This window comes from Salvia hispanica, chromosome 6, assembly GCF_029641045.1.
Source record: "Salvia hispanica isolate PSC_SH4W2 chromosome 6, Shi_PSC_v1, whole genome shotgun sequence".
NCBI lineage: Eukaryota > Viridiplantae > Streptophyta > Magnoliopsida > Lamiales > Lamiaceae > Salvia > Salvia hispanica.
Genome location: NC_142697.1, coordinates 28,578,473 through 28,650,561, shown reverse-complemented (window position 1 = coordinate 28,650,561; position 72,089 = coordinate 28,578,473). Strand labels below are relative to the sequence as shown.

General features: G+C 39.1%; 3 protein-coding genes, 1 long non-coding RNA gene and 3 pseudogenes across 7 annotated transcripts in view; 6 read left to right on the top strand and 1 right to left on the bottom strand.

Moving 5' to 3' along the window:
• LOC125206517 (uncharacterized) overlaps nucleotides 1-4,642 on the top strand; it is a 6,223-nt gene extending 1,581 nt beyond the window's left edge. Inside the window, exons 2-3 of the mRNA XM_048105767.2 lie at nucleotides 3,036-3,182; nucleotides 3,268-4,642. Of these exons, the coding sequence (XP_047961724.1) occupies nucleotides 3,036-3,182; nucleotides 3,268-4,438 (1,318 nt within the window). The 3' untranslated portion in view covers nucleotides 4,439-4,642. The remainder of the gene's footprint in view (nucleotides 1-3,035; nucleotides 3,183-3,267) is intronic.
• Nucleotides 4,643-8,235: 3,593 nt separating this feature from the next.
• Nucleotides 8,236-10,242, bottom strand: LOC125205317 (uncharacterized). Of its 2 annotated transcripts, none has more exons than XM_089060610.1 (2): nucleotides 10,197-10,242; nucleotides 8,236-9,861 (listed from the first exon to the last, which is right to left on the bottom strand). In XM_089060610.1, exon 2 carries the CDS (start codon nucleotides 9,848-9,850, stop codon nucleotides 8,447-8,449), a length of 1,404 nt encoding a protein of 467 aa, XP_088916736.1. In that variant the 5' UTR covers nucleotides 9,851-9,861; nucleotides 10,197-10,242; the 3' UTR covers nucleotides 8,236-8,446. The 2 variants fall into 2 exon arrangements, with proteins under 2 accessions (XP_088916736.1, XP_047960135.1); XM_048104178.1 differs by having other exon boundaries at nucleotides 10,210-10,219.
• A 12,084-nt stretch (nucleotides 10,243-22,326) lies between these two features.
• Nucleotides 22,327-23,086, top strand: LOC125206515 (protein TIC 21, chloroplastic pseudogene; annotated as a pseudogene).
• A 6,776-nt stretch (nucleotides 23,087-29,862) lies between these two features.
• Nucleotides 29,863-31,265, top strand: LOC125209332 (uncharacterized; annotated as a pseudogene).
• A 5,185-nt stretch (nucleotides 31,266-36,450) lies between these two features.
• Nucleotides 36,451-37,628, top strand: LOC125216636 (uncharacterized). The gene is made up of 2 exons (XR_016132237.1): nucleotides 36,451-36,493; nucleotides 37,026-37,628. It is a non-coding gene; the product is annotated as an uncharacterized LOC125216636 (long non-coding RNA).
• A 23,417-nt stretch (nucleotides 37,629-61,045) lies between these two features.
• On the top strand, nucleotides 61,046-63,184 carry LOC125204448 (uncharacterized). Of its 3 annotated transcripts, none has more exons than XM_048103112.1 (2): nucleotides 61,046-61,415; nucleotides 61,609-63,184. In XM_048103112.1, exon 2 carries the CDS (start codon nucleotides 61,621-61,623, stop codon nucleotides 63,010-63,012), a length of 1,392 nt encoding a protein of 463 aa, XP_047959069.1. In that variant the 5' UTR covers nucleotides 61,046-61,415; nucleotides 61,609-61,620; the 3' UTR covers nucleotides 63,013-63,184. The 3 variants fall into 3 exon arrangements, with proteins under 3 accessions (XP_047959069.1, XP_047959067.1, XP_047959066.1); XM_048103110.1 differs by having other exon boundaries at nucleotides 61,046-61,433; XM_048103109.1 differs by having other exon boundaries at nucleotides 61,046-61,447.
• LOC148923492 (protein ANTAGONIST OF LIKE HETEROCHROMATIN PROTEIN 1-like) lies at nucleotides 63,099-64,433 on the top strand (annotated as a pseudogene).
• The last annotated feature ends 7,656 nt before the right edge of the window (nucleotides 64,434-72,089 follow it).

Here is a 72,089-nt window from a genome sequence, read left to right as displayed (position 1 = left end):
TTGGCCGGCACCGGATTTTAGAAGTTATTAGTTAATATGTTTCATAGGTAGATTTATAGAATTAAGAAAATAAAAAAAAATCGAAATAGATGGGAGCCGCGGCCCCTGCCCAAGAGCCGCGGCCGAGCCGCCGGCATGGCGCTCTCCTGGGCACCACCCCCCCCGTCACGAAAATTGTTGGCTCTCACTATAGGGAGCCGCGGTTCTCCTATAGTGGACACTCTAAGGAGCAATATAGAGAGAGAAAAAAAAAGATGAATATTTTAATAGGAGTGAGAAAAGTGGTTGTGTGCATTAATTGGAGAAAGAAAGTTATCAAAAAAGAAAATGTGTCATCTTATTTTAGACAAACTAAAAAGGAAAACGTGTCATCTTATGTGAGATTGAGGGAGTACCACAATGTTAACTATACTTCCTTAAATTTAATCTATAAATAGAGTCCTCCCATTTCCAGAATATCACAACAAGAAGAATCCTAAGCAAGAAAATCATTTCTTCTTTTCGTAATCCAACAGCCTCATCCATCCTCCTTCGAATTTATTTAAGCTATAGATTAGTCTATGGTTTTGTTATTGCTTTTGTACATATATTAATTTCTTTGCTTGCACTCTATTACTGTAGATACATGTCCTTTAAAATCATGTTAATTTTAGATTATTTGATTTATGTTTGTATCTACTAGTTCAGATCCTCTATTTTATCACAACATTATGTATATGCAAATTTATAAATATAACTACTTCAGGTCGAAGAAACATGACAACAATCTCGCTTCCAAGGCTCATCATGAATGGTAATAGGGTCTTACATTCCACTAACTCATTCCACTCACATTTCATTTAAAACTAATATATATAAGTGGGACCCTTATTCCACTAATCTTTTTCCATCCACTTTTCTTAAAATTTCTTAAAATCCATGCCGCTAAGAAATAGGACTCCTAATGGCGGACTGAGAAGGATAATGGAAAGTGGGTTGAAAATAGTTAGTGGAAGATAGATCCTACTTTTAAATATTAGTTTTATAAATAAAATATTAGTAAAAATGAGTTAGTGGAATGTGGGGACTACTACCAAAATGTAAAAATGGAATATGATAAATTTTGTGCGATGGACAAAAATAAAAATATGTGATAAATTTTCGGGGACATGGGCGTATTAGATAACTTTCATTAGTATCCCATAATTTAATTTGAAGACCAAAAATATGTGGGCATATTAGATAACTTTCATTAGTATCCCATATGCAGGATAAGGTTGTTATATTTGTTAATTGCAATAACCACAAATCCACAATGATGTGGCAACTGTTTAGTTGAACATACCCCCAATAGCTTTGTTGAAATTAGAAATCGCTTTATTTACATTTTTTATGGCCGGTTTAAAATGATAGTAAAAGTTAGGAGTCGAATTTTGTTTTATGGATGAAGGTAGGAATTAAGTACTTCCTCCGTTCCAACTATATTAAAAAAATTCTTTTAATAACAAAGATTAAGAAATTAAGTTAAATAAATTAGATGAAAATAAAATTTCTATATATTCAAGATCAACTTCTTAATGGATATTTCATAAATATTTACGAATAAGCTTAGAATCAAAGGGTGGTTTTTTCATAAATCTTTCATATAATCTTCTTTTTATTTTTATAATATAATAAAATTAATAATAAAACTGATTTATAAATTAAATCTAATTTTGTTTAAATTTTAAGTGCATCATGTACATACAATTAATGTACGTTTAAATTTTGCACAAGTTTTCAATGTCGAAACACAAGCACATGGTTTTTTGTCTTTATAGTTTTCCGTGAATTATTCTTATATCTGTCTTTAATTTCCGACAAAATGAATCAAATTCATGAGATAAATCAACGTTGGTTCATAATATAATGGAAAAATGAGACCCCGTACACAAAATTATGCCTAATATAAGTCCACTTGAACTACAAAATTATAAAATATTTCATTTTTCTATGAGGGTGTTTCTTTTAGATGTACTTTTTTCCTAGGAGATTTGATTAATGTGTAAATTTCGTACTTCAGCTCGGAATACGAAAAACTTATCAAACTTTTATCATATGTTTAGTTCTCATAAAAGCATGAAAAAATTATCATTATTTTTGACATCTTTTTTAAATAATTAAAATGTATCAATAGTATGGTGAATATATTACACCTCTCAATAATTTAAATGGATATTGGTCTCTAAAATCATACTCCCTCCGTCTATAAAAAATAGATCACATTTGTCATTTTTGGATGTCCACGAAAAAATTGAATACATTTAAAAAAGGAAAGTTTTCAACAACTTCTTCTTTATTTCTTTCCGTTCTCTCTAACTTTACCAACTACACATTAAAACCCGTGTCATTCACAATGTGTCCGATTTTTCATGGAAGGAGAGAGTAAAATTTAGCCAAAATTTGGTAGTATTATTTTTGCTTGGAACTTTGATCGCGAAAATCATGAAATTAGGCATTGTATCGAATTTCCCACAAAATCAATTTTGAAATTATATGATTTCAAGGATTTGAATTCATAAGGTCATGATACCAAGTCTGAACACAAAAATAATTGAAATTATTTTTGTCTTCGTTGGGCGTTAGTTTCAAAATATGACCACCAGCTGTATTTAAATAAATTATCTTAATTAATTATAATAATTGAAGGCCGTCTTGTTGTTTTTAGTGTTATTTGGTCTATCGATTCGTTTTGACTGGCCTTCAATTCAAGATGATTTTTGTAGAAAGAAGAGACTTTATGGTCTTAATTTAATTGCAAATATCCGGTGCCACGTCATAAATTAAGAAAGAGCCTTCATTACTCCCCGTGCCGAACAGAAACGCCTCCATTACTATGAAATAGAAGGAGTACTATCCATCTCTCTTTTACTCATGCTAGCTATGTAGTAGCATATCAATTAGCTAGGTTTCGTTACTGCTTTTCTTTTGTGGGACAAACTAAAAAGGAAAGTGTGACATCGATTATGGGACGGAGGGAGTAATATTTTGCAATTTATTTATTCTGGTTGTTACAGTGACAGAGGAAACGCATACTACAAGTCTTACGGCGACTTCGTGCAGGTCGGAGAAGAGGACGTCTTCAGCACGCAAGTGAAGATCGAAGTGGAGCGGTCCAAAACCAAAAGCAACTATGTTCACCTACGATTCGGCTATTTCAACAGGTACTGATGCAGTCCGAACGTAGAAACTAGGGTTTCTCTGTTTACTTCTCTGTTCAGTCTGTTTTCTCTGTACGTTTTGCATCAGGTACTGGCGCCGAAAAGAAGACAACGACAAGTACATTGTTGGCAGATCCGACCAGCCCGAGGAGGATGAGACTAATCCCTCCTGCACCTTGTTCGAGCCTGTCATGGTTGATGAGAAGAACAGCGTGTTCTACTTGAGGCACGTCCAGAGCGGAGGGCGTGTGTCGGTAGACGGCTCGACCAACTCCTTGTACGTGGATGACGACGATGTGGATAAGGATGAAAACTACCTAACTTTTGTGGATTGGAATACATTAGTTAAACTGCCGGCAAACAACGTAGCCTTCAAAGCGAATAACGGCAAGTACCTTAGAGCGCCTGGTGCAGTCATGGCCTTCTCGTCGGATGATCCGAATGAAATACTGTCCAGCTTCAGGGTGGAACAGAAGCCGGACGGACATGTGGAGATATTGCAGCCTAGCTATCCTGGAATGCAGTGGAGAGTCATAGATTTCAATGCATGGGTATTATTGGATAACCAATGGAATCAATTTTGGCCTGTCAAAGTCGACGAAAATTCGATCGCGCTCCGCAGTTCATACAGCAATAACTTTTGCTTCATTAACTCCGGCGATGGATTCACAGATAGCTTACAGGCTTCAGCTGCGACCATCACGAAGGAAGCAATACTGCAGGTGCAGGAATCGGTGCTGGAGAGAAAGATCTACAATGTGATGTATCAGATGGAGTATGCTCGGATATTCGACGAGGTTCCTTACTTGGCTGGCTCGGCCACGCTTGTTAACGACAAAGATGAGGAGGCTTCCATGGAGGTGTCTGTTACATATCAAGATGAGAAATCTTACAGTTTTACCCGCAGTTTATCATTAACTGCGGGTGTGTCAGCCAGCATGCAAGCTGGGCTTCCCTTCATCGAGCAAGCAACGATTACAGTGAGTTACGAGATCAATGGGACGTTCCAGTGGGATACCACCACCACAAATACAACCTCGGTTACAGCCACTGGGACAGTTACTGTACCGGGGAAGAGTACGGTTACAGTTGATTATGTCGGGACAAGAGGGACTTGCAGTGTTCCCTATTATTACACGCAGGAAGATAAGAGTTCCCTGGATGGCCAAACTGTTTATACTGATCTGGTTGATGGTATTTACACTGGCGTCAACTATTACAACTTCAATTTTCATGTTAGGGACACTACCCCACTCTGAGTTGCTCTACCAACGATATCCAATCTAATTTGCTTTTTTTTTTTTTAATGTTATTATGTTTGTGTACTGTGTGTCGACTTAATTTGGTTTCCGTATGTTGTTGTGATAATAATTTCCAGATACATATGATTTGTCTGATGATCCCAAGTTGTATGCATCATTCTGCTTCATTTGAATTTTGAATATTCGTACTTTATTTGGTTATGTGCATCAAACTCGGACTTTTGGACACACTTTTACCATATCAATGCTTGATTTGATTCGGTTCAATTCCTTTTTATAACTTGTAAGTAATATAGTTGTCTTGCAGTTAAAATTAATTTTTTTATTTGGTTTTTTATTACTATTTCGTCTGTGACAAACACGGATTTTGCATGTTTTTAAGGGCTAGATTTGACTCGTTTTAAATGTCAATTGTGCAAATTATGTTCTTAAATTGTATATGTTATACATTTGGTATTTTTGATGTATTTGTTGATAAATGATAGAAAAAGATAGAAAAAGGTGCAAAAAGGCCAAAGTGCAGCAGCCTCTGTTCGAGCTTATTCTGCCAGTGATTTTGAAGTCCAATCAGTGCTTAATGCGTACCATTCAATTTGAAGGTGGATATCTCGCACGTCTCAATCAGAGTTCTGTGGAGAAAGTTATGGCTATTATACGAACAGTGTGCAGTGCAGTCAAAGCTGGCGGGAATTTAGGCGGAAATTCACGGAAGAAAAGAAATTATTATATTGTGAAGCCCAATCTCTCCTATTTCTTGAAGTCCACGAAATTATCAAAAAATAAACCTTTTTTCAACCTATAAATACCTCTAACCTAATTCATAATCTCGATCTCAGAGCCTCCAATCCTTCCCCCTCTACACATTCATCCATCCCATATTCCACACATAACCATCCATCTTCCATTGGAGTGGAGCTCTGCAGATCCAGTCAAGAGAAGACTGAGGATTGAAGATTCAACTTTGGGTTTAATCAATTTCTTTCACGTAAAATGTTGTCCATATTTGACTGAGTGCAAGTTTTAGGAACTGTGAAGGAAAGAGTGATAATAGTTTTTGAAAGTGAGTCTCATTTTTATATATTAGGTTTATTTATAATAAAATATAAGTGTAGTGAGTTATTGTAAGGTGAGGTCCACTTATTAAAATGAAAAAAAATGTGGATAACATTTTGTGGACGGATCGAAATAACAAATATGGACAATATACACTTGTGGAAGTTGTAGATGGATTTTTGCAGATTGTATTATAGTTGTAGGCATATCGCATTTTATATTGTTAAGTTTTGCATTGCAAACATAAATTTTGACCATATGCCATATGGCGTTCTCGGTACGGTATATGCCTTTGGACAAACTTTTGGAAAATAAAAACTACTACTACTATAATTTTCTATCATTAGAGGAAGAAACTACTAAAATCTAATGGTGTGGTTAAATGTATGGTTGTTGCCACTTCGTCCAAACAACAAATTTGTGTAATAAATAAATATTCTAACGTCTACCAGGAAAGAAAGTTCATTTTGTTTATATACCTCGTACCAGTTCTCATAACCGATGTGGGAGATTGACCTCGTAACATTCGACCCTCCTTTAAGCGCCAATGTCCTCATTGCCACGGCTGGTTCTTTGCTAGACCACCACTTCAAGTTCTCGTCGGTAAAGGTCACATTGGTCACGATTTTTTGTCTGGCCACCATTCTGAGTCAGTCCCAAACGTACTTGTTGGTCTTTGCAAATTTGTTATCCTGCCACTGCTCTAAATCATTGGGCTCTCAGTGAAAGCACCAATTAATGAATAATTAATGAATGAAGTGACTTAACCATAATCATTTTGATTAAAGACAAAAACTTGTTTTGTCTCAGTTCGGCGCCGTTGGTTTATTTTACTAATATATTTCCATTAATAGTACAAAAATACTAACGCTTATTGATTTTATTATTTTTCCTTTATAAGTATCTAAGACCGTCCTTCTGTTAATTATGTATAACTTTTTTTCTTATTTTTATTCATTTAAATAATTGATAATAATAAATCAAATCAATTTGGCTAGCGTCGTGGTGGGCTGCCAACAATGGACAAAAATGCATATTTTTGTTTAGTGGATAAGGTCTGAATTAAATAAGGGACCGACTATTAATAATGCATTTTCCTCATGTTATTCTTTGTAATCTTGTATTTAAATTTTAGACGTAGCTTAACATATTATTTGACAGAATTGCATTAGGATTGGATGAACTAATGAAAAGTACAATAACATTTAAATATTATTTTATCTTCACGTCAAAATTATCAACAAACTTTCTTAATTAGATTATATCGTACTAGTACTATTAAACTGTCAAATAATATGTTAAGCTACCTCTAAAATTTAAATACTTCTCCCCCTCCCCCCCTCCCTTATGTTAAAATGAAATGTTTTCCTTTTTGAATTATCCCTTTAAATGTGAAATAATTTCTAAAATAAAAATAACACCATCCTTGTATTTTCATCCCTTCTATCCCTTCTATTAAAATAAAATGTTTTCTTTTTTAAATTATCCCATTAAATGTAAAATAATTTCTAAAATAAAAATAACACCATCCCTGTATTTTCATCCTCCAACTTTATTTTCTTTAAATTAACTAATAAAATTTCGTGCCATAAACCAAATATTTGACGAAGGGAGTACAAGTTTATAAGGAATATGCATTTCTTTAATGGTCGGTACCTTATTTAATTCAGACCTTATCCACTAAACAAAAATATGCATTTTTGTCCATTGTTGGCTGCCCACCACGATGCTAGCCGAATTGAATTTATTTATTAGTACTATTATCCATATATTTAAATAAATAAAATAAGAAAAAAGATATCGTCACATAAATAATAGAAGGACGGCCTCAGATACTTATAAAGGCAAAACAATAAAATCAAGATGCTTCAGTATTTTTATAATAACATATGGAATATATTAGTACTATAAACCAACGGCGCCGAACTAAGACAATACAACTTTTTCTTTATTCCTTAGGATTATGGTTCTATATGACAAATTTTAATCTAGCTAGCTAGTGCGCCTACAATGGATCGATATATTTTTATTAATTACACCATCTCCCAACGAGAATCCTATTTGATTATGACACGGATTTTAAGAAATATAGAACAGTTTGAACGTAGAAAATCGGGCTAAAACCCTCGGTGTTAGAATGATTTGAAATTCACACAGTGCATGCGAATCGCGATTTTGGCCATCCGACATTATTTAGGGGGTGAAAATGACATTTTACTATTTTTGGATTTAGTTTTAATTTTCTATTTTTGCGTTTATTTCCTTTTGAATTTCTAGGGTTCTAGACGCTTATAAATAACGTTGTTTTTATTTTTGCACGCAGTTAATTTTTTATAAAAACATTTCATTTTCACATAAACTAGGATTACTCTTATTACTTCTTCATCCAGTCTGTTTTCTCCGTTACATTTTGCATCAATAATATAAATAGTCATTCTCAAAAGTCCCATCAAATAGTATTCAGGAAACAACTAATTCTCAAAAGAGATCAAACCTACTGCTCACAACAACTTATTTTTTTAAAACCGAGGGTCCCCCTACAATTATGAACACTGAGGGAGAAAGATTTTTATGCTATTTTACGTTTCTAGAAACAAAAATTCATCATTATTGTCCTTTTCTTGACTTGTAGGAAGCCCCACCATGATTTATGACTAATTAAAAAAAACATTACTACTAGATAATTTCATTTTATTACAAAAAGTATGTAGAATGATATATTTTGGAGATCAAGTAGGGAATATATATAGTTTCTTAATTGAAACATCCATTATTCAAAATTCAAATCAACCATAACGATGCATACAAATGATCAGATACATGTATCTGGAAACTAAGAGCATAACAACAACAACAACAACAACAACAAGAGAAAGCAATATTGAAAGAAACTTACAAGCAAAGCACACAAACAGAAACAACAATCCAAGAAAATGGATGTTTTGGGGGTGTTCAAAGTGACATGGTATCTCTAACATAAAAGTCGAAGTTGTAATAACTGACGCCGGTGTAAATACCATCAACCAGATCAGTATAAGTAACTTGTCCATCGGTGGAACTCTTGTCCTCCTGAGTGTAAGAATAAGGAATATTGCAGGTGCCTTTTGTTCCGACATAATCAACCGTAACCTTACTCTTCGCCGGTACAGGAACGGTCCCGGTGACTGTAATCGACTTTGTAGTTGTGGTGGTGGTATCCCACTGCAACGCCCCACTTATATCGTAATGCACTTCAATTGTTGCCTTTTCAATGAAGGGAATTCCAGCTTCAATGCTGGCGGACACCCCTGCTGTCAACGACACGCTGCGGCTAAAAGTATAAGATTTCTCGTCTGCATATTCAATTGTCACCGCCAAGGAATCCTCCTCATCTTTGTCGTTATTAAGCGTGCCTGAGCCTGCCAAGTAAGGTTCCTCGTTGAAAATGCGTGCATACTCCATCTGATACATCACATTGTAGATCTTTCTCTCCAGCACCGATTCCTGCACTTGCAGTGTTGCTTCTTTCGTGATCGTGGAAGCTCTTGCCCATAGACCGTCCATGATACCGTAATCGTCATACAGATAGCAGCAGAAGTTGTTGTTGTGTTCACTGCGGAGCGCGATTGAATTATCGGCTATTTTGATCGGCCAGAAGTTATAGAGCTGGGTTGAAGGAGGAGATAGAGATGAAGCGATACCGGACACCAATAGTTCCGGTGTTCTTACAGCCCAGAAATAATCATCGTTGTATTCCCTCTGCCTTATATGGACATGGCCTTCGGGCTTCTGTTCCACCACCCAGATCGTTGTTTTGTCGTTCGGATCTACGGATTTGAACAGCAGTAGAGAGCCATCCAGCATGATATACTTGCCATTACTCCCCTTCAACGCTACCCGCAGAGGCAGTTTAACTAATGTGTTCCAATCCACAAAAGTTAACTCACTTTTATCATCATCATCACCATTTTCACTCACGTAGAGGGCCATGGTTTGGCCATCTACGGACAAACGGCCTCCGCTCTGGACATGCCTCAAGTAGAACACGCCGTTGTTGTTGACTTCAACGGGCTCGAACAAGGTGCAAGAGGGCTTTGTCAAGTCCTCTTCAGGCTGGTCGGATTCAGCAACGATGAATTTGTCGTTTTCTTTCTGCTGCCAGTACCTGTTGAAGTAACCGAATCGGAGGTTGACATATTTGGCGTTGGTGGTAGAACGCTCCACTTCGATCTTGACGAGCGTGCTGAATACGTCCTCTTCTCCCACAAGTACGGAGCTACCATCGGCCTTGAAGTACGCATTTCCTTTATCATTGTAGAGCTTGGATTTGATGACGATGAACCTTGGAAGTGAGGCTGTTGCTTCACTACTTGTCATGTTTCTTCTACCTGAAAATGTGAAGAAAATCAAAGTTTATATACTAATAACGAGTTTGTTGTGACAAAAACGTTGCGTTGGCTACGTCTACGGGCGGAAACGGAGAACAAATATTATTCAGATTGTTTTCAGATTACAGAGTTTTGTGCCATATTTCTATATAAATAGGACCAATGCAAAATTAAGGCCTAACTATACAGATTCAAGGTATACTAACAATAACGAAATGGATGAAGCACATAGCAAGATAGGGTTCAAACAGAAACTAATGACAATAGAAGCAATAACCAAAACATAAACTAATTCATTTTAATAGCTTAAACGAAAGCAAAAGAGGATTGATTACTCTGCAGGATTACAGAAATTAAGATTTTCTTTCACTCGGAATTGTGAATTCCTACATATGGGAGGAGTCTATTTATAGATTAATTTTTGTTGATTATTATTGGCTTATTCTCCTATTATATTGTCGTGTCGGCCGGAAAAATATTATAAAACAAAATGTGGTTTGTCTTTGTTCGGCGATAGTTTATACTTGCAATACTTTTCCAAGTTTAATGTTAGTTACAAATAAATGATCATCTCATAAACATGCTCTTTCACGTGGTACTAGTAATTATCATCACTTACGACAAATATGTACAACTTGTCATATTTTGAGGTGTGATATATGATGAAAACGTTGATTTTTTTTTAATTGGTTTATTATTCTATATATAACGTAATGCTGGCCGGAAGAATTAATACTCTACTATCATTGTTTGTCTTTAGGAATTAAAATAATCGTACCTATATATATAAATCGCATTCCTTTGGATAAAAAAATTACTACAAGTTGTTCTTCGTTCGGAGCTGGTTTACTACAAGGTGTCTGTCACGTACGAGGATCAAAAGTCTTACACCTTCAGCCGCAGCGTGTCAATGATTTTACATGCATGGCTATTTTTTTTTTCATTGATAAAATAAGTTCCCATTTTGGCATTCTCCTTCTGTCCATGATTAAATGTCTCATATTTGACCTGCACGCGCAAGTTTTAAGAAATGACTTTATGTAGTAAAGTGCGTAGAAAAGTTAGTGGAGTGTCGGCATACCTTATATAGTATATTGGTTTTATAATAAAATGCGAGTGAAATGGGTTAATAGAATGTAGGGTCCAATTACCAAATATAATAAAAGTGAAATGAGACATTTGTTAGCGAACGAACGAAAAAAGGAAAAATGAGATATTTATTAGTAGACCGAGGGAGTATTGTTTTGGATTAACGCCAATGTAGAAAAAGTACAATAATTGGGATGGTTGTGTTTCTCTTTTTAGTTGGTTTTTTATTCAGTTTCTATTGGTATGATGGATATTGATTTTGATACCATGATCAAAAGTACTCCCTCCATCTTCAGAAATGAAACTATTTTTTTTATGGATATCCCAAAATAATAAAATAAGATTATTTTTCATGAACAAAAAGAGTAAAACTGAAAAAAAAAAAAAAAACTAAAATGAACTCAATGCTATATTGTATTATTAGAATATTTATTATTTGGGCACAAAATTTAAGAAATTCATGTTTAAACATTAGTGTGTGTAGAATATATGAGAGTTTAAAACATGAGAAAGAAACAAAGAAAGAATAGTAGTATAAGAGAGAATAGAAGTGTGTTGCCAAAAATGTAAATGATTAATCAATAATTTAGACCAGCATCATGGTATGTTACCTACACGTCGACAACAATGGCAAACAATAATGCATACATTTTGTTTTGAGTAAAAAGTCTGAATAAAACTAAGGATCTACTATCAAGTAATAATGCAGTTTCCTCAAGTCATTCTTTTTAAACTAGTACTATAAAATAAATCTAAAGGCGAATGTGAATGCATTTGCCAAACAATTAATTTTGTCAAATTAAATATTACGAACTGAATCAAAATATAATTTGTACTAGACTTCTAGTTCCAACATAATATTAATTTCGAGATATCAATCGGATCCTTAAAGCTCTTTAACACATTTATTTGGAAAAACTTTTGTGAGTTTAATTTATCGTCAAAAAATTTTCTTTAAAGGATAATACTATTGCCCACAGAAAGAAGAAACATTTGTTTGGTTAAAACGTTTTGAAGGCTCCGTTTGCTGAAGTAGGAGTACTATATAATTTATGATTACAGAATTAACTAACCTAAAATATGTTCTTATAATGTTTTATCTATTCTCATATTCCTTATAATAAATGTGATGAAAAGATTAGTCAATAATCTAATAGTACTATCTTTTTTGTAAACTTTAAGTTGGACTTTTTATCTTCCTTTATTCTGTAACTTAGATTTATTTCCTTCTTTGATAAAGATAATATTTTATTGATTTCAAATTATTTGTTCTTGACCTTCCTATTTTATTCCATCTTTTTCTCTATTTCAAATCAAATTCTGATTCATCCGGAAATTTTAACAATTGGCTGTAAAATCAAATCCATGGATTTTAACATATTTTTGAATATTAAATTAGAAGTCTATGAATCTAAAAGCCCAAAATCTGTTGGCGCAGAGCTGGCCCATTAACTGAAAAGCTGAATATTAACAAAAGAGTTCAAAGGAGGCCCAATAAATAACTTCCCTCAGTTCAAGAGTACTGGGCCCGAAACGAGGAGTACTAAAAATTGGAGTATATTTTTCGGCCCAAAACAAAATCAATTGGTGGCCCATTTCTTTGAAACTTTTCGTCGAACTGTTGGTGGGCATTAACCTAGAAGGCTAGAACCAAAAGCAAACAAAAACAAGTGCAGTTTTTCGAATTTTATCTCGAAAGGTTCCACCATTTGTTTCGAAAATGATGAAGAATCACATGATTTTTAGCAGTTATTTGTGAAATTTTATCGGATGACTGTAGTAGTTTAACACTGAATTTTGTACATTGAAAATGTATATTTTTAATATTTTAAAGAATGAAAATGTAATTTATAAATATTTGAATTATGAAAAAATAAACTATACTATAAATTGTCGTGGAAAATAAAAACACAGACTATGTTAATATGTAGCGAGAAATTGTAATTATAAATGTTTATAGGCTATATTTTATAATTGTCGTCTCATGCATCTTTATATGACACTTTCTAATACACAACGTCTTTAAATGAAGTAATAGGGGTTCTATCTTTACTTCTAGGTATTATTACACTTCCAATATTCCACTTTCGTCAATTTATATTTACCGTGTTACAAAAGGAGGAATCTCAAGAAGCGACTCCCTATTTCTTGAAATAAAACTTCAAGCAACAACATTTTGATGAACATTTGGTATGACCAAAGTTTGTGATTTTAGAGATTAATATCATTTTTATTTAAATATACGGTTCTTGATTAATTTATCCCATAAGTAAATTAATACGATGAGATGATGGATAAGAAACATGGATAAATTCACAAGAAATATTTCCAATACTTTATGTGCATCGTCTATGTGAAGGGGGGTTGCGGAAGAACATGATAAAAACTGATGATGAGTAGGTGATGGCTACTTCCCACACATAATTCATGAGTAAACAATTAAGTGTCACTACTTTAACAATCAATTAGTAAATTACTTGGTGGTCCAAACGTATATGGCTCGGGTGTGCGTTATAATGCCAACTTTTCTTAAATTGCTAACTCATCAATATAACTCATCAATGTAAACGTAGTGTATTAAAAATGTCAATACGGTCACATTAAAATGTCAACACAAATTTGTGTTGACATTTTAATATACTTTGTTGATATTTTAAATATCAATATGAACATGTATTAAAATATTGAAAGAGCAGGTTTTCGGTATTGTGTTAATGCAAAGGTGTATCCAACTGATCAGGATGGAAATCCCAACCTAGCTGAGACTGAGTCGTTGGCACGACGACCTGACCCTGGTATCAATAAAATTCATCAACTCACTTCTACTGGCTAATATAGTGGAGGTAAGGGTCGAATCCCAGAGATGTACACATTAGGATAATCATGGTGATAGTCTGGAAGGTTTTGGTTAGCTACCACGCTTTTGGGTTGAGATTCTACCTAGACAGGAATTAAATATGGTACCCTACTGACTGGTGGGCGTGAAAGTGATAGACATGTGGTTGTGTACATGAGAATAGGGGACAAGGTGTTTTGGAGACGTGTGGAAAGTAAAACGGTTACTATAAAAGGTAATATGGAATAACAGAGAATATGTGGTAGTTGGGTGGCTACTCTGACAGGTCTGGAGGGTACAAACTTAAAAGTAAAGGACAAAAGTAAAAAATAACTAAAAAGTAAAAGTGGTCCTAGAAAAAGTGGATTGTGATGTTTTCTTCTTCAACAAGTATGCATAAAATTTAAATGAACACAAACTCCATGGATGAACTTAAATTTACAGCTTCAAACATAAGATCCATAAATCAAAAGCTTAAACTCAATGATTAACAGCCAATAATTCCAGATTATTTCTACTGACTAACATGCAAGGTGACGACAGTAACGTAAAATGAAAAACTCATGCATAAAACTTTAAACTGAAACAAAAAAAACTCGAAATTCTAGTTAACAAACCCAGATCTAGCCTACTCAAGCGAAAACATGCTTAAACACTTGGAAAATAAACGTGATAACTAGATCTAAGCTACCTAGGCAAAATGAAACAGATTCGAACCAAAAGAGATGCATAAAACAAACTTCATTACTAAAAGCGTTTGGATCTCAACAGAATACTTCAAAAGATAACAAAGAGTTAAGTTATGCAACAGATCCAACGAAAGAAAGCAAGTAAAGATTTTAACTAAGAAAGCAATTAAAGATTTTTTTGCTACTCCGGGCGATGAAACTGCTACTACTACGAGATGAACTGGCTGGAACGATGGACGATGATACTCCGGTGGACATCTGGAACTTCAGGTGACCATGGTTGTGGTGAGGAATGAAAAGATATGGACAATGCTAAAGAAAATGATCTTTTCCGAGAGAGAATTCTAGCTATGTGTGGTAGCCGAACTCCTTCTCTCTCTCCAAGTGGCTCCTTTTATAGGGAGGTTTGCCCTTACTTTTAGGGTAGACTTCCTTCGCGAAATGACTCATTTGCCCTTGTTTGTGGTTGATCATCCAAGCAATCATTCTTCTCCATCTCAAGTCTTCTTTCTGGCATGCATTCTGGTCAGTATTGCACCCTTCTAGCACTCTTTTCACCTGAGTTGTCCGAACCTTCTCCTACTGATCGGGGCCCTTTTCCTGCACACTTAAGCAACTTCTTTGCGGATAATACATGTAAATCACGACATACTGACCAGTAACCAAGACTTAGATTACGACTTATCAAATATCAATTAAGTTTATGTTATAGTTTTAATGTGATCGTATTATAATTTTAATATACTGCGTTGACAAATTAGCATAGTTAGTAACTTAAAGAAAATAAATTTGCTGCTTTTGTTTCTTTCCATTATTTAGGTCTAGTGAACTACCGCCGTGCGTAGACAAAACAATTTTTTGTTTTTTAATCAAATGGAATGCGATTTAAACCGGTAAATATTTGTTTTTAAGCCCAAAAGAGGATCAATTATTAATTTTTTCAGGCCGACAGACACTATAGAAGAATAAATCAAATAAAAAATTCAACAAAGTTACGAGAGATTCATTTCCACTAACAATTACGATAAGGTGGAGATGAAAAGCCAAATCAAAGTTTAATTAATTACGTTAATTACAACATTAGCTTCCATTCTTAATTATGACTACTTGCATTAGTTTGTCGTATGTAATGATAAGTACATTTACCACGTGAAAGAGCATGTTTACGAGATCATATAATTGTAATTGTAAATAAGAAATACTGTAGTTAGTTAAATGTATTCTATTTATAGTAGTAGCTAGTAATGAATGAATTTTACCAAATACTCCATGTTAAATGGAAAGCCATTTCCCCCTTTTATTTTAATGAAAGCTTGCATATATTAATGTTAATTTTATATTGTGATCTAGGCATTTCACGCATAGGATCCAAGATTAAAACTCTAACATCGAACAAATTTCAATCCTCAAATTTAAACAATTAACTATAAATTTTAAATTTTAAATATAAACTACTAAATATCCCTTGAAATTTTTTAAAAATTGGGGTGCCCATGGTCCTAGCCGACATTGGAAAATAAGAGCATGAATAACCGTGCTTTCCAAAGATCACATGCGATCTTCACTATTCATGGCCCTACCCCACTTTTGTTCATATTTTATTCTCTGGTCTTAGCTATGGCACAACTGCGAGCAGGCGCTTTGTCGTGCCAACGGCACGGACGCTGCTCTTCCACGCTGTGGATGCTCTAAAATATGATTCATATTTTATTCTCTGCACTTAGCTAAGACACAACTGCAAGCAAGACACAAGTTCCATCGATGGCGGAGCTGTTAATACTGTTCTTGTTGAAAAGAGAGAACATGAGTCCCAAGAGTATTGGAAAGAGGATACATGAGTTCCTAGAAGTGTTGGAAAATAGAATAACATTTATTGTGTAGTATAGTTCCTAAAAACATTTATGTCTAGAATCCTATATATACTCATGTACAATGTATCAAACAAATCAATCCAATGAATTCAATTATTCAATCCAATGAATTCAGTTATTCAATCCAATATGGTATCAAGATCAGAAAAAATATCGATCCTAAATTAGTTCTTTGGAACTCAGAATTTTCCTCATCACTGTTCCATACCCTTCCCAAACCAATCAGCCAGATCAGGCAACAAACCATCCCTATCCAATCTCAGAAAAACCATATGCAGCCCCTGTTGCAAAACCAAAAACACTAAGATCAAGTGAGTACCACATCCTCAATGGCCAGCAAAACAATTGAAACAGTATCAATTGGAATCAAAGCAGATGGGACAAACTTCTCAATCTGTTCGAAGTTGATGCGCGATGCATTCGGAAGAGTAAAACAAGAAGAATCAAGGGAGGGGATTTGGAAACCAACCGCCCAAACCCCAGATTCGGGAATAGGCGGCGGGTTCGGTGCGAGACAACCACCACCACAACTCCAATTCCGAGGAATCCAGCCGCCTCAACTAAGCTCATGGGCGCTACCACCGCGAGTGAACTCCAACAATCGAAAGAGAGTTGACAAATCAAAACTCTACTGCACACACTGTGTGATGACCAAGCACACCAAGGAGACGTGCTTCAAACTCGTCGGCTTCCCGGAATGGTGGGAAGATGGTCACAAATAAAACAAGAACAACACCGGCAAAGGGAAAATCGTCGTTGGGCGAGAAGGAGCAGACGGAAGCTTTTTCCCATCGGGCGACCAGGTGGCCACCGGCGCTAGGAACGATGGCAGCCGTCCAATTGGGAGCTCAGCGGCGGGCGGCTGGTGGGGATATGGTGGAGGAATCGAAAAAGGGGAAGAAGCTGCCAGAGCATCGTATACACGTTCAATTGGAGGTAAAGGGTTTGAGGCTTTGGCCCAAACCATTTTATTTTCTCCCTCTCTCAATTTGCACCCAAAGAAAAATGATTTATTAGGAAAAGAACCCCATGTCACCCATAATTTGCAAAACAGGCCCTTGAGTTATGCTTGTATTCCAAAAACACCCTATATAGAATGTTGGAATTGTTTTTTAGTCCTAAATAATGATTTCGATATTTCTGTAGCTTGTAAAGTAAAAAAATCAGAAGTTAGGGATGAAAGGGGATGGATATTTGATATATGATAGGGCAGATTTTGGGGAATTAACAAAGTCAAAAAGAATTTATATCGAGACAACAGGAGGGGACCTAGTTCCAGTTGAGGGGCAGGGACTATTCAAATATCTTCTTCATTGAAAATTGCTAATTGCCTTTCTGTTCCCACATTATCACAAAAATTGATGTCTCTCTCCCATGTAACACAAGAACTCAACTGCAGACTCCTAATGCAACCGAATCGTTGTTTTCTACAGGATATTCGAACGGGGATGACGATTGGGCGTGACACTGAATACCATGGGTTATATTATGTGTACAAGGGAGGTAGCTCAAACTGGCAGAGGGATGTTGGCTCACATACCTACGGAACGAGAAATGTGGTTATGGCATAGGTGGTTAGGACATCCATCCTTGAGTTATTTAAATATTTTATTTCCAAATTCTCCTAAAGACTTTGCTTTTGAATGTCAGACGTGCATTTTGGCAAAAAGCCACAGAGAATCATTCAAATCTAGTAATACTAGAGTTGATTCTGTTTTTTCCTTAATACACTTTGATGTTTGGGGCCCTTCGCCAATAGTTGGGGGAAATGGATTTCAATATTTCGTTCTTTTTATTGATGATTGCACTCGCATGTCTTGGGTATATTTTCTTAAAAATAAATCAGATGTTTTTTCAAAATTCTGTGATTTCTATACTATGATTCTTACTCAATTTCAAACCAAAATCAAGGTCCTTAGATCCGATAATGGGAGAGAGTATGTCTACACTAAATGAAAGATTTTTGTGCTGAAAAAGGCCTTATCCATCAAACATCCTATGCCTACACTCCGGAACAAAACAGGGTAGCTGAGAGAAAAAATCGTGCAATCCTAAACACAACCCGAGCCCTTATCCTTGATTCCAAAGTCCCAAATTTTTTCTGGCCCGAAGCCGTTGCCACATCTGTATATCTCCTCAATCGGCTTCCCACCAAAATTCTTGACCTTAAAAACCCCCTCCAAAAATTATCCACCATGTCTAAAATACCTCCTACCCTGTCCCTCGAACCTCGCATCTTTGGTTGTTCGGTCTTTGTCCATATCCCCAAACATGAGCGTAAAAAATTACTACCTCCGTCCCCCAAAATTTGCTACACTTTGACCCGACGCGGGTTTTAAGAAATGTAATGAAAAGTGAGTTGAAAAAGTTGGTGGGATGTGGGTCCTACTTTTAAAGTATTAGTTTTATAATAAAATGTGAGTAGGAATGAGTTAGTGGAATATGGGGTCCACTACCAAAAATAGTAAAAGTGAAGTGTATCAAATTTTTAGGGACGGGCCAAAATAGTAAACTGTATCAAATTTTCAGGGACAGAGGTAGTATAACCTTGTGAAGATAAGTGTGTTTTCATTGGGTATGGGTTCATCAGAAAGGATATAGGTGCTATAATCCAAAAACCCGCCAAGTTATCACCACAATGAATTGCACTTTCTTAGAAACCGAATTCTTTTACGCCACCCAACTTCTGAGTCAGGGGGAGAAGGAAATAAATACAATTGACTCGATAAGTTGGCTGCCTATGCTGAATAATCACTCCTCTATCGAAGGACTACCAGAGCCAACTACATCTGTCGCCGAGCATGCCACGAACACGACCCAACCTATGGAACTAGGTGACACCCCAACAGTACCCGTTCCGATATCTGAGGTAACCAATCTTGAGAACTCTGAAGATATTGGTATCGACAATGTTGCTACAGAAGGAGAAGAGAGAGAGATTATAGATGAAGACACCGACAGTACATTCGACCTATCCGAAGTACTCGTGGAATTCCACCAAAACGGTACTCACCTGAAAGAATAAGCAGAAGGTCAAAATATCCAGTAGGAAGTGTGGCAAGAGAAAACTTAACCAAACTGGCTAGGGCATTTGAAGCAGTCCTTTATGGAGAAGAGGAAATTCCACAGACAGTAAAGGAAATATTAAAAATCAAGCATTGGAGGGACGCAATGATGGTTGAGCTAAAAGCCCTGGAGAGGAATAAAACATGGAAAAAGTGTCAACTTTCAAAGGGGAAACGGACTGTAGGTTGCAGATGGGTTTTTACTATCAAACGAAGACCAGACGGGTCCATCGAGAGATATAAGGCTCGCCTTGTGGCTAAAGGGTACACCCAGACATATGGAGTGGATTACTCTGAGACATTCTCGCCCGTAGCAAAAATGAATATTGTCAGAGTATTACTTTCTATTGCAGCAAGCAAAGACTGACCTCTACACCAGTTTGATGTAATTAATGCTTTCTTACATGGTGAACTGAAGAAAGAAGTTTACATGGAGCCCCCTCCAAGTTTCGAAGAAGACTTTAAAGATGGGGAAGTATGTCATTTGAAGAAAACCCTGTATGGCTTAAAACAGTCTCCCAGAGCATGGTTTGGAAGATTCACAGAAGCAATGAAGAAGTGTGATTATCAACAAAGCAATGAAGATCACACACTCTTCATTAAGAAAAAAGGGAGTTAAGCTTACATGTCTGATAATCTATGTTGATGACATGATTATTACAGGAGATGACTCTGAAGAAATAGAAGCGCTCAAGAAGAATTTGGCCAAGGAATTCGAAATGAAAGATCTGGGGCACTTAAGTACTTTCTGGGAGTCAGAGGTCTTGAGATCAAACAAAATGAATCTTTATAAATCAGAAAAAATACACGTTGGATCTTTTGGCAGAAACTGGCATGATGGATTGTAAACCTGCAGACACACCGATTGTAGTTAATCATGGACTTCAAATCACAGAAGGAGCTCAACTTGCCGATAGAAAAAGGTATCAAAGGTTAGTCGGAAAATTGATTTATCTTTCACACACCAGACTGACATAGCATATGCAGTAAGTGTGATAAGTCAATTCATGCACCGACCCCAAAGCGACCATCTTGAAGCGGCACTGCGAGTTGTTCGGTATCTCAAAGGTACCTTTGATCATGGAATAATTTTTAGACGGAGTGAACATCTGGATATCCATGGGTATACAGACGCTGATTGGGCTGGAAACCCAGTCGACAGAAGATCTACTTCAGGGTACTTCACATTTGTTGGAGAAAACCTTGTTACATGGAAAAGCAAGAAGCAGAAGGTCGTGGCACTATCAAGTGCAGAGGCAGAATTTAGAGGGATCAGACATGGATTAACTGAGGTACTAGTTTAGGAGATTGATGGGTGAACTGGGTTTTATGTCACAAAAGACGTGTCAAATTTTCTTTGATAATAAAGTTGCAATCAAAAAATCCAATCCAACATGATCGGACAAAGCATGTTGAAATAGACAGACATTTCATCAAAGAGAAAATCGAAGATGGAATTATTGAGTTACCATTTGTTCGATCCGGAGACCAACTCGCAACATTCTGACAAAAGCAGTAGGAGCAAGGAATTTTGCAAAAGTCCTTAGCTAGTTGGATATCGGGAATCCCGTTAACCAAATTGAGGGGGAGTGTTGAAAAGAGAGAACATGAGTCCCAGGAATATTGGAAAGAGGATACATGAGTTCCTAGAAGTGTTGGAAAATAGAATAACATTTATTGTGTAGTATAGTTCCTAGAAACATTTATGTCTAGAGTCCTATATATACACTCATGTACAATGTATCAAATCAATCCAATGAATTCAGTTATTCAATCCAATAGTTCTTTATGATGGTATTTACAGTGGTGTCAGTTATTACAACTTCAGCTTCAATGTCAGAGAGATTAAGTCACTCTGAGAGTACATCCGTAAACTTTGTTGCTCCTGTTGTTGTTTCTGCTTGTGTGCTTTGTTTCGATTGCTTTTTTCAACTTTGGGTTGCCTTTTGTTGTTGGTGTGCTAATAATTCCAGATACATTCATGTATCTGATGATGATTGCAAAATAAATATGGATGTACCATTGTGTTTGATTTGAATTAAGGATGTTTTGAATTAAGAACTCCGTCTCTCTTCAATAATCCCTTGAATAAGATTTAGTATAAAGAACTTCAAAGCATTCTAATTCATTTTGCTGGTGAATCAAGACAGTTTGATGGGTTTCTAACATAATGTTTAGGTTTGTGGGGAAAATTTGGGGATTTTTTAAAGCGTTTCGTCGAGCGGTGGGTGGGCACTCCAAAAATTTTCTCGGAAGATTCAACCTTTTGTTTCGAAAGCATTGATTGAAACATCAGGAATCCAGAAAATACACACAGATTAACTATAATCCATCCGAATCCGAAATTCGAACGGATATTTGGTTCAAACAGTATTTAGAAAACATTTTATCCTTCAACTAAAGTTAAAATCATGTGGGCACTTCATCAAACATTTTAATGGCGTAATCTGTATCCTTCAAATTCGAAAACTCGCACAGGCATTTAGCGAACATGAGACGGATAGAATCCAAAAGAGTATAACATGCCACAATATTTTCGATCAAGCAATATGAAAAACAAAACTGTCACATCAAACGAACTACCAATTCGTCAATATATGTTGAAATATGATTGATGAAGAAAGCCAAAGAGTACCTAATTCATGTAGTCGATGTTACTATTAGAAATGGGCCACTCACCCCTTAAAAGGCCTCATAAGGGGGAGGGTTATCCACACTTATATAGAGAAGCTAGGATCATTACCAAGCCGATGTGGGACAAGATATTAGAATTTTAACACGCCCCCTCACGTGTGGGCCGGAATGACACATCGGACTTCCATCACATGGGTAGGCAAGAGAAGAGATAAAGAGATAAACCATCATCGACTTGGGCCCTGCTCTGATACCATATTAGAAATGGGCCACTCACCCCTTAGATAAGCTATGCAAACTCTTCTTCTGCCGGCAGCTCGCTCCGGCCTCGCACCTCCGCCCTTCAAGGCGGCGGTGACATGTAATGTCTCCCGTCATTTTCTCCGATTCAACACCTCCCCCTTTCCTCAATCGTCTCTTTCTTCGTTGAAGTTTCTCCAGAGTTTATCCCCACCTTACATAATTCTCAATAATCACAGTGCCAAAACCCTAGCTTCCGCTCCCACTCCCACTGCTGCTGCCTATACTTCTCCAAGTGATGAATCTGAAAAAGCCAAACTCGCTCAGGTTTCGAAGAGATTAGAGAAAACTTCAAGGTACTTCAAGAGACTGGGAAGCTTTTGATTTTGGGGGCAACTGGTTTGCACAGTTGTGGCAGCTGTTATCCTTTCATTTTCTGTTGTCATTACTGGGAAAATCACATCACCTCCTACCTTTTATGCAACTGCTGGTGGTATTGCTGCTGCCTTCATTTCTGTGTTTTGGTCATTTGGGTATATTCGATTATCTGATAGACTTCGGAAGACAGCCACTGATCCTTCAAAGGCGCCTCCTCGTGCTGATGTTGTGAGATGTCTGCAAAACGGCATAGGCGTAAATGTCTTGGGCATAGGTGCTGCTATACTTGGCATGCAAGCGACATGAGGCCTTTTAAGGGGTGAGTGGCCCATTTCTAATAGTTACCGAAGAAGGGTAGTTCACAACTTGTCTTCCAACATAGATCGTCAATTGAATTGGATTGGGCTTTCATTCAAATTGTGATGGGCTAACCCGAATTCATAGAGCAAGTGAAATAGCAACCTGAAAATTATATTCAATCTAACTCAGCCCAGCCCAATTACAACGAACACAACTCGCAGTTAGAAATGGAAGTGGAGTGAGTTAATGGAATGTAAATTCAACTAGCCAAATATGGTAAAAGTGAAATAAAAAGAATATTGGCGCATGAATGAAAATGGAAAAATAGAGCATTTATTAGCGGACAGAAAGAGTATGTATTCATCGTGTATGCATACTATGTGATGTAGTGTATACTGCATAGAAGAAAAATACTACCTCCATCTCATATTAAGTCACATTTTGTCATTTCGATCCGTCTCACTCCCACAATAACAGTCACATTTCACTTTTACCATAAGTAGTAAGTAGACCCCACATTTCACCAACCAATTTTACTCACATTTTATTATAAAACTAATATATATAAGTAGGACTCATAGTCCACTAACTTATTCAACCTACTTTTTTTCCATTTCTTAAAATCCGCCTCCACACTAAATGTGACAATTAATGTGGGACGGTGATGGTATATAAACTGATCATTCGATGATGGCTACTCACCACACGCAATTCATGAGTAAACAGTAAGTGTCAATGCTATATTGTTAATCCATATAAATATAAGAATAGATATTGATTATATCCTAGAATTGCATAGAATTTCTGTCTTAAATAAATTATCTGGTCCCACGCCACAAATTTAACAAAGAGCTACAAAATGATAACTATACCCTTCAACTTGATCTATAAATAGACTCCTCCCATTTCCGAAAAATCAAAACATAACTTCAGGCAAGAATCCTTCTTATAGCAAGAAAATCATTTCTTCTTTTCCAACTTCAGTGATTAATCCTGTATCTTCATCCATCCTCCTTTATGCTATTAATTTGTCTATCGTTTCGTTATTTTTTATATCCCATTATGCATATTTCTTTCATTTCATTTAATCACACCTCTATATATATAATTATCCGTTAAAATCATGTTTCTAAATCATGTTAAAATCATGCTTATGAGTCACTGTAGGTTATCTGGTTTTATTTGTAATTAAGCTAATACTAATTCATACCCTCTATAATTCGTACCAACATTACATACAAATTTAGTTTTCTTAACAAAATAGTACTCCCTCCATCCTAAAAAAACAATTCACCATGCAATCCATCATGGGTTTAAGAAATGAATAGAAAGTGAATTGAAAAATTTAGTAGTATGTGAGTCCTACTTTTATATATTAGTTTTATAATAAAATTTGAGTAAAAATGAGTTACGAAATGTGACAAATTTTGTGGGACGTACGAAAATGTAAATAGGTGAAATTTGGGGAAGGAAGGAGTGTTGAGAAAAGGAATATTTGGGTTCCAAGAGAAATTAGAGTTTCAAGAACTCAACATTAATAATGTCTTGTTCCAATTTGAGTTGTTCCAAGAAACACATTTATTGTAGTATTTCAAAAGTCCCTAACATCCCTATAAATACAAGGGTGTTGGGTATCTTTCATTTATACGAATCAATACAATCTTTTGCTATCTATTACTTTCTTCTCTAAATATGATGCCTATACCATTTAACATGGTATCATAGCAGGTTAGGACTCAGATTAGGTATCATCATCGTCCATGATACCTCTCTCGGCCCTCCTGTTCTTTTCCTTTTTTATCTTCCCCGCATCTTAAACCTGTGCAAGTAGCACACAATGTCAGAAGAGAATCAGTTAACCGAAACCACAAACACAGCCATGGCCGACGAGTTTGACCGGCAATTCGCAAATTTCATGCGCAATAGTTTTGCGATGAACAAATCCAACACAGATCCACCAGAAAACCCTGCTCAGCCATATAAAATAGACACGCAGCCCCTCGACATCGGTGGGAACAAATTGAATGGAGAAAATTACTCCCTTTGGTCTGTGCTCATGAAGACGGCGATAAGCGGTCGAGGAATGGTATCTCACGTTACCGGAGTGCCTCCTTCCCCACCACGAACCGATCCAGCCTTCGCACAGTGGCAACAGGCTGACCACTGCGTGTTCACATGGCTGATTCAAAACATCGAGCCTCGACTAGTTAGTCGAATTTCACAGCATCTGACGGCCAAGCACATCTGGGATGCTTTGGCTGTCACTTATGGGAGCGGAGGAGACAGAATCCAGGTGTATGATCTCCAGTTCAAAGCAAGCACACTGAGGCAAGGACACAGTTCATTAGACGAGATATGGAGCAGATTACAAGAAATCTGGATCGCGATCGACCAAAAGCAGAAGAACCCAATGAAATACCAAGAGGATATAGAGATTCACGATAAATTCATACAAGATCAGAGATTGTGTCAATTTGTATATGCAATTGATAGCAAGTATGTATCAACCAAAAGGGAGATACTGAAATTAAATCCACTTCCCTCAGTTGATTAAGAGACACGCCTCCAAGTGCTACAGCCGGCGAACACCAGTGGTGCGGTCACCACCGAAGGAATCGGCGCGGGTCTCGCCGTCCGTGGGTGGCAGAACCACGCCGGCGGCTCTCGGGGTGGCGGGCGTGCCGGAAATTACAGGAATCGACGGAGTGATGAAGAAGACAAATCAAAGTTAGTTTGCTCCTACTACAAACGGAAAAAACACACAAAAGACTCGTGCTTTGAGCTCATCGGCTATCCAGAGTGGTGGGAAGAGAAGCACGGAAAGCCGCCGCCACCACCGTCGCGAGCAGCCTGGAACCGCGGCGGGCACGCCGCCGTAGCGGTCGGAGGAGATAGAGGAACCGCTGTCCACGGCGGTCAGGAGACCGCACAAATCGGCGCCGCTGCCCAGCCGACAAAAAGGGCCGACACCGCTGCTGTCCAGCCCGCGAGCACGATTGGGGCGGTGAACTTCGTCGCCGGAGGGAGTGGGAGCATCGTTAATGACTGGAGTGGTGAATTATTGGGAGAAGAAGGGGCGGCGCATCTATCAGGTAAAAAAGGGTTTGGGGGCTCTTTTATTAGAGACCCCCAAAGTTTGCAAAAATGGCAGAATATACCCCACCAAAATATTCAGCCACAATTAGCCCCTAAATCTCTTAAAAGTTCTATAAATGCCCAGATTTTGTTGCAAAATAAATTTCAGCCCCTCGAGAAGCTTGGTTTTGCGTGTTCAGTGTCCAATAGTCAGGAAAAAAATGACAAATGGATATTTGACTGTGGAGCAACCCATACAATAACATATGATGCCTCTGACCTCACCGATCTTCAGAAACCTCAAAAATCCCATATCCAGACTGCCAATGGAGAATTTACGGTAGTTGAGGGGGCCGGGATTGTCAACATCTCACCCACTTTGCAATTATCAAATTGTCTCTATATCCCTTCGATGTCTCATAAACTTCTGTCCATCAGTCATGTCACTAAGGAGTTGAATTGTACATTATTAATGCAGCCACAATTTTGTCTATTACAGGATATCCGAACCGGGGAGATAATTGGGCGTGGCACTGAACGCGATGGACTCTACTACGTGGATGAGATAGCTCAAAAAGGGACTGCCATGCTAACTCACGGGTCAGCCGACCGGAAAGCTTGGCTTTGGCATCGGCGTTTGGGACATCCCTCTATCGGTTACTTAAAATTGTTATTTCCGAATATTATTCCTAAGCATGACATGTACTGCGAAACTTGTTTTCTATCCAAAAGTCATCGAAATTCTTATCCTTTAAGTCAAACTCGGGTTGAATCCCTATTTTCTTTGGTACACTCTGATGTTTGGGGGCCCGCACCAATTATTGGGGGGCAAAGTCTTAGATACTATTTAGTGTTTGTAGATGATTGCACTCGCATGACTTGGGTATATTTCATGAAACAGAAAACATAAGTTTTTTCACACTTTTTATAATCTCATCCAAACTCAGTTTCAAAAAACCATTCAAATTCTTCGGTCAGATAATGGAGGGGAGTTTGTAAATTCGAGTATGAAGCAATTCTTCCAAGAAAAAGGTCTTATACACCAAACCACTTGTGTTTATACTCCCGAGCAAAACGGTGTAGCCGAAAGGAAAAACCGATCTCTCCTTGAAATGACCCGCTCAATGCTTATAGAGTCAAAACCCCCAGAGCATTTTTGGCCCGAAGCCATTGCCACCTCAGCATACCTCTTAAACCGACTGCCCACAAGTATCCTTAAACACCGAACTCCACTACAAGTCTTATCCACCCTCGCTAAAATTCCTCCACCCTTGACCCTTGAACCACGTGTCTTTGGATGCTCTGTGTTTGTCCACATTCCTAAACACGAAAGAACCAAATTATCTCCATGTGCTATTAAATGTGTTTTTGTGGGATATGGGGTACATCAAAAAGGGTATAGGTGCTTTGATCCAAAATCCAATCGCATGTTCACTACTATGAACTGTAATTTCCTTGAGACCGAGTATTTCTTTACCCACCTTAGCGGTCAGGGGGAGAATAATATTGAAAGTAATAGTAGTACGGACCCGCTAAGTTGGATCTCAGTGCCAATGCCAATGTCAAGTAATCATGAGGCAGACCTAACAGAGAAGGCAGTAAGCAGTACCGCTGAGCAAGTCTCTGATGTGGTGGAGTCTACCGTGGAAGGTGCCATCGTTCCAACTGTCTCTCCGTTAAGTTTATCCAATGTAAGTTCTCTTGTGGATACAGATAATTGTTTAACTAATACTGTAAGCCCAGAAGAACTAGAAAGCCCAACCAAGGATGAAGAAGGGGAAGATAAAGAAATCGAAGTTGAAGGAGTTGATCCTGACACTGGGAGATACATACTTCCACCAAGACCAAACAGAGGAGTTCCACCAAAGAGGTACACATCTGAAAAGATTTAACAAGAAAACGCGCTACTCTGTTGTGAATCTAGCTAAAGGCCATTTATCAGAGATGGCTCTAGCTTTTGAGAATGCACTGTATGAGGAAGAAGAGATTCCACAAACATGGGAGGAAGCTATGCGTTGCAAACATTGGAGGGAAGCAATGAAGAAAGAGATAGATGCATTGATCCGAAATCTGACATGGGAAAAATGCAAATTGCTAGCAGGGAAACGACCTGTAGGGTGTCGTTGGGTCTTCACCATCAAAAGACGACCCGATGGCTCGATTGAAAGATATAAAGCACGTCTCGTGGCGAAAGGTTATACCCAGACATATGGAGTGGACTATTCGGAGACCTTCTCTCCAGTAGCCAAGATGAACACTTTCCGAGTACTGTTATCTGTTGCTGCTAATAAGGACTGGCCATTACACCAGTTCGATGTAACGAACGCCTTCCTACATGGTGAGTTGAGGAAGGAAGAAGAAGTTTATATGGAGGCACCTCCGGGTTTTGCATCAGATTTCGAAGCAGGTGAAGGGTGCCGACTAAGGAAGACATTGTATGGATTAAAGCAATCCCCAAGAGTGTGGTTCGGAAAGTTTGCCGAAGCAATGAGTAGTTATGGATATACACAGAGTAATTCAGACCATACTCTATTTCTGAAGAGGCGAGGTGATAAGATTACATGTTTAATCATATATGTTGATGATATGATTATTACAGGTGATGACCTAGAAGAGATTGAGCACTTAAAGAAGAATCTATTTCAAGAATTTGAGATGAAGGATTTGGGGAATCTCAAGTATTTTCTTGGGATTGAAGTACTAAGGTCAACCAAAGGAATTTTTCTGCGACAAAGGAAGTATATCTTGGACATCCTACCAGAAACAGGTCTCTTGGAATGTAAACCAGCAGACACTTCTATAGTAGTTAATCATGGATTGCAAATCAGAGAAGGAGTCAAGTTGACTGATCGTAGTCGATATCAGCGACTAGTCGGAAAGCTCATATATCTCTCACACACTAGGCCGGATATTGCCTATGCAGTGGGGGTCGTTAGTCAGTTCATGCATAAACCGCAGACGGATCACATGGAGGCAGCACTAAGGATTTGTCGGTATTTGAAAGGAACTCCAGGACATGGAGTGTTGTTCACTAAGAACGGACATCTTGAGATTCATGGTTATACGGATGTTGACTGGGCAGGAAACCCGAATGATAGAAAGTCGACAGCAGGCTATTTTACCTTTGTTGGAGGTAACTTAGTAACATGGAGGAGCAAGAAGCAGAAGGTAGTGGCTCTTTCAAGTGCTGAAGCAGAATTTCGTGGGATTAAAAGTGGGTTAACCGAAATTTTGTGGCTAAGGAGATTGATGAAAGAAATTAATTTCTCTCCTAGCAAATGCCAGTTGTACTTGTACTGTGATAATAAAGCCGCTATAAGCATTTCACAGAATCCAGTGCAACATGATCGAACAAAGCATGTGGAGGTTGACAGACACTTCATCAAAGAAAACATTGAAAATGGGATTGTTGAGCTCCCTTTTGTTCGCTCAGAGGATCAGCTTGCCGACATCCTAACTAAAGCAGTTAACTCAAAGAGCTTTGAAGATGTGCTTTCCAAATTGAGTATTGGAGACCCCACCACTCAATTTGAGGGGGAGTGTTGAGAAAAGGAATATTTGGGTTCCAAGAGAAATTAGAGTTTCAAGAACTCAACATTAATAGTCTTGTTCCAATATGAGTTGTTCCAAGAAACACATTTATTGTAGTATTTCAAAAGTCCCTAACATCCCTATAAATACATGGGTGTTGGGTATCTTTCATTTATTCGAATCAATACAATCTTTTGCTATCTATTACTTTCTTCTCTAAATATGATGCCTATACCATTTAACAAGGAGTACTGCTCATTCATTTTGTCAACATTTTCAGGTCTCGAAGAAACATGGCAACAATCACTCTTCCAAGGTCCATCGTGATCAAATCCAAAGCTTACCGCGATAAAGGCTATGCTTACTTCAAGGCAGACGGCGCCACCGTACTTATCAGAGGAGACGACATATTCAGCACGCTCGTCAAGATTGAGTCGGAGATGGCAACAATCAACGACAAATGCATCAACCTACGATTCGGTTACTTCAACAGATACTGGCAGCAGAGCGGAAACAGCAACTTCATCGTTGCTGAATCCGACCAGCCACAGGAGGACGTCACAAAGCCCTCCTGCACCTTGTTCGAGCCCGTCAAGGTTGATGATAACGGCGTCTTCTACTTTACCCACGTCCAGAGCGGAAGGCGCGTGTTGGTAGATAGCCTGACCATGGGCTTCTACGTCGATGAAAAGGCCGGAGATGATGAGAAAGCCTATCTAACTTTTGTGGATTGGACCACATTAGTTAAACTGCCTCCCAACATATCATTAAAAGTGGATAACGGAAAGTATCTGAGAACGCGGTCGCCAATTCTGGAGTTCGTATCTGAAGATCGTAACAAACAAGATTCGAGCTTTGTAGTGGAACTGCAGCCGGACGGACATGTCAAAATCGGGCAGGGGCAGGCTTTATCGACTAGATCTTACTGGGGCGTAAGCATACTCCCTGCTGATTTTGGATTGGTCACATTCTTCCTAAGGAGATCGCTGCTGCATCATATATGTTTTGGCCGATTAAAATCGATGAAACTTCAATCGCCTTTCGCAGTCAGTACATCCAGAATTTCTGCTGCCGTCGCGAGAGAAATCCTATTTCAGGCGAGTTGGAGAATTTTCTAAGAGCGTCAGCTAACAGTATCACGAAAGAAGCAATAATGGAAGTGCAGGAATCGTTGTTGTCGAGAAAGATCTACAACGTGAGGTACCAGATGGAGTATGCTCAGATTTTCAACGAGGCGCCTTTCGTGGCAGGCTCTACCTCGCTCAGTAACCCGAACGAGGGGGTGGCTACTGTCCAGGCCTCAATTACATATACAGATGAAAAATCCTACTCTTTTACTCGAAGCTTATCGTTGACCAGGGGAGTCAGCAGCACCATCGAAGTTGGTGTGCCCATCATTACAAGCACTTCAATTACGGTGAGTTATGAGATAAATGGGTCGTTCGAGTGGGGTGAAACCATGACAACCTCAACGTCGGTTACAGCTACCGGGATAGTTCCCGTGCCTGGGAAGAGTATGGTTATTGTGGATTACGTTGGAACAAGAGGCATCTGCAATATTCCTTACTCTTACACTCAGCAAGACACGAGTTCCATCGATGGAAAAATTGTTAATACGATTCTTTATGATGGTATCTACAGTGGCGTCAGTTATTACAACTTCAGCTTCAATGTCAGAGAGATTAAGTCACTCTGATCATCCATAACCTTTGTTGCTCTTGTTGTCGTTTTTGTTTGTGTGCTTTGTTTCAGTTACTTTTTTCAACTTTGGGTTGCCTTTTGTTGTTGGTGTGCTACTAATTCCAGATACATTTATGTGTCTGATGATGTACTTATAAAATAAATATGGATGTATCAATCATTGTGTTTGATTTGAATTATGGATGTTTCAATTAAGAACTCTGTCTCTCTTCAATAATCCCTTTATTAAGATTTATAAAGAACTTGTTACGGACTCAATTCCCACATCGGTTGTGAGAACAACTGGTATGGGGTATATAGACTAAATGAGCTTTTTCCCCTAACAAACTAGTCTTTTGGGCTGAGTTCTCCTGTTTGGTGCCGACTCGGAGTTGTGGCTGGGCAAAGAATCCGCCGTGACCAACGAGAACTCGGAGTGGTGGCCTAGCAAAGAACCGTCCATGACGGACCTTGGCTTTTAAAGGAGGGTCGAATGTTACAGACTCAATGACCAACAAGGACGTTGACCCTTAAAAGAGGGTCGAATATTACAGACTCAATTTCCACGCTAGACTAGTCTTTTGGGTTGAGTTCTTTTGTTTGATCCTTATCAGTACTGGGCTGAGTTCTTCTGTTTGGTCCTGAAGCGTTTCGTCGGACTGAGTTCTTCTGTTTGGTCCTTATCAAAACTCCAAATGCATTCTAATGCTATGGGGAAAATTGAGGTGTTTCTTTGAATTTCGTCGAACAGTTGGGGGGAACCCCGGTCCAAGAGCAAACAAAATATCAACCGATTTGTCGATGATTTTCTTGGAAGATTCAACCTTTTGTATCCAAAGCATTGATTGAAACATAAGGAATCCAAAAAATACACGTAATTAATTGGATTAACTAGAATTCAGCCGAAATTCGAAACGATATTTGTTTCAAACAATATTTAGAAAATTTTACCGAATTCCTTGAATGATCCAAATAGCCGAGGGAGAACGACGAAGAAACACATATGTAATTCAACTAAAGCGAAAATCATGTAGGCACTTCATCAAACATTTTAATGGTAATGTCTATCCTTCAAATTCAAAAACTCGCACAGCATTTTACCGAACAAGAGACGGCCAGAATCCAAAACAGTAACATGCCCCATATTTTCGATCAAGCAACATGGAAAAAAAAACAAAACTTTCACATCAAACGAATTATCAATTCGTCAATATATGTTGAAATATGATTGATAAAGAAAGCCAAAGCATTCGATGAATTCGAAGAAGGGTAGGCTTACGGGTCATGGGCTAAACCGAATTCAATCAATTCAATTGGGATTGAGCAAGTAACCCAAAAATTATATTCAGCCCAGCCCAATTACAACGAAATGGCCATTTAAAAGAGGTTTTCTCCACTCGACTAGTTTTATTTAATTCAGTATTTTTATTTATTCAGTTTTTTTTTTCTACTATTCCATTTTTAAGTTGTATTACTTCCTAAAAAGTTTTGTTTGCCTTATTACATTTTAATTTGCTAGTCCCAAATATTTCAAATTATAATATTTTACAAGTGCATTACACTTTTCAAAATTCCAGTGTGTACGTTGCATAGAAGAAATATATATAAACTAATCATTCGATGATGGCTACTTACCACACGCAATTCATGGGAAAACGGTTAGTGCCAATGTTTTATATTGTTAATCCATGTGAATATAACAGTAGATATTGATTATATCTACCATAGAATTTCTCTCTTAAATAAATTATCTGGTCCTATGCAACAAATTTAACAAAGAGCTCCACAATGTTAACTATATATACCCTCAAGTTGATCTATAATTAGACTCATCACATTTCCAAAATATCACAACATAACTTCAAGCGACAATTCGGAAGAGAGGAGGACGGAGGGAGATATTACAAGTCAATAGACACTGGTGATACTTGAATATTAATATATTATTTAAAGAATAGTACAATAAATAGTACTCCCTCCGTTCCCTTTTAAAGAATTTTTTAAAATATTTTGAAAAATATGGATACCCGTAAAATTTACAGTCAATAGACACTAGTGATACTTGAATATAAATATATTACTTTATTATAAAAGAATATATTAAAATATTTTATTTAAATTTTAAGTACTACTAAATTGATGGAACTGCCCTTCAAGGCATTGAGGGTATCCGGAAATAACTTGAAAATAGTAAAAAGTATTTCGATTGATATTAATCGTAGTTGATAGATCTCAAATGATATTTTCAAAGTTTATAAACCTAAAATGATAGTTTGACAAAATTGGTGGATCATAAAAAATATCCTCTCTTTTATTAATTATTACTCTGTGTTTTTAAATCGAAAAAAAATGTTTCAATGAATGGTGTAACTATTTTACAAATTTATAAAATTCATAATTTTTGCAGTAGATATCTCTAAGCTATAAAAATTGGGTCATTATTCCGTGTATTCTACACATTGCATAACTTTAACTATATAAAAGCTTTGACTCCTTTCATTGTTGAAGCCCGGTGCTCGACTCTTTAAGTTTATTTAAGTTTATTTATTATATGAGATGTTGCCTTTTTAATATTGGAGACAATTAGCTTAAAAAAAGAGAACCGTCGGGCTATATTTAATCTAGGTGGAAGAGGCGTTCCTAAACTCATGAACCATTTTCGATTTTATTCGATTCCATAATTTTTAATTTTATCATGTAACTTGTAGTACTATTATGTATTCGAGTTGTATCAAGTCTTGACAAATGTTCATTTATGTACCTTATTACTACATTATAGTAGTAATTTACAAGTGCATGACACGTTGATGAATCATTTCAAATCAATAACTTTCTTGGTGGTCCAAACTTTGGTTTTACACTTGTGGTCCAATTTGTAATATAAATAAATTAATAAATATTTAACCTTTTATAATTTTACAGTCGGAATAATCCTCAGCATCTATACCATAAGAGAATAAATAAATAACATAAGGACGACGGCTCAATTTTTATCAAAGAGAAAATAAATAGTGCCTTTTTTCTATTATATGAAATGAGTAGTAATAAAATGCAAACTTATATATTGTACAAACTCAAAACTCCTCAACACTGTTTCAACACAGTTTCAATACAATATCAACACAGTGTAAAATTTCAAGATTTTAATGTAAACACAATATCAACACAATATCAACACAACATGAATCATTGACTACCGTTGAAATTCTGTTGACATTTTCGTGTTGATGTTTTTTTGTGATTTGTTGACATTTTTCAATGGTCCAGATCATAATTTTGAGTTTGTACCAGATTTAGAGTTTTCATTTCATCACATTCTTATATGAACTACCGCCGTGCGAAGACAATTACTCCGTGCAACTTTATGTTTTTGAATCCAAAGGATTTAACACGGTAATTATTTGTTTTTAAGTCAATTAAAAGAGAATCAATTATATTAAACCAATTAAAAATTTAACAAAGCTATGAGAGAAAGATACGTTTTCATTATTTTAGAATCACGATTAAGGTGGAGATGGAAAGCCACATCACATTTATGATTGACTACATTAATAGTACTTAAAAAATAAATTGTGAAATGTACTCTATTTAATTTATGGCAGCTAATGCGCATATCATCATTTAATAACAATAATTCCCTATATTTTACGTGCATCGTGTATGCATAGAAGAAAATGGTAAAACTGATCATTCGGTGATGGCTACTTCCCACACGCGATTCATGATTAAACAATCTAGTGTCAATACTTTATCCATAATACTATAATAAATTGATAATAAAAACCCTATTATCAGTCGTTGATGCCTAGGGTCATGGTGAAGAAATATCACTTTTTATCAGTGACATGTTACTACTATTAGTTTCAAAGGAACTTTTTAAAAATAGATAATTGTCATTTAAATCTTAATTTTCTTTAATTTCTAGTTGATCTCAAAACTTTTAAAACTTGAGTATAAAATTAAGACTTACAACTATTAATTTTTGCAATCATCCTATAAAAGGAAATATGATTTGACTACAAAACCACATTATTTTGGATATATTGAATATTTTAATTAAGACTCAAAATATAATGAAATAATCTTTTAGTTGTATTATACTCCCTCTGTCCCATTAGAAATAAAACGTTTTCCTTTTTTGTCTGTCCCAATAAAAATGAAACGTTTCTAAAATGGAAACAAGACTCTCTCTACTTTTTCTTCTCTCTTACTTTACTCTCTCCTCATTAACTCACAAAACAACCCTACATAATATCTTGTGCCGAAAAGCAAATGTTGCATATTCAATGGGACGGAGGGAGTATAAGAGTAGAGGTGCGTTAAGGTCCTTTACAACTTTTTAATGTAAAACATAACACTCAAGTCATAGCCATTGGATCCTTAGATTGGATGGTTGTGATAATAATAATAATAATAATAATAATAATAATAATAATAATAATAATAAAAGTTATGATTTTATATACTAGTTTCATAGGTTTGGGACTGATTGACCATAATTTAATAAAAAATTGTGATTTAAATGTTAATTAATCTTGTTTAATAGTTTGTGTATATATCCATAATATGACTTCCTTTAATGGTATCTAGAATATTTTTAAATTAAAATAAATTGGATTTTTAATTTAACAGAAATATTTTGATATTTTTTAATAGAATTATCTAGATATTTTAACAAAATATAGAAGAAAAGAGAAGTAGAGAATTTTAAAAGAGAGAGCATAAAAAAAAAAAGAAAAAAATAGGTTGAAACTGTAGAGCACCTTCGTTATCATTATCATTTTGCCTTAATTTTAAACTTTTAAAGTTCACGACATTTTATAATCCGATCATATATAGTTCATAGCTTTATGGTAAAATGTACTCCTCAGTCTCATTTAAAATGAAACGTTTCTTTTTTGAATTGTCCTATTAAAAATGAAACGTCCCTTAAAATAGAAACAACTCTATATCTACTTTTTCACCTCTCTTGCTTTATTCTCTTTTCATTAACTCACAAAACAATCTTACATAAAATTCCGTGTCGGTTCCCAAATGTTTCATTTTAAGTGGAACGGATGGAGCAGTACTATAGGTTCTAGATAAATTTATTTGGTCCCACATGCCACAGCCACAAGATAAACAAAGAGCTTAAGAAATACCACAATGTTAACTAGTCCCTTAAATCAAAATCTATAAATAGAGCCCTCCCATTTCCGGAAAATCACAGCAGCAAGAAAACCATTTCTTCTTTTCCAAATTTCTGTAATCCAACAGCCTCATCCATCCTCCTTGGAATTTTTAATCTATAAATTAGTTTATGGTTTTGTAGATATATAATTTCTTTGCTTGCACTCTATTTTTATAGATATATGCTTTATCCATTTCGTTTTCAACACTACGAAAAAAGGTTGATTATCGACGGAATTACCGACGGCTGACAATCCGTCGGTAACTACCGATATCTATATCGGTGTTTCCAATGGATTTTCTGTTGGCCATAACTAATAACAAATTACCGACATGTGAATTACTGACGGACAGTCTGTCGATAAAACAGTTTACCAACCGGAAATTTTGAGTTACCCACGGAATTTTCCGTCGGTAAATTTGTTATTTTTGGTAGTGCAATTTTGGTAACCCTGCCTCATAAAATCGTTAATTAAAATCATGTTCATTTTAGATTATTGATTGTTAACAATATAATGGCTGCAGGCTTGAGCATGTCTCTCATCAAAAACTGGTGTTACTAGTTTTTGACACAACAAATTTATACAGTTTCTCATTTAATTTTCAGGGTGGAAGAAACATGGCAACAATCTCTCTTCCAAGGGTGATCGTGATCAAATCGAAAGCGTACGGAAGTAAAGGCCATGCTTACTTCAAGGCTGATGGCGCATCAGTAGTTTTGGGAGAAGAGGACATATTCAGCACGCTCGTCAAGATTGATGTGGAGCGTTCTATCACTAACGCCAAATATGTCAACCTCAAATTCGGCTATTTCAACAGATACTGGCGCCGCAAAGAAAACGACAAATTCATCATTGCTGAATCCATCCAGGTGGAAGAGGACGTCTCAAAGCCCTCCTGCACCTTGTTTGGAAAACGACAAATCATGTTGATGGTACTTACACCGGCATCAGCTATTACAGCTTCAGCTTCCATGTCAGAGAAACCAAGTCACTCTGAGCTACTACTTGTGTCCCAAACATCCATTACCTTTTATTGTTTTCTCTTAAGTTGTGTGCTTTGTTTCGTTTCCTTTTCTTGTCGTTATGCTAATAATCTCCAGATACATGTATCTGATGATCCGATGTTGCTTCATATGTACAAATTGTGTGGTTGATTTGAATCATATATGGATGTCTAGGTTGTGTAGTACAGTAGTTAGTTTGTGTCATATTCAATTGGCTAATAATAGGGCACGAAGAAAAGTGTCGTTTGTGTCATATTCAATTGGCTAATAATAGGGCACGAAGAAAAGTGTCCTGGGGACAAATTGGTCAAATAGTAGCTATCTCCTTCAACCAATAACTCTTCTTCAAGGCAGCTGTTAGAGCCATGAATTCAACTTCTGTAGTTAGTTGACAATGCAACCGCACTTTCGAGATTTGACTTCCAACTAATGGCTGCTCCAAACATTGTGAAAATGTAACCAGATTGGAATCTTCTGTTATCAATATTCCCTACAAAATCAGATTCACAATATCCAATTATAACATCACATTTATACTCATCAAACCGTCCGAACAGTATGCCAAAATCACCATTTCAGTGTTCTCTTCCATGGTTGGCCATAAACTTGCTAGTCACACTTATCGACCCTGGTCTTGTAGAAATCATGGTTGGCCATAAACTTGCTAGTCACACTTATCGATCCTGGTCTTGTAGAAATCATGGCATGCATTGTGGCATCTGCTTTGTTGACAACTTGAAGTGTTGGGCCAGTGCAGTTGTTGTCTCCATTGCATTCTCCATCTTGAATGAACCTCTTCAATAGTCTTGAAACGTAGTCATGTTGACTGAGCCAAATCAACCTTCTTTTTCTGTCCCTTACCCATGCTCAATATATATCTTTCAGCCCAAAATAAAATCTAGTTAGTGGCCCATTTGTTTTAAGCTTTTCTTCGAATCGTGGGCAATCATTAACCTAGAACAAAAGGTTCAACCATTTGCTCGAAAACAATGGCGTTTCCTATTAAAAATGAAACATTTTCCTTTTTGGATCGTCTCATTCAAAATGAAACATTTCCTAAAATGTAAATACCATCATCTCTACTTTTTCCATATCTCTTACTCCCCCCGTCCACCATTTAAAGAACTCTTTTGTCATTTTAGTTTGTCCACAATTTATAGAACCATTTACTTTATTCCACTTTTAGTATGCAAATCCCATATTTCACCAACCTTTTTACACTCACAATCCAATATAAAACTAATAGTTTAAATGGGTCCACAGTCCACACATTTTCTGTAACAGCCCGCCTTCCTAGGGTACAATAAATGCGACGACTGCTACCAAAACGGACTTTAAGAGTTCGACATAGGCTAGGGTTTTCATTTAAAGAGTTTTGGCCAAAACTTTAAAGGAACTATCAGAGCATTAAAACAACAACTTAACCTAGAAGCTTAAATAAGAAAAAGGATATCGTAAATTACGATCAAATATCTCAAGAGTATGACATAGTTTCCAAGATAAAAACCACACGATAGTCTAAGGCCTCTAAACCGAAAGGAGAGTGCAAAATATCCAAAATAAATCAAAGTGTTTCAAAATAATTTTCAGCGGAAACGACGAAGTTCAGGAGGAACTGCTTTCCGTCCCATTCCAGCTCTCTATAGCGTTCCACCAGAAAGTTCCTATTCTTGGCATAACGGCGACGCATAAGGGTGTGATAGGGTTGAACCATCTACATAAAGGGGAAAAGGAACAAGTCAGCACCGCCACAAAGGGTAAAAAGAATAACAAGTGTGTATGGTTCCAAGTGGTGCTGCGAAAAAGGATACTTATGCGTAAAAGCAAAAGATGGCGGTACGAAGATAGTATCGTCGGGCGTTCTCTCTCCTAAGGCAGCTATTCGCGCGTTTCCTCTCACAATCCGTCGAGTTCCACATACACTAATTGCCTTATACTAGTCATTCCATGTTTCTATTGTTGGTACAAGCGCTGTGATCGTATAGCTAAGTCATGCTAGGTTCCAAAAGGTCCAGGTCTAAGCATCGCAACATTTCGACATAATCTCACGTAATCACATTCGCATTTCACAATTTTCACAAGTTCTCATACACATTCGACAGATCATCATTCGGGAAGCATCGCTTCACATTCACAATATTTCCAACACTTATGGCATGCTTTTCACAAAAATAACACTTTCCACCGAAATTTCTAAGAGCATAAAGTTTCAATCATAGAAATATTCTGTACCTCTTTCTTCGTGGTTGAACGAGACGAGTTGCGGTGTTGAGCCTTCCACATTCAGTTCATTAGAAAGTGATTACAAGGACAACTTAGATTTTTGAAAAGACTCTTGGGTCCAGAGCAGAAAGAACTGAGGCTCTGATACCAACTGTAACAGCCCGCCTTCCTAGGGTACAATAAATGCGACGACTGCTACCAAAACGGACTTTAAGAGTTCGACATAGGCTAGGGTTTTCATTTAAAGAGTTTTGACCAAAACTTTAAAGGAACTATCAGAGCATTAAAACAACAACTTAACCTAGAAGCTTAAATAAGAAAAAGGAAGGTATCGTAAATTACGATCAAATCTCTCAAGAGTATGACATAGTTTCCAGGATAAAAACCACACGATAGTCTAAGGCCTCTAAACCGAAAGGAGATTTCAAAATATCCAAAATAAATCAAAGTGTTTCAAAATAATTTCAGCGGAAACGACCAAGAGAAAGAGCAGCTATGTATGAAGACACAACTACGCTTGAAGTTCAAAACATCCATCTTAATTAGTTATCATGCTCAACACCCGCCACCGCTCGTCATCGTTCAACCTGCACATAAGGAAAACACATGCAGGGGTGAGTATTTTGAAATACTTAGTGAACTCGTTGCCAAAACGTTTTATAGGTTATGCCACCCTTACCAAGTGAACTCAAGTTTTAAGCAGTTATAATAGAATATCACGAGTATCACAAAATATATTTTCCATAGACTGGCCAGTCAAACAACTCCCCACTTTTCTCATAAATTTCCACAATCACAATCACAATCTTTCCATGGTGCGACGAAAGTGTGGCCACACTTTTCGCCCACGAGACCGGCCGACTAGCAAGGACGGCTCCCGATCCCCTCGTGTACACAGCCTGGTAGGGTTTGCGGCCCGTACTCAGACCCGAATTCGTTTAATCATATCCATAGCCCTATAACCCAATGGAGCGAACTCTCAAACTGGGCATAAGGCGCACAATATCACAACAAAACAGACATAGGCATGCCATAACAGTTAAACCACCTTTATTTCTCTACATTCATAGATTTGCACATAAAAGAGTTTAAGAGTAAAGCCCACCTCGACTGCTTAGGTTTCAAGTAAGTTCTTTCCCTTGCTATCCGGCTTTGCAACTGAGGTTTCACCTGTTTAATCACATAGGCACATATCACAAATCAGATTTAATACAAACTCCTAACTCATGCATGTCTCAACGCTTTTCCCTTTTCCCACCGATCTATTTTAGCATCATTAATCAATCAAGGTCATGTTCATCGCGTAAGTTTCATTCGCATCTCAACTCTAGATCTAATATCAACATGTGTCATACAAGAGTATATTGCCATCATACACACACCACACAAACACAACACACACACTCACACACACGCACGCCACTCACACACACGCCACGCCACGCCACACACACACACGCCACACTCATGCATTCATATTTCCATATCCCCTTTACCCCACTTTCACTCAACAAGATGCATGAGGGTTCAAGAATACCGATTAATCAGTTAGAAAGAAGAGGAATCGAGTAGAAAGAAGAAGATTAATATGAGGATACCTTTTTGAGAAAAACGAACGGTAGAAACGAAGTAAAGACTTGGTTCTTCAAAAATCTTGAGGCTCAAACTCCAATTCTTCTCAAAGGTTGAAGGATTATTGAAGCAAAATAGAAGAAAATTGAGAGAGAGTGGAGAAGGGAGGGGGGCGAAAATTATGGGGGCTAGGGTTAGGGGTTCCTCTTATTTATAGTGCTCAATAAGATCTTTAGGTAAATAGTATAGAATATTTGGTAAGATTTTATTCTACACAATAATAGGGAAGAAGAATTAACAAAAATAGACTAGGGTGTCAAGGTATGTAAATTTCGAAATATATGGTTCCCAATTAGCCAAGATTTTGTTTTGGTATATTTTACGGAGTAGAATAAAATATCGCGGAGCAAAATAAAATTAAAATTCTCCCATTGGAGGAAGGGAAATAGGCGTGTAGTAGCCTTTTAAATAAGGCATGGATTTTTAATATTAACTAAAATGAGATATGACAAGGTCTCTTGAAGTATGGAAAGATTTGGTAGAATATTTAAATTCTAGGTATGGAAGGAAATCAAACAAGGAATCAATTAAACAAGCAAAATAATATTTCCTTCCCAACATAGGTGATTTTCGAAAATCACCTAGGAAAATAAGGGGCTCGATGTTTCTCAATAAAAATAAGGAATAATTGGGTTTTGGATTTAATTTGGACAAATATCCCAAGAATTAAATTAAATCCGGAAAAATTGATTTTCTTCTCCAACTTCATCCTTGCGCGGATCTATCGAACGATTTCGACCATCTCTTCGACTGCATCGAGTCCAAGTGCCCTTCGTTCGCCAACTTCATCCCAATAGAGCGGAGATCTACACTTTCTTCCATAAAGTGCTTCATACGGCGCCATGCCGATCGTTGCTTGGAAGCTGTTGTTGTAAGCGAACTCGATCAGAGGGAGTGCGGTCTTCCAACTTCCGCCTCGGTCGAGCACCACGGCCCTTAGCATGTCCTCTAGCGTTTGTATCGTTCTTTCAGATTGTCCATCGGACTGTGGGTGAAAAGTCGTGCTAAAGTTTAGTCGGGTTCCAAGCTCGCGCTGCAGACTAGTCCAAAACTTCGAGGTGAACTTCGGGTCACGATCGGACGTAATCATCACCGGGACTCCATGTAATCGTACGATCTCTTGTATGAAGTGCGCACTTTTGGTAAGTCGATCTATGATCACCCAGATCGCGGTTTTCCCTTTTAGGGTCCTCGGCAACGCCGTTACGAAGTCCATGGCGATGTGCTCCCATTTCCACTCGGGTATCTCAAGCGGTTGTAACTTCCCGTACGGTCGTTGGTGTAAGGCTTTCACCTGTTGGCAGGCTAAGCAGCGCTCTACAAAAGCTGTGACATCCCTCTTCATGTCGTTCCACCAAAAAGACTTCTTCAGATCCTGGTACATCTTCGTGCTCCCAGGGTGAGCAGTGTATGGGGTTTCGTGGGCTTCGCTCATGATCTCGTTCCTGAGTCCCTCGTCGTTTGGCACGCACAATCTCCCTTCAAAGGTGAGAGCGGTTTCGGAAGCCTCGCTAAAACTTCCGGATTCACCGGTTCTTACTTCAACTCGAATCTCCTCCAATCTCGCATCCATCCGTTGTGCTGCAATGATCCTCGTCCTTAGATTAGGCTTTACTACTAACGCGACGATTCGGCCCTTCACGGTTTCGGGTGTCCTTACTACTTCTATTTGCAACTTACTCAACTCCCGTACTAAACTTTCCTCTTCTGTAAGAAAAGCAGCGAGTTGCGAGTGGTCTCTACGGCTTAAAGCATCTGCCACTACGTTTGCCTTGCCAGGGTGGTAGTTGATGCCACAATCGCAATCCTTCACCAGCTCGAGCCACCTTCGTTGTCGCATGTTCAGATCCTTCTGCTCGAAGAAATACTTCAAACTCTTATGGTTCGTAAAGATTTCACACCTAACTCCGTAGAGATGGTGCCTCCAAATCTATAGGGCATGCACTACTGCGGCTAACTCTAAATCGTGGGTGGGGTAGTACAACTCATGCGGTTTCAATTGTCGTGACGCGTAGACGATCACCTTGTTATTCTGCATCAACACGCATCCTAATCCGACCTTCGAGGCGTCGGTGTAAACTACGTAGTTCACCCCAAGCTCTGGCACAGCTAATACTGGTGCGGTGGTCAACTTTTCCTTCAAGAGTTGGAAACTCGCTTCACACTCCGGCGTCCAGTTCACCTTGATTCCTTTCTTGAGCTGTTGGGTCACCGGTCTCGCTATCTTGAAGAACCCTTCTATGAACCTTCGGTAGTATCCTGCCAAGCCCAGGAAACTCCGAATCTCGTTCGGTGTCGATGGCGACTTCCATTGTTGTACAGCCTCAACCTTGGCGGGGTCCACTCGAATTCCTTCTGCCGACACGATGTGTCCTCAAAAGTTCACTTCTCTCAGCCAGAATTCACACTTGCTAAATTTGGCGTATAGTTTTTCCATCCTCAACGTCTCCAGCGCGATTCGTAGGTGCTCCGCGTGCTCCTTCTCGTCCTTCGAGTAGACTAAAATGTCATCTATGAACACTAGGATGAACGTATCTAGGTATGGGTGGAAAACTCGGTTCATCAGGTCCATAAACACTGCTGGGGCATTCGTCCGACCGAACGGCATCACGACGAACTCATAGTGACCATATCTGGTACGGAATGCGGTCTTAGGTATATCCTCCTTTCGCACTTTCAGCTGGTGGTATCAAGACTTCTGATCCATCTTAGAAAACACGCCGGCTCCTCGAAGTTGATCGAACAGGTCGTCTATCCTCGGTAGCAGATACTTATTCTTGAGGGTCAGTTTGTTCAACTCTCTATAGTCGATACACATTCTCATTGACCCGTCTTTCTTCTTAACGAAGAGCACCGGTGCGCCCCATAGCGAAACACTGGGCCTAATGAAACCTAAGTCCATGCGCTCTTTTAGTTGTATCTTTAGTTCCTCCAATTCCTTAGGCGCCATTCGGTAGGGTGCCTTGGATACGGGTGCGGCTCCAGGTTCAAGGTCGATCGTAAATTCTAACTGCCTATCCGGCGGCGGTCCGGGTAACACCTCGGGAAAAATTTCTGGAAAATCTCGTACGACGGCGACGTCTTTGAGCTCCTTTCCTCTTTCTCTTCTCCGTGGAGATAGACAAGGTAGGCCGGGCGTCCTTTCTTCAACATGGCGGTGGCTTGTAACGCGGAGATTATGGCGGTTCGCCGGTTCATCAAGATCCTGTGGTACACGATGAGTTCCATACCCGGAGTTTATAGGGATATCTGTCGCTCCTTACAACGAACCGTCGCAAAGTTCGCGGTTAACCAGTCCATTCCTAAGATTACGTCGACATCTCTCATCGCCATAACTCGCAGATCGTAAGCAACTATCTTAAGTTCTCCTAGTACGATTTCTACGTTCGAGCAAAATCGGGAGATCTCTACTATCCCTCCTACTGGTGAGGACACCATCATCCTATGTTCAGATTTCCTAACAGGCAAGTTCAAGGTATGCACACACAACTCAGATATGAACGAATGCAATGCGCCCGTGTCAAAAAGCACAACAATAGGGGTATCGAGGATTTCGCCTATACCTGCCAAATTTCCACTCTCGTGGTTTCCTTGCTCAATCCTGGGCTGCTTCTGACTCCTGGCGTACGCTCTAGCCGGGGCGGGAAGTCTTGGGCGAACAGGCTGCTGCCGCTGAGGTTGATCCCGGTTCGCTCCCGAGCCCGTTGGTGGCGTCCTTGGCTGCTGACGGAAACCCTGATGGTTCTGCCTCGACCCGGTTCCCATATTCTTGCTCGGACACTCCCTCGAGAAATGCCCGTTATCTCCACAGTTGAAGCACCTAGTCGGGTTCGGCCCTCTACACTCCCCAAAATGGTACTTGGTGCAAACGTTACACTGGGGTGGCCTGGCCCGGGGGTCGCTCCTTGGGTTGAACGAAGTCTGCCCTCCTCCGTACAGCGGTCAGTTCTGGGTGGGGCGGTATCGCTTCTTGTCGTAGTGAGTCCTACTCTCATCCCACCTCCTCTTATCATGGTTAGGGCGTGGCGGGGGTAGTGCCAGCGTAGTGTTCCCCGCTCTCCTCTCCTTGGGCATCGCTGCCTCAACATCCAATGCGAGGGCCAGTGCCTCGGCGTACGTAAGGGTCCCACGGACTGCCAATGCCATCCTAATCTCGTGCCTTAGGCCCTCATGAAACTTATCGGCCAGCTTCTCGTCAGTATCAGTCTGTTCCGGTGCATAGCGGGTCATGTCACAAAGCGCGCGGTCGTATTCGGTCACGGACAGGCGTCCCTGAGTGAGGTTGTGAAACTCGGCTGCTTTTGCCTTGCGGTAGCTTTTGGGTATGTACTTGTCATTGACTTCGGTCTTGAAGTCCTCCCATGTCATCCCGTCCACCCGATCCTGGGACATGGTCTTTAACTTAGTATCCCACCAAAAGTCGGCGGACCCGGTCAGTTGATGTGTCACACAAATCATCTTCTCCTTGTCGTTGCACACCAAGGTTCTGAAGATGCGCTCCAAAGCGCGTACCCAAGTTTCAGCCTTTGCGGGTTCACCCATCCCGTCGAAGGTAGGAGGCTTTTGGTCAAGGAATAGCTTCACGACTTCCCTATCTACCCGTGGAGGTGGTGGTGGCGGCCTTGGTTGCGTCACGCTTTCTTCTTCCGAAGCCTGGGAAGAAGGTTCCTCGTTCGCACGTCTTACGTTGCGTCTAGGCTGCATTCTGATTCATTTTCACTCGAGTTGTTAGCGCACTTATTCAAACCCAAAATAGCGATGTGGTAAATTTGAAAGAAAAGTTTAACACCTTCTACAGGTAGGGTCCAAGGAAAGGCCACACAATAGCAGTTGTAGGGAAAACAGTTGCGCAAGAGAAAACATAATAAAGTTGCACCACAAGATGGAAAACACTTGGAAGAAAATAGAACGAACAAGTATATTCACGCAATAAGGATAGAAAAGAGTGAAGACGGCTCATTGCAAGATAAAGGTGCGAATTCCCCATTAAATCTCAAAAGTGGTCTCAAAAAGGTCTTAGTACAATGAACGAAAAAGGAGCAAAACAATTGCGAAAGAAAATGACAACGTAAATAGAGGTTCTAGAATTCAAAACATGGGGAAAGGAAAACAAAATCGCTACTCGAGCACTAGACATCTCCGCCCTCGTCCTCTTCCGGTTCTTCCGACTCTCCAACACTTTCCTCGTTCGAGCTCTCTCCCTTCTCTGCGGGTCCCATCTCCTCGTCTCTCTTCCCGTTTCTTAGGGGCGAAGGAATCGAGGTAAGCATCTCTTCAGCCTCTCTTATGATCCTTCGAGGGGCCGAAATACGCATCCTAAGTGTCCTCCTTTGGGGAACGCGAGCGACGTGCGGCTCCTCATCATCGCGATACTTCATTCGACGCGCTGCTATGGCGAGTACTTTTGCGTTGGCGGATGGAGTGGAGGTCCGTCAACGGCGGCAGACATGGCCGGAAGTAAGACTCCTATTAGGCCGACGAAGTCTCCTCAAGGCGTATATTTGGGCGGGCTAAACCAGGTGTAGGATACTGAGGCTTGAGCGGTCCACTTGCTCCAAGGGGAAGGTAGTATATGTATAAGTCGCATGATTCCCTCGTGATGGGTAGTTCCATACGCGTAAGCTTCCAGCCAGTGACCGTAGAAATCGGTGACGAAGTTCAGGAGGAACTGCTTTCCGTCCCATTCCAGCTCTCTATAGCGTTCCACCAGAAAGTTCCTATTCTTGGCATAACGGCGACGCATAAGGGTGTGATAGGGTTGAACCATCTACATAAAGGGGAAAAGGAACAAGTCAGCACCGCCACAAAGGGTAAAAAGAATAACAAGTGTGTATGGTTCCAAGTGGTGCTGCGAAAAAGGATACTTATGCGTAAAAGCAAAAGATGGCGGTACGAAGATAGTATCGTCGGGCGTTCTCTCTCCTAAGGCAGCTATTCGCGCGTTTCCTCTCACAATCCGTCGAGTTCCACATACACTAATTGCCTTATACTAGTCATTCCATGTTTCTATTGTTGGTACAAGCGCTGTGATCGTATAGCTAAGTCATGCTAGGTTCCAAAAGGTCCAGGTCTAAGCATCGCAACATTTCGACATAATCTCACGTAATCACATTCGCATTTCACAATTTTCACAAGTTCTCATACACATTCGACAGATCATCATTCGGGAAGCATCGCTTCACATTCACAATATTTCCAACACTTATGGCATGCTTTTCACAAAAATAACACTTTCCACCGAAATTTCTAAGAGCATAAAGTTTCAATCATAGAAATATTCTGTACCTCTTTCTTCGTGGTTGAACGAGACGAGTTGCGGTGTTGAGCCTTCCACATTCAGTTCATTAGAAAGTGATTACAAGGACAACTTAGATTTTTGAAAAGACTCTTGGGTCCAGAGCAGAAAGAACTGAGGCTCTGATACCAACTGTAACAGCCCGCCTTCCTAGGGTACAATAAATGCGACGACTGCTACCAAAACGGACTTTAAGAGTTCGACATAGGCTAGGGTTTTCATTTAAAGAGTTTTGACCAAAACTTTAAAGGAACTATCAGAGCATTAAAACAACAACTTAACCTAGAAGCTTAAATAAGAAAAAGGAAGGTATCGTAAATTACGATCAAATCTCTCAAGAGTATGACATAGTTTCCAGGATAAAAACCACACGATAGTCTAAGGCCTCTAAACCGAAAGGAGATTTCAAAATATCCAAAATAAATCAAAGTGTTTCAAAATAATTTCAGCGGAAACGACCAAGAGAAAGAGCAGCTATGTATGAAGACACAACTACGCTTGAAGTTCAAAACATCCATCTTAATTAGTTATCATGCTCAACACCCGCCACCGCTCGTCATCGTTCAACCTGCACATAAGGAAAACACATGCAGGGGTGAGTATTTTGAAATACTTAGTGAACTCGTTGCCAAAACGTTTTATAGGTTATGCCACCCTTACCAAGTGAACTCAAGTTTTAAGCAGTTATAATAGAATATCACGAGTATCACAAAATATATTTTCCATAGACTGGCCAGTCAAACAACTCCCCACTTTTCTCATAAATTTCCACAATCACAATCACAATCTTTCCATGGTGCGACGAAAGTGTGGCCACACTTTTCGCCCACGAGACCGGCCGACTAGCAAGGACGGCTCCCGATCCCCTCGTGTACACAGCCTGGTAGGGTTTGCGGCCCGTACTCAGACCCGAATTCGTTTAATCATATACATAGCCCTATAGCCCAATGGAGCGAACTCTCAAACTGGGCATAAGGCACACAATATCACAACAAAACAGACATAGGCATGCCATAACAGTTAAACCACCTTTATTTCTCTACATTCATAGATTTGCACATAAAAGAGTTTAAGAGTAAAGCCCACCTCGACTGCTTAGGTTTCAAGTAAGTTCTTTCCCTTGCTATCCGGCTTTGCAACTCAGGTTTCACCTGTTTAATCACATAGGCACATATCACAAATCAGATTTAATACAAACTCCTAACTCATGCATGTCTCAACGCTTTTCCCTTTTCCCACCGATCTATTTTAGCATCATTAATCAATCAAGGTCATGTTCATCGCGTATGTTTCATTCGCATCTCAACTCTAGATCTAATATCAACATGTGTCATACAAGAGTATATTGCCATCATACACACACCGCACAAACACAACACACACACTCACACACACGCACGCCACTCACACACACGCCACGCCACGCCACACACACACACGCCACACTCATGCATACATATTTCCATATCCCCTTTACCCCACTTTCACTCAACAAGATGCATGAGGGTTCAAGAATACCGATTAATCGGTTAGAAAAAAGAGGAATCGAGTAGAAAGAAGAAGATTAATATGAGGATACCTTTTTGAAAAAAACGAACGGTAGAAACGAATTAAAGACTTGGTTCTTCAAAAATCTTGAGGCTCAAACTCCAATTCTTCTCAAAGGTTGAAGGATTATTGAAGCAAAATAGAAGAAAATTGAGAGAGAGTGGAGAAGGGAGGGGGGCAAAAATTATGGGGGCTAGGGTTAGGGGTTCCTCTTATTTATAGTGCTCAATAAGATCTTTAGGTAAATAGAATAGAATATTTGGTAAGATTTTATTCTACACAATAAAATAAATAAATATTGTGAAGTAGGGAAGAAGAATTAACAAAAATAGACTAGGGTGTCAAGGTATGTAAATTTCGAAATATATGGTTCCAAATTAGCCAAGATTTTGTTTTGGTATATTTTACGGAGTAGAATAAAATATCGCGGAGCAAAATAAAATAAAAATTCTCCCAATGGAGGAAGGGAAATAGGGGTGTAGTAGCCTTTTAAATAAGGCATGGATTTTTAATATTAACTAAAATGAGATATGACAAGGTCTCTTGAAGTATGGAAAGATTTGGTAGAATATTTAAATTCTAGGTATGGAAGGAAATCAAACAAGGAATCAATTAAACAAGCAAAATAATATTTCCTTCCCAACATAGGTGATTTTCGAAAATCACCTAGGAAAATATGGGGCTCGATGTTTCTCAATAAAAATAAGGAATAATTGGGTTTTTGATTTAATTTGGACAAATATCCCAAGAATTAAATTAAATCCGGAAAAATAGATTTTCTTCTCCAAAAGTCCAAGGGTTCGAAAATCTCAATATTTAGGTGGCTAGTATTTATGGAAATTTTCCCTAATATTCTCACTCACCCTTAAACAAATAATTTACCTCATAATTTAATAAATCACATGCCACACATCACATAGTCAACAAATTTTGACTTTTCAAACTTCTCGGTTAAAGAAACTCATGCACTAAATTCGTTTATCAAATAATTCACATCTCCCACGTCATCAATAATAAATTTTAGGGCTCTAAAATTAGGGTTCGGAAATTCGGGATGTTACATCCTACCACTCTTAAAAGAAATTTCATCCCGAAATTTGGTACCTTTATGGAAAGAGTTTCGGGTATAGTTCCATCATCTTATCCTCAAGCTCCCACGTGGCTTCCTCGGGCCCGTGGTTTCTCCATTGTATTTTCACGAAGGCAGTGGATTTATTTCTCGAGGTTTGGACCTTTCGATCCAAGATCATCTGAGGTTGCTCCTCGTAGCTCAGATCCGGGTTTACGACAACTTCCTCGTAGCGAATCACATGCTTCGGATCGAACATGTATTTCCGCAACTGCGACACATGAAAGACGTTGTGCACTTTCCCAAGGCTGGGCGGCAGCGCTAAACGATAAGCTACAGGTCCTACTCCTTCAAGAATCTCGTACGGCCCAATAAAACGTGGTATCAGTTTCCCTTTTAACCCCAAAACGCGTTATCCCTTTCGACGGGGATACCTTGAGGAAAACTTTATCGCCAACGTGGAACTGTAAGTCCGTCCATCGGATGTCGGCGTACGACTTTTGTCTGTCCTGGGCTTCCTTCATCCTTGCGCGGATCTATCGAACGATTTCGACCATCTCTTCGACTGCATCGAGTCCAAGTGCCCTTCGTTCGCCAACTTCATCCCAATAGAGCGGAGATCTACACTTTCTTCCATAAAGTGCTTCATACGGCGCCATGCCGATCGTTGCTTGGAAGCTGTTGTTGTAAGCGAACTCGATCAGAGGGAGTGCGGTCTCCCAACTTCCGCCTCGGTCGAGCACCACGGCCCTTAGCATGTCCTCTTGCGTTTGTATCGTTCTTTCAGATTGTCCATCGGACTGTGGATGAAAAGCCGTGCTAAAGTTTAGTCGGGTTCCAAGCTCGCGCTGCAGACTAGTCCAAAACTTCGAGGTGAACTTCGGGTCACGATCGGACGTAATCATCACCGGGACTCCATGTAATCGTACGATCTCTTGTATGAAGTGCGCACTTTTGGTAAGTCGATCTATGATCACCCAGATCGCGGTTTTCCCTTTTAGGGTCCTCGGCAACGCCGTTACGAAGTCCATGGCGATGTGCTCCCATTTCCACTCGGGTATCTCAAGCGGTTGTAACTTCCCGTACGGTCGTTGGTGTAAGGCTTTCACCTGTTGGCAGGCTAAGCAGCGCTCTACAAAAGCTGCGACATCCCTCTTCATGCCGTTCCACCAAAAAGACTTCTTCAGATCCTGGTACATCTTCGTGCTCCCAGGGTGAGCAGTGTATGGGGTTTCGTGGGCTTCGCTCATGATCTCGTTCCTGAGTCCCTCGTCGTTTGGCACGCACAATCTCCCTTCAAAGGTGAGAGCGTTGTCGGAAGCCTCGCTAAAACTTCCGGATTCACCGGTTCTTACTTCAACTCGAATCTCCTCCAATCTCGCATCCATCCGTTGTGCTGCAACGATCCTCGTCCTTAGATTAGGCTTTACTACTAACGCGACGATTCGGCCCTTCACGGTTTCGGGTGTCCTTACTACTTCTATTCGCAACTTACTCAACTCCCGTACTAAAATTTCCTATTCTGTAAGAAAAGCAGCGAGTTGCGAGTGGTCTCTACGGCTTAAAGCATCTGCCACTACGTTTGCCTTGCCAGGGTGGTAGTTGATGCCACAATCGCAATCCTTCACCAGCTCGAGCCACCTTCGTTGTCGCATGTTCAGATCCTTCTGCTCGAAGAAATACTTCAAACTCTTATGGTTCGTAAAGATTTCACACCTAACTCCGTAGAGATGGTGCCTCCAAATCTATAGGGCATGCACTACTGCGGCTAACTCTAAATCGTGGGTGGGGTAGTTCAACTCATGCGGTTTCAATTGTCGTGACGCGTAGACGATCACCTTGTTATTCTGCATCAACACGCATCCTAATCCGACCTTCGAGGCGTCGGTGTAAACTACGTAGTTCACCCCAAGCTCTGGCACAGCTAATACTGGTGCGGTGGTCAACTTTTCCTTCAAGAGTTGGAAACTCGCTTCACACTCCGGCGTCCAGTTCACCTTGATTCCTTTCTTGAGCTGTTGGGTCACCGGTCTCGCTATCTTGGAGAACCCTTCTATGAACCTTCGGTAGTATCCTGCCAAGCCCAGGAAACTCCGAATCTCGTTCGGTGTCGATGGCGACTTCCATTGTTGTACCGCCTCAACCTTGGCGGGGTCCACTCGAATTCCTTCTGCTGACACGATGTGTCCTAAAAAGTTCACTTCTCTCAGCCAGAATTCACACTTGCTAAATTTGGCGTATAGTTTTTCCATCCTCAACGTCTCCAGCGCGATTCGTAGGTGCTCCGCGTGCTCCTTCTCGTCCTTCGAGTAGACTAAAATGTCATCTATGAACACTAGGATGAACGTATCTAGGTATGGGTGGAAAACTCGGTTCATCAGGTCCATAAACACTGCTGGGGCATTCGTCCGACCGAACGGCATCACGACGAACTCACAGTGACCATATCTGGTACGGAATGCGGTCTTAGGTATATCCTCCTTTCGCACTTTCAGCTGGTGGTATCAAGACTTCTGATCCATCTTAGAAAACACGCCGGCTCCTCGGAGTTGATCGAACAGGTCGTCTATCCTCGGCAGCGGATACTTATTCTTGAGGGTCAGTTTGTTCAACTCTCTATAGTCGATACACATTCTCATTGACCCGTCTTTCTTCTTAACGAAGAGCACCGGTGCGCCCCATAGCGAAACACTGGGCCTAATGAAACCTAAGTCCATGCGCTCTTGTAGCTGTATCTTTAGTTCCTCCAATTCCTTAGGCGCCATTCGGTACGGTGCCTTGGATACGGGTGCGGCTCCAGGTTCAAGGTCGATCGTAAATTCTAACTGCCTATCCGGCGGCGGTCCCGGTAACACCTCGGGAAAAATTTCTGGAAAATCTCGTACGACGGCAACGTCTTTGAGCTCCTTTCCTCTTTCTCTTCTCCGTGGAGATAGACAAGGTAGGTCGGGCGTCCTTTCTTCAACATGGCGGTGGCTTGTAACGCGGAGATTATGGCGGTTCGCCGGTTCATCTGTGGTACACGATGAGTTCCATACCCGGAGCTTATAGGGATATCTGTCGCTCCTTACAACGAATCGTCGCAAAGTTCGCGGTTAACCAGTCCATTCCTAAGATTACGTCGACATCTCTCATCGCCATAACTCGCAGATCGTAAGCAACTATCTTAAGTTCTCCTAGTACGATTTCTACGTTCGAGCAAAATCGGGAGATCTCTACTATCCCTCCTACTGGTGAGGACACCATCATCCTATGTTCAGATTTCCTAACAGGCAAGTTCAAGGTATGCACACACAACTCAGATATGAACGAATGCTATGCGCCCGTGTCAAAAAGCACAACAATAGGGGTATCGAGGATTTCGCCTATACCTGCCAAATTTCCACTCTCGTGGTTTCCTTGCTCAATCCTGGGCTGCTTCTGACTCCTGGCGTACGCTCTAGCCGGGGCGGGAAGTCTTGGGCGAACAGGCTGCTGCCGCTGAGGTTGATCCCGGTTCGCTCCCGAGCCCGTTGGTGGCGTCCTTGGCTGCTGACGGAAACCCTGATGGTTCTGCCTCGACCCGGTTCCCATATTCTTGCTCGGACACTCCCTCGAGAAATGCCCGTTATCTCCACAGTTGAAGCACCTAGTCGGGTTCGGCCCTCTACACTCCCCAAAATGGTACTTGGTGCAAACGTTACACTGGGGTGGCCTGGCCCGGGGGTCGCTCCTTGGGTTGAACGAAGTCTGCCCTCCTCCGTACAGCGGTCAGTTCTGGGTGGGGCGGTATCGCTTCTTGTCGTAGTGAGTCCTACTCTCATCCCACCTCCTCTTATCATGGTTAGGGCGTGGCGGGGGTAGTGCCAGCGTAGTGTTCCCCGCTCTCCTCTCCTTGGGCATCGCTGCCTCAACATCCAATGCGAGGGCCAGTGCCTCGGCGTACGTAAGGGTCCCACGGACTGCCAATGCCATCCTAATCTCGTGCCTTAGGCCCTCATGAAACTTATCGGCCAGCTTCTCGTCAGTATCTGTCTGTTCCGGTGAATAGCGGGTCATGTCACAAAGCGCGCGGTCGTATTCGGTCACGGACAGGCATCCCTGAGTGAGGTTGTGAAACTCGGCTGCTTTTGCCTTGCGGTAGCTTTTGGGTATGTACTTATCATTGACTTCGGTCTTGAAGTCCTCCCATGTCATCCCGTCCACCCGATCCTGGGACATGGTCTTTAACTTAGTATCCCACCAAAAGTCGGCGGACCCGGTCAGTTGATGTGTCACACAAATCATCTTCTCCTTGTCGTTGCCTGCCAAGGTTCTGAAGATGCGCTCCAAAGCGCGTACCCAAGTTTCAGCCTTTGCGGGTTCACCCATCCCGTCGAAGGTAGGAGGCTTTTGGTCAAGGAATAGCTTCACGACTTCCCTATCTACCCGTGGAGGTGGTGGTGGCGGCCTTGGTTGCGTCACGCTTTCTTCTTCCGAAGCCTGGGAAGAAGGTTCCTCGTTCGCACGTCTTACGTTGCGTCTAGGCTGCATTCTGATTCATTTTCACTCGAGTTGTTAGCGCACTTATTCAAACCCAAAATAGCGATGTGGTAAATTTGAAAGAAAAGTTTAACACCTTCTACAGGTAGGGTCCAAGGAAAGGCCACACAATAGCAGTTGTAGGGAAAACAGTTGCGCAAGAGAAAACATAATAAAGTTGCACCACAAGATGGAAAACACTTGGAAGAAAATAGAACGAACAAGTATATTCACGCAATAAGGATAGAAAAGAGTGAAGACGGCTCATTGCAAGATAATAAAATAAAAAGGTGCGAATTCCCCATTAAATCTCAAAAGTGGTCTCAAAAAGGTCTTAGTACAATGAACGAAAAAGGAGCAAAACAATTGCGAAAGAAAATGACAACGTAAATAGAGGTTCTAGAATTCAAAACATGGGGAAAGGAAAACAAAATCGCTACTCGAGCACTAGACATCTCCGCCCTCGTCCTCTTCCGGTTCTTCCGACTCTCCAACACTTTCCTCGTTCGAGCTCTCTCCCTTCTCTGCGGGTCCCATCTCCTCGTCTCTCTTCCCGTTTCTTAGGGGCGAAGGAATCGAGGTAAGCATCTCTTCAGCCTCTCTTATGATCCTTCGAGGGGCCGAAATACGCATCCTAAGTGTCCTCCTTTGGGGAACGCGAGCGACGTGCGGCTCCTCATCATCGCGATACTTCATTCGGCGCGCTGCTTATGGCGAGTACTTTTGCGTTGGCGGATGGAGTGGAGGTCCGTCAATGGCGGCAGACATGGCCGGAAGTAAGACTCCTATTAGGCCGACGAAGTCTCCTCAAGGCGTATATTTGGGCGGGCTAAACCAGGTGTAGGATACTGAGGCTTGAGCGGTCCACTTGCTCCAAGGGGAAGGTAGTATATGTATAAGTCGCATGATTCCCTCGTGATGGGTAGTTCCATACGCGTAAGCTTCCAGCCAGTGACCGTAGAAATCGGTGACGAAGTTCAGGAGGAACTGCTTTCCGTCCCATTCCAGCTCTCTATAGCGTTCCACCAGAAAGTTCCTATTCTTGGCATAACGGCGACGCATAAGGGTGTGATAGGGTTGAACCATCTACATAAAGGGGAAAAGGAACAAGTCAGCACCGCCACAAAGGGTAAAAAGAATAACAAGTGTGTATGGTTCCAAGTGGTGCTGCGAAAAAGGATAGTTATGCGTAAAAGCAAAAGATGGCGGTACGAAGATAGTATCGTCGGGCGTTCTCGCTCCTAAGGCAGCTATTCGCGCGTTTCCTCTCACAATCCGTCGAGTTCCATACACACTAATTGCCTTATACTAGTCATTCCATGTTTCTATTGTTGGTACAAGCGCTGTGATCGTATAGCTAAGTCATGCTAGGTTCCAAAAGGTCCAGGTCCAAGCATCGCAACATTTCAACATAATCTCACGTAATCACATTCGCATTTCACAATTTTCACAAGTTCTCATACACATTCGACAGATCATCATTCGGGAAGCATCGCTTCACATTCACAATATTTCCAACACTTATGGCATGCTTTTCACAAAAATAACACTTTCCACCGAAATTTCTAAGAGCATAAAGTTTCAATCATAGAAATATTCTGTACCTTTTTCTTCGTGGTTGAACGAGACGAGTTGCGGTGTTGAGCCTTCCATATTCAGTTCATTAGAAAGTGATTACAAGGACAACTTAGATTTTTGAAAAGACTCTTGGGTCCAGAGCAGAAAGAACTGAGGCTCTGATACCAACTGTAACAGCCCGCCTTCCTAGGGTACAATAAATGCGACGACTGCTACCAAAACGGACTTTAAGAGTTCGACATAGGCTAGGGTTTTCATTTAAAGAGTTTTGACCAAAACTTTAAAGGAACTATCAGAGCATTAAAACAATAACTTAACCTAGAAGCTTAAATAAGAAAAAGGAAGGTATCGTAAATTACGATCAAATCTCTCAAGAGTATGACATAGTTTCCAGGATAAAAACCACACGATAGTCTAAGGCCTCTAAACCGAAAGGAGATTGCAAAATATCCAAAATAAATCAAAGTGTTTCAAAATAATTTCAGCGGAAACGACCAAGAGAAAGAGCAGCTATGTATGAAGACACAACTACGCTTGAAGTTCAAAACATCCATCTTAATTAGTTATCATGCTCAACACCCGCCACCGCTCGTCATCGTTCAACCTGCACATAAGGAAAACACATGCAGGGGTGAGTATTTTGAAATACTTAGTGAACTCGTTGCCAAAACGTTTTATAGGTTATGCCACCCTTACCAAGTGAACTCAAGTTTTAAGCAGTTATAATAGAATATCACGAGTATCACAAAATATATTTTCCATAGACTGGCCAGTCAAACAACTCCCCACTTTTCTCATAAATTTCCACAATCACAATCACAATCTGTCCATGGTGCGACGAAAGTGTGCCACACTTTTCGCCCACGAGACCGGCCGACTAGCAAGGACGGCTCCCGATCCCCTCGTGTACACAGCCTGGTAGGGTTTGCGGCCCGTACTCAGACCCGAATTCGTTTAATCATATCCATAGCCCTATAGCCCAATGGAGCGAACTCTCAAACTGGGCATAAGGCGCACAATATCACAACAAAACAGACATAGGCATGCCATAACAGTTAAACCACCTTTATTTCTCTACATTCATAGATTTGCACGTAAAAGACTTTAAGAGTAAAGCCCACCTCGACTGCTTAGGTTTCAAGTAAGTTCTTTCCCTTGCTATCCAGCTTTGCAACTGAGGTTTCACCTGTTTTTATCACATAGGCACATATCACAAATCAGATTTAATACAAACTCCTAACTCATGCATGTCTCAACGCTTTTCCCTTTTCCCACCGATCTATTTTAGCATCATTAATCAATCAAGGTCATGTTCATCGCGTAAGTTTCATTCGCATCTCAACTCTAGATCTAATATCAACATGTGTCATACAAGAGTATATTGCCATCATACACACACCACACAAACACAACACACACACTCACACACACGCACGCCACTCACACACACGCCACGCCACACACACACACGCCACACTCATGCATACATATTTCCATATCCCCTTTACCCCACTTTCACTCAACAAGATGCATGAGGGTTCAAGAATACCGATTAATCGGTTAGAAAGAAGAGGAATCGAGTAGAAAGAAGAAGATTAATATGAGGATACCTTTTTGAGAAAAACGAACGGTAGAAACGAAGTAAAGACTTGGTTCTTCAAAAATCTTGAGGCTCAAACTCCAATTCTTCTCAAAGGTTGAAGGATTATTGAAGCAAAGTAGAAGAAAATTGAGAGAGAGTGGAGAAGGGAGGGGGCGAAAATTATGGGGGCTAGGGTTAGGGGTTCCTCTTATTTATAGTGCTCAATAAGATCTTTAGGTAAATAGAATAGAATATTTGGTAAGATTTTATTCTACACAATAAAATAAATAAATATTGTGAAGTAGGGAAGAAGAATTAACAAAAATAGACTAGGGTGTCAAGGCATGTAAATTTCGAAATATATGGTTCCCAATTAGCCAAGATTTTGTTTTGGTATATTTTACGGAGTAGAATAAAATATCGCGGAGCAAAATAAAATAAAAATTCTCCCATTGGAGGAAGGGAAATAGGCGTGTAGTAGCCTTTTAAATAAGGCATGGATTTTTAATATTAACTAAAATGAGATATGACAAGGTCTCTTGAAGTATGGAAAGATTTGGTAGAATATTTAAATTCTAGGTATGGAAGGAAATCAAACAAGGAATCAATTAAACAAGCAAAATAATTTTTCCTTCCCAACATAGGTGATTTTCGAAAATTACCTAGGAAAATAAGGGGCTAGATTTTTCTCATTAAAAATAAGGAATAATTGGGTTTTGGATTTAATTTGGATAAATATCCCAAGAACTAAATTAAATCCGGAAAAATAGAATTTCTTCTCCAAAAGTCCAAGGGTTCGAAAATCTCAATATTTAGGTGGCTAGTATTTATGGAAATTTTCCCTAATATTATAACTCACCCTTAAACAAATAATTCACCTCATAATTTAATAAATCACATGCCACATCACGTAGTCAACAAATTTTGACTTTTCAAACTTCTCGGTCAAAGAAACTCATGCACTAAATTCGTTTATCAAATAATTCACATCTCCCACGTCATCAATAATAAATTTTAGGGCTCTAAAATTAGGGTTCGGAAATTCAGGATGTTACATTTTCTCCTTTTACTTTTTTTTACAAAGTCAAACAATTTCTTATGAATTGTTTACATTGAAAATGAAATATAGTTTTAACTCTAGCAAGCTCCATCTACAGTAGATCTGACTTATAAATTTAGTAATCATGGAATGCATTCTACATACTGCATAACTATAACTATATGAAAGCCGCTTTACTTGCTTTCATTGTTAAATCTATGTGCTCACCTCTTGAAGTTCATTGGAGCTCGTACAGACTGCGGTGTTGTTGCATACAAGGCATTATCGTTTTAATTTTGGAGACGATGCTCTCAAATAGAGGGCACCATCGGGTTGTATCTCGTCTTGGTGAAGTTCTCCTCAACTTGACCATTTACGATTTTATTGTTTCACATAATTTTCAATTTTTTTCATGTTATTCGACAAGCAATATGTATGACACGTTGGTGAATCATTTCAAATAAATAACTTTATGGTGGTCCAAACTTTGGGTTGCACTTGTGGTCCAGTTGCTAATATAATTAGATTAACATATATTTAACCTTTTAAAATTTTAAATCGGATAAACCACAGCATCTATACAAGAAGCAAATAAATAAATAACAATTGTTGCTCTAGTTTCTTTCTATTGTATGAACTACCGCCGTAAGATGACAAAACAACTTTTTGTTTTTTAATCCAAAGGAATGCGATGTAAACCGGTAATCATTTGTTTTTAAGCCCTAAAGAGGATAAATTATGATTATCAATTTTTCAGGCCGATAGACATTATAGAAGAATAAACCAAAATCAATTAAAAAACTCAACAAAGTTCAGAGAGATGCGTTTTCACTAACGACTACGATAAGGTGGAGATGAAAAGCCACATCACATTTTAATTGATTAATTACGATAAATACAATTATTAGCTTCCATAATTAAGACCAGTTATCTAGGTTTGTCGTATGTAATGATAGATACCATTACCACGTGAAAGAGCATGTTTACGAGATCCATCATGTAATTGTAATTATGAAATAATTAGTACAATGTAATATGGTTGCTAGTGCGTTTAAAATAAAATATGGAGTACATCCATATGTAGTGAATGAATTTTAGTAAATTAATGTATGTTTTATATAATGAAAAACCTCTTTTCCTTGTTATATTATTGAAAACTTGCACATATTTATGTTGATTTTATATTGTTGTTGAGCTAATATTTCATGTATGGTATCCCAGATTAAAGCTCCGATATGAATCAAATTTCAAGTTCTCAAATTTAAAGAATTACAAAACTTATGAAAATCAATACAAAAAAAAATTAGATTATGACACTTTTAATGCTATTAATTAAGGATGCTAATTTGTGTCTAATTATATCACCAACGCTTCATAAAAGGTCCTTATTGTTAGTGTCCTAACTAAAATTAGGGGATTTCAACTTAGAGACGCTTCCTTTTGTGTCCTAAATTATGGTTATTATTAAAATTTTCCAAACGCTTGTAATTTCGTCTCAATTTTTGTGTTTTTAAATGAATTTTTTTTTATAGTGAATGAATTACTCCATAGCTTTAGTAACTTTATATTACTAAAATACTCCTAGAAAATTTTAAAGTTTTTCTAGTACCCATGGCCCTCACCCCAACATTGAAAAATAAGAGTATTCCTCTGTCTAGCAGTAGAAGTATCTTTTTTACTTTCGGTTCGTCTGTCGATAGAGTTATCAATTAAATTTCACTATAATTAATATTAGGTCTCAGTTTATGCTAACTTTATATATTCAAAATTTCTTTAAAACTAATATCTTAACAGTTAGTATTTTATTTCATTTACATTTTTTTAAAAAAATTTCTTAACATTTCTTAAATCACGTGAGAGATTCAAATCAGATTCAATGAGAATGCTAATACTATACGGAGGTAGTATCATTGTATTTTGTCTTTTAAACAATCTCGTGTCAATACTTTATATTCTTAATCCATAAAACAATAGGTATTGATTATATCAACCCTAGAATTTAAATGGGTTTGCGTAGAATTCACTCTTAAATAAATGTATGGTCCCACGCCCACAAACTATTGAACAAAGAGCTAGAAATACCACAATGTTAACTCTTTAAACTGGATCTATAAATAGACACCTTCCTTACTTAGAAAATACCACATATTTTTGACTCACTATCTGATTTTATTTAGTATATCTCTCCGTCTCAGCCTAAGTGAGACGTATTCCTTTTTTGTACGTCTCAACCTAAGTGAGACAGTTTCCTTTTTTGGCAACAATCAACTCACTCCTCTCACCTACTTTATCCTCTCATCTCTCCTACTTTATCTTCTCTCTTACTTTATTCTCTCTTCCTCTGCGGAATTACCGATGGCTGACCATCTGTCGGTAACTATTGACGGATATCGGTGTTACCAACGGATTTTCTGTTGGCCATAACTAATAACAAATTACCGACGTGCGCATTACTGACGGACAAATATGTCGATAAAGCAGTTTACCAACAGGAAATTTTGAATTACCCACGGAATTTTCCGTCGGTAAATTTGTTGTTGTTGGTAGTGCAATTTTGGTAACCCTGCCTCATAAAATCGTTAATTAAAATCATGTTCATTTTAGATTATTGATTGTTAACAATATAATGGCTGCAGGCTTGAGCATGTCTCTCATCAAAAACTGGTGTTACTAGTTTTTATCACAACAAATTTATACAGTTTCTCATTTAATTTTCAGGGTGGAAGAAACATGGCAACAATCTCTCTTCCAAGGGTGATCGTGATCAAATCGAAAGTGTACGGACGTAAAGGCCATGCTTACTTCAAGGCTGATGGCGCATCGGTAGTTTTGGGAGAAGAGGACATATTCAGCACGCTCGTCAAGATTGATGTGGAGCGTTCTATCACCAATGCCAAATATGTCAACCTCAAATTCGGCTATTTCAACAGATACTGGCGCCGCAAAGAAAACGACAAATTCATCATTGCTGAATCCAACCAGGCGGAAGAGGACGTCTCAAAGCCCTCCTGCACCTTGTTTGAGCCCGTCAAGGTTGATGATGCCGGGGTGTTTTACTTCAGGCACGTCCAGAGTGGAGGTCGCGTGTTAATGGATGCATCGAGCATGAGGTTTTACGTGGATGAGAAAGCCGGCAATGATGACAAAAGTTACCTAACTTTTGTGGACTGGAATACAATACTTAAATTGCCGAGCAAGGTGGCATTTAAGGGGAATAATGGCAAGTACCTCTTCAGTACAGATACAGCAACGGCACCTTTATTTAAGGCCGAAGATCCTAATGACGAAAGAGCTATCTTCATAGTGGAGATGAAGCCAGACGGACATGTCCGAATAATAGCCCCTGCTTGGTTTGGAGGAATTTATGGATTTTCCTTGTCGGGATTGACCGGTGGACCTGAATATGTGGTAATGTACGCACAAGGCGAGACGAATAAATTACTGGCTTCCAAAATCGATGAAAATTCAATTGCGCTCCGCAGTACAACCAATAATAACTTCTGCCGCGTGCAATATATTGCGAAGTTGAATGAGTATTTTCTCTGCGCAGACACTCCGACTATAACTGATGCCGCCAAACTTAAAGTGGAAGAGCGGGTGCTGGAACGAAAGATCTACAATGTGATGTATCAGATGGAGTATGCTCGGATTTTCAACGAGGTGCCTTATGTGGCAGGCTCATCCGTGCTCATCAACGACAAGCCTCTGGCGGCTTCCATGCAGGCCGAAGTTGAATACACAGACGAGAGATCTTATTCTTTCAGCCGAAGCCAATCGTTGACTGCTGGCTTCAGCACCACCATCGAAGCGAGTGTGCCCTTCATTGCAAGTGTATCGATTACAGCAGGATTTGAGATAAATAGGGCGTTTCAGTGGGATGAGACCACAACAACTTCAACCACCGTTAAAGGAACTGCGATGGTTCCTGTGCCTGCCATGTCTAGCGTTACGGTTGATTATGTGGGAACAAGAGGCACCTGCAACATTCCTTTTTCTTACACTCAGGAAGACAGGAGCTCCTACGATGCCCAAATTTCTTACACCGATCACGTTGATGGTACTTACACCGGCGTCAGCTATTACAGCTTCAGCTTCCATGTCAGAGAAACCAAGTCACTCTGAGCTACTACTTGTGTCCCAAACATCCATTACCTTTTATTGTTTTCTCTTAAGTTGTGTGCTTTGTTTCGTTTCCTTTTCTTGTCGTTATGCTAATAATCTCCAGATACATGTATGTATCTGATGATCCGATGTTGCTTCATGCATTATGGTTGAACATACTGCAATTAGTTAACTGGTTTTGGATTGTGGTTTTCAAGCGTCTAGAAAATCGTGTCAGGTCGATTAGTTTAAGAGTTAGATATCAACATAACTTTTATGAGAAAAGGAAATATATGAATAAAATTATCTATGCAACTAATATGCCAAAATACCACTAGGATGAACAGGCAAACATTTGTACGTTTATGCTCAAGACTTGAAGGCACTGGTATAGTACGCCTTACCAAGAATATGTTGGTGGATGAACAAGTTGCTATTACTTTGCATATCTTAGCTCATCACCAAAAACAGAGGACCATAAAATATAATTTTGAGCTGGGAAACAGTTTGTAGAACTTTTAGACAAGTGATAAACTCTATAATTGTACTTCAAGAAGAGTTACTCAAAAAACCTGAACCAATATGTGATGGCTGTACTGACGAGAAATGGAAATGGTTTAAGGTATGCATTTTCATTTACTTTTAACATTAGTTAATATTTTAGATCAATATACTTATTTTAGTCTTATGGTAGGGTTGCTTAGGAGCTCTAGATGGTACCCATATCAAGATTCATGTTCCTAAGGCTGACAAACCTAGATATCGAACACGAAAAAATGAGATCGCTACCAATGTATTAGGAGTGTGCTCTCAAGATATGCAATTTATCCATGTTTTATCGGGAGGAAGAGTTTTAAGGGATGCAATCACAAGGGAAAATGGTTTGGTTGTTCCTCGTGGTAAGATTATAATCACATTTAATAAAAATAGAAATATTGCATAAGTTTAATCAAAACTAAGACATGACTATATAATGTTAAGGTTCATATTATTTGGTGGATGCTGGATATACAAATGGCGAAGGGTTTCTTGCACCATTTCGAGGTCAAAGATACCATTTAAATGATTGGAGTGACAGACACCAACCTACTACTGCCAAAGAATTGTTTAATATGAGGCACTCCTCTGCTAGAAATGTCATAGAAAGGATGTTTGGCATATTAAAGAACCGTTGGGGTATCCTTAGAAGTCCATCTTTCTATCCAGCAAAGTTTCACAATCGGATCATCTTGGCATGCTGTTTACTTCATAATTTCATAAAGAATGAAATGGGTGGATATGAAATGGACAATGAAGATGATGTCTTACTTGAAGGAGAAGAAGATCATAGTGGAGAAGATAGAGAACTCGTGTCTTAAGTTGAACCTTCCGTTGAATGGACGAATTTTAGAAATAATCTTGCTAATAACATGTTTAATGCTTGGAGATCACATGTTCGGTAGAAAGTTCATATGAATGATTTTACATTTTGATTTTCTTGTTGTTCAATTGATTACGTATTTTGGTTCATTGTACTGCTTTTTTGTTTCCTTGCAATTGATTGCTTCTTTTTTTTTCTTGCAATTGATTACTTATTATCCTTATAACTGATTGCATAATTTTGTTTGTTATATGACCATCATGAAAAGAATGGATGCTCTGTGTCATGATGCAAGAGGTCCAGGTAGAAATAAAAGAAAATGGAATGATTTTCAAGATTCTAAACTTGTTGAGGCCCTTCTTGATATGGTGAATATTGGAGCATATAAGGCTGATAATGGTTTCAAACCTGGCTATTTAACTTTTATTGAGGAAAATTTACAGGTTTCATTACCTAATTCGGGTTTAAAGGCCAAACCTCATATTGAGTCGAGAATCAAGACAATGAAGAAAGATTTTAACATTGTATACGACATGGTGCATGGCCAAAATACGAGTGGTTTTGGGTATGATATTGATAAAAAATGTGTTACTGTAGAAAAGGATGTGTGGGATACATATCTTCAGGTTTGATTCTTTCCATATTATGTATATGTATACATGTTTGTTCATTTTTATGGCATTGTAGTATTCATTTCTTTATGATTATTTTGTAGAGTCACCCTACTCATTCAATTTGGCGAAATAAGATGTTCCCTTTTTATGAGAAGTTGGTCATTGTTTTTGGAAAAGATCGGGCATCAGGGAGTACATCAGATAATCAAACTAATATTCTGAAAGAGGTATATAAAGAGCAACGTAACACTAATGAAGAGAATAGTGTGGATATAGCTGAAGATTCAGATACATCATTTTCCTCTTTACATTCTCCAAGAAATGAAGGAGCTAGCCATCAAAACAAGAAGAGAAGAGTTGATGAGTCTATGAAAATAGATATCAAGGAAGCTGCATCAGTAATTGCAAATGAAATTGCCAAAGCTAGTGAACTTTTTAGTAAAGCTATTGGTGTTGATGCGGAAATTTCTGAAAAGAGAAAGAAGATTAATTCGGAGATAAAGAAGATCCCGAATCTCACTGTTGCTGAAGCTATCAAGGCCGTGTGTCATATTGCAAGCCATCTTGAGTTGATTGATGTATTCTTTAGCATGGAGGAAGAAAACAAGGAGCAGCTGGTTAGAGCCAAATTGAATGGTGAAGTTTGAATAGTTTTTGATGTTTTGTTTGTCATCTGTCTGTGCTTGCCAATGAATTACTGTTTGTCTACAAATTCTGATTTTGACAGTGAATCTATCCATAATAGACTGTGTAATGAATGCTGGAATATATGACACATCGTTTTTGGTTATGGTGATTTAATGAAGTGCATATGAATTTCTGTTTTTTGTCCACAAAATTCTGCATTTGATAGTGAATCTATATCCATAACAGACTAGTTAGGTTAATTGTTATTTAATGGTTTAGCTTTAATAGTTTTTTATGTTTGGTTTGTGAAATATTTTTTAAGTGTTATTTAATGAAGTGCCTATGTTAACTTTTTTAGTTAACAGTTTCTATTTTATAGAATTTAAATACTACTATTTATTGAGTTTCATATTATTACGACATTTAAATCATGTATTTAATTTGTTTATAGTATTTACTTTGATATAGAAAGGATTGATGTAAGTTTTATTAAATATATAACGTTTATTTTTATGTAATGGATACTAGTTTTCAATCATATAATTATGAAATTCATTGATTTTATAGTTTTTACTATATTATAATAAATTGTAATAAAATGATTAATGAATTGTAATAAATATTTCATAATAAATTCACTATTTACAACATCATACGTCTGAGATGATTAATTCCACTAATAATGATTAATTAAAATTTGAAATTAAATTTTAAAATAATTAATTGTTTGTATTTCATTCCATTCCTATACTATTTGTGTTACCAAGCAAAGGAATGGAATCAATCAAGGAATATCAATTTCATTCCATTTGTATTCCTTACATTCACTAAGCATAAGAATGGATTGTGTTAGAACGAGATCGCATAATATCGGGAGAATATTATGTGATTGATATGGGAATATATTATGCCTAAATTAGAGTAGCAATTATTGTAAATTTAGGTTTACCATATATGTAGAATACCTAGCCTATAAATATGTAATCTCTGTATCTTCTTATTCATTCAATAATACTATAGAAATCTTCTCCCACCAATTCTAACATGGTATCAGAGCAGAAACGATTCTGGCTCAGAAAAATTTCATCATAGCCGACACCAATATCCGACCTGTTTACCAGCCCAGAAAAACAATTCTCATACCAGAAACATGTCAGATTCAGAAGAAGGAGAGACAAAACCCAACCAAGAAACCAAAAGCTTAAGGAACAGCAAGGGCGTTACCATAGCCTTCAAGTTAAATGGAGAGAACTATCCCTTATGGTCGTGACTGATCAAGGTGAAGAACGGCGGTCGAGGGGCGTACCCCTACATCAAAAATGAAGCTCCAGAACCGGGAAGCAAAGGATTCGAGGAATGGGAGGAGAACGACCTAGTGGTGTTCTCGTGGATTGTTGACAACATCGAGAACGACATCGTCTCATATTTCGCCCACCACCAAACGGCAAAGGCGTTGTGGGATAGCCTCGCCGTGACTTTCGAAAGCAAGGCTGACAAATACCTTATCTACGATCTGGAAGAAAAGGTAATTACAATTAGACAAGGAAACTACGATTTAGAGACATACTACCGAAAGCTCCACGGATTGTGGGTGGATATTGATCGCTGCCAGAAGCAGCCCGTAACTTGCTGCGACAATGGAGTCTGTCAGTACAGGGTGCACTCAAACGAGAAACGATTAATCAAGTTTCTAACGGGCCTGAACCAGGAGTATGACGCGGTCCGGAGAGAGATCTTGAAAGAGGATCCATACCCATCAGTAGCGGCGGCCTATGGGTGGGTGAAGACGGAGGCGGCTCGACGTCGAATCATGCCACCGGCATCGCCATCACCCACCGGAGAAGCCTACGGCAGTGCCGATTCATCATTTGGGGATGAAATCGGACATGGATTCTCAGCTATCGGACAGAGCTCAGTCGCTCAGAACCAGCAACCACCGAATCGAGGCGCACCACCGCGCCCCTCCGCCACCTGCCGATCGGGAAATCAGCATACATGGGAAACGTGCTTCAAATGATTAGGATACCCGGAGTGGTGGGAAGAGCGACAAAAGGCGAGAGACGCTCAGGCAAAGTTAGCCGTCGGAGTGGACGGAGATGGAGCTCAGAGACGCAATGATACCGGAAACCATGGGGATCCGACTGGAACAGGGGCGGGGACGCGTCAGGAGAACCACCCGAACGGCGGCAACGTGAGGGGAGTCGGCAATTTCGCCGGAAGGATTGAATCGCCGGACAAATCGGTGCAAGGAGGTAACGGGTTTGGTCTTGAGCCAAACCCTAGATTTATCTCTTCCAATTTTAATTTTTCACCCCACAAAAATATAAAATATCAAAAAGAACCCCATGCCTTTACATTTCGACCCCCAGACTCGCTGAAATTTAAAATTGGTCCCCAGACAGTTTAGAAATCATATAATTACCCCAACTTTGTGTCTGAAAATCGTTTTGCACCCTTACTAGAAACTTCCGCTGCATTTCACGTATACAATGTCTGTGATACAAACTCAAAGGGCTGGATATTTGATTGTGGGGCAACTGATACCATGACTCCGGATAGACGAGATTTTATTTCTTTTGATGAGGGCATGAAATCCTATATTAAAACTGCAAATGGGAAATTGATTAGTGTGGAAGGACCGGGCACAATTGAAATATCTCCCACACTTCGGCTTACGAATTGTTTATATGTTCCCACTTTATCACAGAGACTGATGTCTATTAGTCATGTAACCAAGGAGTTAAATTGCACACTTCTAATGCATCCCGACTTTTGTATTTTACAGGATATTCAGACGGGGAGGATTCTTGGACGTGGCACTGAGAAACGAGGGCTCTATTATGTGGACGAGATAGCTCAACATGGCAGTGCGATGCTGGCTCACAGATCCACAAAACAGGAAACTTGGCTCTGGCACCAAAGACTAGGACACCCTTCTCCTGGTTACTTTAAATTGCTTTACCCGAACCTTTTGATTTCTTCTGATTTTTCATGTGAAACTTGTGTTTTGGCCAAGAGCCATAGACAGTCTTTTAAGCTTACGAATACTCGTGTGAAATCCATGTTTTCTTTAGTACACTCTGATGTTTGGGGTCCAGCACCTACTATTGGCGGGAATGGTTTTCGTTATTTTGTGATTTTTATTGATGATTGCACTAGATTGACATGGATTTATTTTTTGAAACACAAGTCTGATGTTTTTGATAGATTTACCTCTTTCTTTAAACTAGTCCAAACACAATTCCATACCACTATCCAAACCCTTAGGTCAGATAATGGGAGAGAATTTGTGAATAGTGTTATGACCCAATTTTGTAAAGACAAAGGCGTGATCCATCAAATCTCCTATGCATATACACCCGAGCAAAATGGGGTAGCTGAACGCAAAAACCGAACAATTCTAGAAATGACCCGAGCCCTAATGATTGAATCCAAAGTCCCTACTTTCTTTTGGCCCGAAGCGGTTGCTACATCTATTTACCTGATCAATCGCCTTCCAACAAAAACACTGAACATGAAAACGCCCCTTGATGCCCTCTCCAAACAAGCCAACATACCCGAGCACCTAAACCTTCAGCCAAAAATCTTTGGTTGTACTGTCTACACTCATGTCCCAAAACACGAGAGAAGCAAATTATCACTGTGTGCAACCAAATGTGTCTTTGTGGGGTATGGGGTGAACCAAAAAGGCTACCGATGTTATGACCCTTCCACTCGAAAAATCACCACCACCATGAATTGCAATTTCCTAGAAACCGAATTCTTTTATCACACCCACCTTAGTAGTCAGCGTGAGAGTGGAGGGAAGCAATGCTTATTGAGATGAAAGCTCTGATGAAGAACAATACGTGGATCAAAAGCAAACTATCCGAAGGAGCTAGAACTGTTGGGTGCAGATGGGTATTCACAATAAAGAGAAGACCAGATGGGTCAATAGAGAGATACAAGGCACGACTCGTGGCGAAAGGATACACTCAGACATATGGGGTGGATTATGCTGAAACATTCTCCCCGGTTGCTAAGATTAATACCGTGCGGGTGTTATTCTTAATTGCTGCTAATAAGGACTGGCCGCTCCACCAGTTCGATGTGACAAATGCATTCCTGCACGGAGAATTACCTAAGCCAGTATTCATGGAACCACCGCCTGGTTTCACTGGAGAGTTTGTAGATGGGGAAGTGTGCCAGCTTAAGAAGACATTATACGGGTTGAAGTAGTCACCACGAGCATGGTTTGGGAGATTTACCGAAGTGATGAAGAAGTACGAGTACAAACAGAGTAGTTCAGATCATACTTTGTTTATCAAGAAAAAGGGGGGAAAGATCACATGTTTAATCATATATGTAGACGACATGATCATTACTGGAGATGATGATGAGGAGATTGCCGAACTAAGGAAGAACTTATTCCATGAGTTTGAGATGAAGGATCTTGGCCTTCTCAAGTACTTCTTGGGGATAGAGGTGCTGAGGTCGAAGAAGGGAATCTTCATAAATCAGAGGAAGTATATACTTGATTTGTTGGCCGAAATAGGGATGATTGATTGCAAGCCAGCAGATACTCCTATGGTACAACATCAGGGATTGCAGATGAAGGAAGACGGGAAGCTGACCGATAGGGGGAGATATCAGAGGCTAGTCGGTAAACTTATCTACCTATCCCATACGCGACCTGATATTGCATATGCAGTTGGAGTAGTGAGTCAGTTTATGCACTCACCACAAGAAGAGCATTGGGAAGCCGTGCTAAGAATTGTCAAATACTTGAAGGGAACAGCCGAGCATGGACTTGTGTTTGAGAAGCATGGTCACATGGAAATACACGGCTTTACTGATGCAGATTGGGCAGGAAATCCAAATGATCGAAGGTCTACCGCCGGCTACTTTACCTTTGTAGGAGGTAACCTTGTGACATGGAGAAGTAAGAAACAGAAGGTAGTCGCACTTTCCAGTGCAGAGGCAGAATTTCGGGGAATTAAGAGTGGACTGACCGAGGTGCTATGGCTGCGGAGACTTATGACCGAGTTGGACCTTCAACCCGCTCTACCTTGTAGATTATTTTGTGACAACAAGGCGGCTATCAGTATTTCTGAAAACCCGGTACAACATGATAGAACAAAACATGTGGAAGTAGATAAACACTTCATAAAGGAGAATCTCGAAGAAAAGGTGGTGGAAATGCCTTATATCAAGACCGAAGATCAACTGGCAGACATTTTGACGAAGGCGGTAAATTCAAAGTCATTTCGAGAAGTACTAGGCAAGCTAAGTATTGGAAACCCCATCACTTAGCTTGAGGGGGAGTGTTAGAATGAGATCGCATAATATCGGGAGAATATTATGTGATTGATATGGGAATATATTATACCTAAATTAGAGTAGCAATTATTGTAAATTTAGGTTTACCATATATGTAGAATACCTAGCCTATAAATATGTAATCTCTGTATCTTCTTATTCATTCAATAATACTATAGAAATCTTCTCCCACCAATTCTAACAGAATGGAATCCTCATTCCATTCTCATCCTCATTCCATTCCAACCTCCATTCCATTCCACCCTCATTCCATTCCATCATACCAAGCATGGGCCCATTATAACTCACTCAATATTAAGGCCCATTACGGACTAAAGCAATTAAGGCCCGTTACGGATTCCCTCATAAATGCACAATTCCTTTGAAGCATTTTTGTAACATCCCAAATTTAGAACCCTAATTTTAGAGCCCTAGAATTTATTATTGATGACGTGGAGTCGTGAATGCATTTATTGCATGTGATGCTATGGCCGAGTTGAGTTTAGGGTTTGCGTTGAAAGTTTGAAAAGTCAAACTTATTGACTTTATGATGTGGGATGTGATTTATTTATTTGTGTGATTTATGTGGTAAATTAATTGTTTAAGGGTGAGTGAGAATATTAGAGAAAATTTCCATAAATACTTGTCACCCTAATTCTTGTGATTTTCAAACCCTAGACCCCTTTGAAGAGAAATTCTATTTCTTCCGGAATTTATTTAATCCTTGGGATATTTATCCAAATTAATTCCAAGAGCCAATTATTTCCTTGTTTAGAGATGGAAAAATCGAGCCCCCTTATTTTTCTAGTGATTTTCGAAAATCACTATTTTTGGGAAGGAAGGAATTATTTTATTTTATTTGACTCCCTACTTGATTTCCTTCCATACCTAGAATTTAAATATTCTACCAAATCTTTCCATACTTCAAGAGATCTTGCCTTACTTTATTTTAGTCAGTATTCAAAAATCCATGCCTTATTTAAAAGGCATTGAAATCGCCCCCTACCTTGCTTCATGGAGGATTTTCCTTATTTTATTTTGCTCCATGATATTTTATTCTATATGGAAAAATACCAAAACAAAGTCTTGGCTATTTTGAGAGCCTAATTTTCGAAAACTAGAGGGATTTGCCCTAGGATCTATTTTTGTTAATTCTTCTTCCCTACTTCACAATATTAATTAATTTATTTATTTAATTG

Bases quoted from the DNA above. Each gene is read 5' to 3' on its own strand.
- LOC125204448 (XM_048103112.1), top strand. From the start codon at position 61,621: ATGGCAACAATCTCTCTTCCAAGGGTGATCGTGATCAAATCGAAAGTG.
- LOC125205317 (XM_089060610.1), bottom strand. From the start codon at position 9,850: ATGACAAGTAGTGAAGCAACAGCCTCACTTCCAAGGTTCATCGTCATC.